This window comes from Protopterus annectens, chromosome 8.part0 (genome assembly GCF_019279795.1).
Source record: "Protopterus annectens isolate FY-2018-M chromosome 8.part0, PAN1.0, whole genome shotgun sequence".
In the NCBI taxonomy this organism is placed as follows: domain Eukaryota; kingdom Metazoa; phylum Chordata; order Ceratodontiformes; family Protopteridae; genus Protopterus; species Protopterus annectens.
In genome coordinates this window covers 1,423,887,616-1,423,959,704 of record NC_056741.1, presented here as the reverse complement: position 1 = coordinate 1,423,959,704, position 72,089 = coordinate 1,423,887,616, and positions in this window count along the sequence as shown.

Genomic DNA, 72,089 nt, shown 5'->3' with positions numbered 1-72,089 from the left:
ATGCCACTAGTCAAATGTAGGTCATCTGAGGTACAGTAAGAGCTTTATTCCTCTATGCCAGGTGGACATTTTTTTATTTTTTGCTATTTCTCTTTATGTGCATGATGAACCTAATTCCTCTCTTACTTTGCAGTCATTGTACAAATATAGAACTTGCATCACCGCAGGATGTTCTGTGTCCTCCCTTGACATTTCATCATCCCATGTAAATGCCTATGAGGCCATCCTTCATAAGTCCACATTCTTGGCCAAGTGGTCATTGCTATTGTATGGGAGCAATTTAGCTGATTGGGACCATTGTTTTCATCCCAAAGCAGAGGTGAGCCATTTCCTCTTTCCAAGCCACAGAGCTAAGATTAGGAAATTATGTTTTGACACAGAATACCCACCACCTTAATGTCCTGTTTTTGCCTTCTGTGATATGCCCCCTCACCCACCTAGTGTGTGTAAACACTTATACGTCATTGTGTCTGTAGCCACCTGTGCAAATGATAATAACTACAACTACTCCACCCTCCCTTCTGTGTGATGCACATGTGAATGCTTGATACACAGTGTAGCCTGAATATATGCTAATCCTAACACTGCTACTGCAGTGACCCTAGGGTGCCTCCTTCTCCCTATTAATATATTAATTTTGACACTAGTGCAATTAAGGTTAAAAGTTTTTATTCCTCCATATACTAATACATGCATACAGAGTTTTATCTCTACTATAAGTTTTGAGGTAGAAAAGCATTATAAACTGTTAATGAGTAATACATCTAATGTTTGCTTTAATTTAAGTAAGCAACAATGGGATGAATTCTGTAAATTTTGTAATGATAGAAATTTGGTTGTAAACCCATCTGAAAAAGGCAATCAAATAGTGATTTTGAATTGTATGCAATATCTTGATATGTGCTGCATGCATTTGATATGCGTCTATGAGAAATGTAATATTAATTGCTATTTTAAAGCTAGTGATGAGTACTTGCTACTTCTTGAGAAGGGCCAACGATTGGGTTATTCTTCCCCTAATGATGTTACTAAGACATTTGGTGTGGAACATAGCAGTCTTGCTGTTTTTTATTGTTTACCCAAAACTCATAAGGGCCTTAATAATTTAACTGGGAGACCTATTGTCTCTGCTGAAAAGTATTTTTTAAAACCTAGTAGTACCTTTCTACATGAATATTTGAAAAAAAAAAATGTGTTGGGCTTACCCTCATATGTAAGAGATAGTCAAAATTTTTTGACTAAAATACAGGGTTTTACGTGGAACAGTTCTATGTTCTGGTTATGCATGGATGTAAAAATTTTATATACGAACATCAGACATGATGTTGGTATTCAGGCCCTGTTTTACTTTTTAGGTGATTCCCCTATGTCTTATTTTTTGATTGATTTGTTGTATTTTGTTTAAAGAATATTTTTTTTTGTTTTCAATGGGGAGGTTTTCACCAATTACAGGGGACTGCAATGGGGGCAGCTTTTGCCCCCATGTATGCTAACCTGGTTATGGGTATGTTTGAATTTGACAATATATATCATCATAATTTGTATAGGTCTCAAGTTTTATTATACTTGAGGTTTATAGATGTCCTCATTTTTTTGTGTGAAGACCCTATGGATGCTGCTTCTCAATTTGTGGAAGATTTCCAAGTTAATAATACGGATCTACAATTTGATGGTATCCAGTTGGGCATGGAGGTGAATTAATGTAGTCAGCTGAACACAGGGTTATATAGTAAATTTGAACAGAGAAAGCAATTTCTATATGGAAGCAGCTGTCATCCAGCACATTTAATGAAAGTACTGCCCTACAATGAATTTCTGAGAATACACAGACTTTGTAGCAAAGATGAAGTCTTTAATAATGAGATTTTAGAACCTGAAAAAATGTTCTTAGATAGGGGTTATGATATAAGGTCAGTTGTGGAAGCAAAACTAATGGAGTTAAGATGGTTGAATGCTTATACCAATCGTGGGACCTGCAGTATTAGTGGTGTTAATAATGATAGTAATAATGCCCCTTTTGGGTACCCTGATAATATTAGTTTTAATAAAGGCAGGAATAAAGCGAATCCTAAAGAAATTTATTTTGTCACTACTTTTAATGTTATTAGTGACAAAATTGTGAACACTGTCCGACAGTTTTGGCCTATGTTGTTTAGGGATAAGGAATTGAACTTATTACTGCCTAAAAGATTTCAGGTATCCTATAAGAGGGCTAGAAATTTAGGGGACATGGTAGTACATAATCAGTTTGAACTTCCCGTTGTGGAACTTAATACAGGAATTTCAACCCCTAAAGGTACTATACCCTGCAACAAATGCTCTGTATGCAAAAATGTGGTTAACTGTTTTAAATATATTAATGGGCATTATTTTGATGTACGGTGTAACTTTAGTTGTAATACTTGTGGAGTTATATATGCTTTAAAGTGCAGCTGTAATAAGTTTTATATTGGGGAAACCAGTAGAAGTTTTAAGGTACGCTTCCAAGAGCATTTAAGAGATATTAAAAATGATAAAATAGACAGCCCTTTAGGTAGTCATTTTCTTGAGTTTCACAATTCTAATCCTGATCACATTTGTGGATGTGTTCTGGAGAAAGTTGAGGTATCCTTGGGTGAACTTGCCAGCTTAAGCAGTAAGCTTCGAAGAAAGGAAACTGTGTATTTTAAAATTCAATACTCTGGAACCATCAGGGCTAAAAAAGAATGTGATTGGAAATATGTAATTTAATTAGCAGTGGGTGAGACTTGCTAATTTTATGTGTATATTAAGAGAGATGTTTGTTACTGTTTTTTACTCTCTGAAGGCTGAATAGCCAAGGCACTAGTACAATAAACTATTTTGGTTTATTTTTGGCTTGTCTGTTGCCTTAGTGGTATTTCATTCTTGCATCCTTCTCCCTGCCTGGTTTCATTTGCATGTCATTAAGGTCTCATTTGCATATAGTAACACTACATGCATTGTTTGTCCTGAGTGATAATGTACTGTCATTCTGATTGCATAAGTATCCAGATATCTGGACCAAAATGTCACTATCTTGCATGTGCTGCATTTACTGTTCATGTCACTGTCTGGATGGAGTGTTTATGTTGCTTTGGGTAATGTTGCTGATGTGCCTTCTGTGTGTGTGTGTGTGTGTGTGTGTGTGTGTGTGTGTGTGTGTGTGTGTGTGTGTGTGTGTGTGTGTGTGTGTGTGTGCATGTGGTTGTGTCTCTCTGTGTCTCTGTGCCTGTGTATCTGTGTGTACAATCTGACCATATTAATATCCTTTGCCTCCCCACCCTGTCTCTTTGCCAACATATTATGTAACATGTTAAGAGCATTCGGCAGGCTACAGTGACGTAATACTGGAGTGACCCCAGACATGTCGAGGAAGAAGCAAGATTTGAGCCAGCGTAACATAAAATGTATAAATAGTGTGGGCCTATGAAGGTGCAGTGCTATACTCGATACAGTCAAGGTCTGAGGGCCTGGATGGGCGTTATCAGCCTGCACTCCAGTGGGTATCCAACTTCACCTGCACCAAGCTATCTGCTTGTGTGTGTGTTAGGGGATTTTTTAGACACACTACAAATGCAGCCATGCTTACTAACATTAGCCATGGTGCCTGCATTTGGCAACTAGATTATCCTGCTGACTATTACTGTACAAGATAAGGCTGTATAACTGAGACGTGACATATATGTGGCTCAAAGAAATTAACTGGACACTTATGTGGACACATTGATTATGATGCTTTGCTCATCACAGACACATTCTGTTGCAGTTCAAGAAACAATATCCTTTCCTGTTAACAAACATTTGGGATTGTGGATCAGATGTGGCCTTTTTTACTACACGTGCAATCTACAGTGCACTTATGCCAGGAAGACATCTATTGTGCTTGCTGTCTCTTATGAAATGCATTGGGAAACTATATATGCTCCCTCAGATGAAGAAGTATTATATCAAGGAATTTATCAGCATTTTAGAGGTGGAAGACTGTGAAATACCCAACATGTCCCCAATTAGTCTTGCAAAGGTCACTGTAGCTATAACAGAAAGAGTTATAAACACCTTTCCATCTACACATACCTATAGATTCTGTATCAATGACACATGTTAACCTAGGCCTGTATAATGCCCTATAGCATATATGTGATCTATTATCTCACTGATGAAATGATGGTATGTCTGTCATTAATGGGAATGTGTCCTTTGACATCAGACACCTCCTCATGTACATCAGTGACACCAAGAACTATGTATCAGAATGATTAATATTGCTACTCCAAGAATTCAAAGTATCATAACTCTGACATTTTCAGTGTGCATTGCCCTTTTACAGGCAGGCACACAATGGTTTTCATTTGCCACCACGTATGAGTATGAACTGAGACTTTATACACTGTGCATACATTAGTATATCATTAGGGCCTCATTTCCCTGCCTGGCTTCATTTGCATGTCATTAAGCTCTCATTTGCATTTTATCAATGCTACTGCACCAAGGCTGTAGTTCCTATAACTTGAAGCTCCTCTCCACCTGCCTCCTTCCTTTTCTCTCATTTCTATCTTGCTATATATATCCCATCACATGTATGTTATCAGCATTGATTGATTTTCTTCTTCATTCTCTCACACTATACTAATATTTATTCTTTAACTACTCTATAAACTGACCGCTTTAAAATATACTGTCTTTAGCTTGTACTGCTTTTTGTAGCAAACTACTGTATGTTTTAATGTACTGCACATTACTCTGTATTGCTTTTGTATAGATACACAGTTGGTTCTCAGAAGGTACCAACTACTGGTTCTCCACATATGGTACTTTGTACTATGCTGCACATCTATGTGGCCTTACAGGGTACTACTGTCTATTGATTGGATTGTCCTATCTTTTAGTTATTCACTGTATGGTGCTGTATTGAATTTGAACTATGCTTCACATTTTTTATGTTTATTGTTTGTCACATAATATACTATATATTTACTGTGTAATACTTATACTTTGTTTATGGAGCTTTTCTCCCAGGGCATCTACTGAAAATGGTTCACCTTGGCCCAGTGGACTATCCCGGTAAACAAATGTAAATACATAAATAAATAAATAATCGTCCACTGCTGATTTTATCTCACTTCACTGTAGCCCAACATTGGGACTGTGGACTGCTCTTACTCTTCACCAGTCTGTGCATGGCTGATTCCCTTGCATGTGCAAATTGTATATCACTCAACATGTATATTAACCTGACTGATTCCATTACATGTGCAAATTGTATACCTCCCAACGTGTACATTGGTCTGCCTGATCCCTGTGCCAACTGCATACTACCTGACTTGTATAGAAATCTGACTGATTCTTTTGCATGTGCAAATTACATACCACCCGACGTGTACATTGGTCTGATTGACCCCTGTGCCAGTTGCATACTACCTGACTTGTACAGCAATCTGACTGATTCTTTTGCATGTGCAAATTTCATACCACCTGACTTGAATATCAATATGACCGATAAACACGGGCATAGAAGAATTGCATACCGCCCAACATTTATATCAATCTGGCTTATTTCCTTGCATGTGCAAATTGCATACCACTCTGTGCTGTACACAAAAGCACTGTACAACCACATTCATAACTGCACAGAGAAGGCAGTACCTGTCTGAGTCAAACCTATGATTCTGGTAAAAATAATCCACCCTGGTGGTCCCCAGGAACAAGCAAAACAGTTAAAAAGGATACCCGCCAGTCTAATAAAACAAATTAGAGAGCTGGTCAAACCTGGCAAAGCAAACTATGAGGCAAAGATAGCTTCACAGGTGAAAGATAACCATAAGGCTTTTTTTAATTATGTTTGCAACCTCAGTGGAAATGCTCATGTGCCGAGTTAATCATGAACAGCAACACTTACACCCAGCCTGATACTATAGCAAACCTGCTGGCCGACAAGTTGAGTTCAAACTTCTACCCCATCACCTCCTACCACACTCAAAGAAATACTCGCAACCATTCCCCTACCAGTCATTATGAGGGAACTGGTCCTTACAGCACTCACTAAAGCCAAAAACACAGCCTCCATGGTTCCTAACAACATTCCAGGATGCTTCTTAAATAGCTGAAAACAGAATCTATCAGGGCAACTAGAAACCCTCTTTAACCACGGCCTCAAGATGGGCTTTGTCCCAGACAAATAAAGGACTATAGCAATTGTCCCCTACATACCAGGGGCTCATCAACTGACCCAGAGAACTACAGACCCATAGGTTTGACCAGCCTTATCTGCAAGACCATGGAGAGAATTATTATGGTCCTGTTCAATAACAACATAAAAAATCTTCAAACACTAGACCAGACCCATTTTGGCTTTGTTAAAAAGAGTTTTTGCCTACTCAGTCTGGTGAACTTCTTTGAGAAAGTCACCAGACCCATGGATGAAGGTAAAACAGTACACAACACTTATCTTGACCAGGCCAAAGCTTTTGACATTATCCCCCACTCTGGGATCATAGATAAACTAACTGCATTAAGTATAAATCCCCTACATCATCAGGTGGATAGAAAACTGACTCACTGACAGGATTCATGTTATCAGGATAGGAGAACCCACTTCCATTAAGAAACCTGTTACTACCAGTGTCCCATGGGGCTTGGTGTTGGGACACCTCCTGTCTGGTATAGACTTCTCTGAAGTGAAGGTCAATGTTGTGTGCCTCTTGCTCACCAAGTTCACTGATGAATGTCAGCTGGAAGCAATCATCAGTCTCCAAACGATGTTGACACCCTACAAACAGTCTTAAAAATGACAAATGACTGGTGCTAAAACCATGGTCTGAGACTAAATGCTAAAAAAATGCTTAATCATACCCTTTGTTAAATCAGCTATCCCTGCAAATTATAATATTGATAGCACACTCCTAAAAGTAGACGGATGTAGGAACACAGATAGGTAGCAACCTAATCTTTGACCACCAGGTACCTACAGTAGCAAGGAAATCCTTCTTTGTGGCTCAACTTATAAATAAATGCATGGCATCAAGGTCAAAGGAAGTCACTGTGCCATTGTACTCAGCCCTCATCAGGCCCATAACTGAGTAAAATGTTCCCTTCTGCATGTACCTAACCAGGCACTTACATAACTGGAGTGGTCCAAGAGGTTTCTCACTAAAAATTACAAAGCGTAACATACATGTCTTATGTGGACCAACTAAAGTCTGTATCCCTTTACTCTCATATTGTTTATTGAAAGGTGACTTATGTCTGACCTACAAGGCATTCTCTGATCCAGCCCTGATAAAAATATTACATATTTTCAAGAAAATTTACATGAGGGCTACGCATTCTATGGACCTGAACCTTGTTTGTGACTTAAACAAAACTTGCTGGAGAAACAGATTTTATCCCAAAAGGCTACCTCATCAATGGAACAAACTTCCCATCTTTGTAAAACAAGCCCATCCCTCAGTATGTCCAAAAAATATTTGGATAAATCGATGGGGAACCATAAATTCACTCCCAGGGTACTGCCCATGTCCTTTATGGACAGAGGCAGCCTGTAAAATGATTCAGGGTTCCAACACCAAAAGACGCATTACGCCAATACTACTGCATTCTATATCTGAGGAATTAAAATATAATATTGTCATATCCTGGATATTATTGGCAAGGCTTGTAAAGGCTCTTGTGCCAATAGCCTAGTAATCACCTAAGAACCTATGATTGATTCCCTTGCATGTCTGAATTTCATACCACCCAACTTATATATAAGTCCCTTCCATACAGTTAAGATTCTGAACATTATAATGCTCTTATTCTATATTCCATACCCTACCTTTGTGATCAGCCTTGTGAGTATATTCTGTGCATGGAGGCCTACTAAAAATATGCAACATCTGTTAAGTATGGTAACAGGTTAGAGCAAGCACATGCTATAGAAAAAGTACTTGATAGTAAAGAGGGAATATGAGTAAAACCATGTGATAGTGACAGGTTACTTCTAGTCTCCTTTTATATTCAAGTAATAAGGTGATTATTTTCTAGCTAGCTGTAATGTTTGTGCTGTTACTGAAAGACTCAGGGAAACGTAGCCTTATTTTTTGCATTCCTAATTTTTCTTTGATTTTGCTGAAAACTAAGTGATGATATAGTGCAGTCTGACTGAAATGGTACTGGCACTACTCCTTGCATCATGCGATACCTCTCAGCTTATTACGGCAAGAAATCTGGACAAAGCCAAAAATAATGGAGAGACAAAGGCCCAAAACTGGGGACATACTTTAATTACTGCTCTTACAAACCTAAAACAAGATTTACTTTAGCACACGTTTTCTGAAGGAAATCAAATCTGAAGCTCAGATGTCTATCATTATTTAATGATTTCAATCCTCAATGATTTTCCAGATATCCAGAAATTTTGTATGAGCAGATTAAAAAATAGGAGGCAAAAATCTGGGCATTCTGCAAAAATTTGAACGTTGAGAGATACGAATCATACCCTTGTTGCCTTTGTGGTTTGGATATTTTCTAATGCCATGTGAAGACATTGAAGTGTAAACTGCCTCTCTCTCACTATTAACTGCATTTAAGGGGAAATCCAGATGTATAGCTGTTTGTCTATTATGTGCTTGGGAACTTATTACGCAAGGGGACCTGAAGGGGAAAGGAGGGAATTAATAAGGTATGAAATATTCTAGTTTTTATAGGCAAGTCAAAGCAATAGCATTTATTATGCACAAAATAATTTATTTTGATACAAGCAATCCACAAACGAGAGTATTGCCACTGCCAGCACAGTTATGTGACAACATTCCTCCTTTTCTTTTCTAAAACATATGTTGGTGCCATACTGTTAACCTTATTACAGTGGGTAATGATCTATATCTGTGATATCATACTGCTGAGTTATGGTGTTACTACTAGATGTGATGTGGTCTTTATATAGATTACCTTAGTTTTTTTGGTACTTACGTATTATCGCAACCAGATTTTCGCAGTTGCAAAATTTGCATGCTGGAGTGAAACTGAGTGCGGGAAACCCAGTGAAATGTTATTTGACAGCCTTACTAAAGAAATGTAATTTTGGATTACATTCAGGAAGACAAACAAATGTGCAGTTCTTCTTCCTAATTTGTGTGCATTACACACGCACGCTTCAAACTGTCAGGGGTGCTGTGTTACTGACAAAAGGTATACTTTCACTGTAAGGAAGGAATGCTGAGAAGAAAAACACAGACACTCATGGAAATGCTTTCGGTAAACCACCTTTCTTTGTAAAACTTTGTAAACACGCTTTACAAAGAAAGAGTTTACCGAAAGCATTTCCATGACCATGAGTGTCTGTGTTTTTCATCTCAGCATTCCTTCCTTTTACACAAACCAGCAGCGAGTTGGTTTTGTGTTATTGGTGACATCCTATAGTTCGGGGATGAAAACACTTACAGCGAAATGCAAGCAGCTTGCCTGCAAGTCTGTTGACATTTTCCATCACTTTTATAGTCAGTTTTTTCTGTTTCTTCGAAGTCCTGTGAATGACGGTCGACATAGAAATATGAATGAAAATGTACAAGAAAGAAGTAAAACACATACATTTGCTTTCACACTGGTTAGGTTATCTGGCTAATTTTAGGACACACCATGATTCAACGGTGTCTGTTGTACAACACGCGCTTGATGCCAGATGTCCGTTTTCAGTTGGTGGACAACATCCTTCTTGCCTTGCTTATTCCTGTATGTCTTTCACAAACCATTGAGAAAAAAAAACAATAATTGGGAGTTTGCACACCCCCATTTTACTTACACATAAACTGTTTTCTCAGAAACTATATGATTTACAGAAGGTTAAAAATCTGGTTGCGATAATACGTAAGTACCGTTTTTTTTTAATCAATTTATTAGTAAACTTTTCCAAGACACAGTGAAAAAAATAAACACTTTATTGCACATTCTAGTCAAATAACCATTTTTGACAACCTGTCTGTAGAAATCAAAATAATAACACCAGCCAGCACACCCTTAGGTGCACTTAGCACTCTATACAATGCAAGCAGAATCTAAAATGGTTATGAAAGCATCTGTCCAGATGCTACCACTGACTGCCTTCATTTCATCTAAAAAAATTCTTTTGACCTACAAATCAGCATTGTAATGAATTAATATATAAGCAGAACATGTACATCTCATTGTGATGAATGATGTGGAGAGAGCATACAATGGTACTGTCTAAAGAGAGCTGCAAACAAGTAGATCATTCTTTCCAGAGATATAAACAGCCCAACAGACATAAACAGACTAATTTGATTTGAAACATGAACTAACATAAAATCATTTTTATCCATTTGTTTGCCCTTATTTTGTTCATCTGTTATCACTTTTAGTTTAAATGTTTTCTGCCTTTTCCGAATGAAATGGCCTATGGACCAGCCCATTTACCTTGTTAATAAATAATAAAATGAATATATAAATGATTTACAAATTTTACCTGACACTTCCTCACTTGGATGTGTTTTATTTTACACTTCTTGTGTAGCTTAAAGATGAAAGTTCAGTGTTACACAGACATGCTTGATCTGTCATTTTAACAGCACAGCAATGCTTCTGTAATGCTAAGAAACTTGGATGTCTTCCAAATATGAAGCAGAACCTGTTGTGACCTTGTACAGACAACTTCCATGGAAAGGTGTTTATAACACAGCTGTGTCAGAAAAGAATGCGAGGCATATTTGTCATATCAGAAATGGTCTTTGTTTATCTTGAGAAAGTACTAAATTCACATTTCCCAGTTCATGCAAGATATTTGAACTGAGTCACATTTTGTTCAAGCCAAGCATTTATTTTTTTCCTCCTTTTTTCTCATATTTTGCTATTATAATATTAACAAAAAATGGTTCTCTTGTTTCGTTCCTGAATTAAAGCAAGTATAGTTTTCCATCAGCAACACTAAGAGCAAAACTCTAGAATGTAAACTCAGTACAGGAAGCCCGAAAAGTATAGTTTGTGGGCAGTGCTTACTCTTGGCAATCCATCAGTATAGATCCTGGAAACATACCAATCAGACCCAGAGCAGTCATTAACTCAAAAGTCATAGAGTACATATGGCGTGTCATCATTTCCACCCACCACCTACCTACATAGTGAACAACAAATCAACATTGTCATTTAATTCTAAAGGGCTTGTCTGGTTACTTCTCAGAGATTGCTGAGTCACTTATCTCAACCTGAATACAGTGCTGTGCTTTGCAACATTAGAACAAGCCATCTAAAACAACTTATGAAGTTACACTTACTTACTATTGTGGCACCATCATCTCCTTTATTTACTGATGGAGGCTGAACTCCTTGGTATAGGTATTTGTGAAGAAATCTTTTTTATCAAAGTTAAGGAAGTTGCATATTGCAGGGTCATTCATGGCACAAACGTCTAAGCATAGGTCACCATTAAAGAGTCTGTAGGAGACTGAGTACAGTGAGTTGCTAAGTCCTGCAACCTTCTTAGTCAAAATGTTTGGGGTCTACCCTCTTCTGTGATGTAGAGGGATAAAACCCTGATCATGATGCAGATGACCTGAATTTGATTTGCATCTCAGGCACTGGAAGAGACAGGCAAGGAGTGGTATACGTGAAAGGCAAATATCAGCTTGCCTACTCAGGATGGAAAGGGGCAAATAGTGCAGTGAGTGTTTGACTGCCAATCAAACAAAGGCCTTTGTTCATTGCTTCAATCAGAGCAGCCTTACGCAGTGACTTCACTTCAGCAGGTTTTTAACCATTGAAAAAATGAAAGAGAAGCTACGCTGAGGAAAACCAAGTTATAATAAATCCAAACTCCAGTTGACTGTGAGCATTTTCATCCACTTTAATGAAATTAACTTCTTCAGACAATTATACAACTGTTAACCCCTCCTATATATGCACATCATTATCACATGACTAATTAAGCATTAAAAACTGTCATTCTATCTATAAAATTTCAGCTTTACTTTAAAAATAAAAGACAAGACAAATAAAGCACAAGAAAAGTAAAGTGCACATTCACAATCCTAACTAAACAATATTTATAAAAATCATTTAAAAGTTTTATATATGTATATATATATATATATATATATATTTTTTTTTTTTTTTTTTTTTTTTCACAGTGCTATACTTTTCAATTTAAGTAAGCAAACTATGGAACATTGATCATTCAGGCCTGGAAAACAGTAAGCATTCAGGTAAAGCTGCCACCATAATTCCTGTTTTTCTAAAATGAGTCCTATATTACCCTCTCTTTCACTCATCTATACCTGGTCAATGACTTTAAACTTGAACGTATGCCCTGGGTTTTCTTGCACATGTTTTGCTAGCGCATTATTCTCTTTTCTTTTCCATATGCTATATAAATGTTCATATATTCTTTTTCTCAGTTTTCATTCTGTCTTGCCTATATAGAAACTGGCACAATCATTACACTTACTTAGATAGACAGCATTCTTCGAATTACAATCATGTTTCCTATTGGTTTTAAGAGTTGTCATTAATCTTGTAATTCACCACTATGTCTATATATCTACAGTATGGGCAAGCTTCGCATCTAAACATCCCTGTAGTTTTCGGTAGGGGACAAATTTCCCTTTCCAAAATATCTTTTAAGTTAACCCCTCTTCTATATGCAATACTGGGTGCCAAATCCAATTTGTTCCTAGAGTCTGTATTTTCTGAAAGGGTTACCCAATTTTTCTTCAAAATGTTTATAATTAACTCTACTCCTTTATTAAAGGTAGTTATAAAACTAATTTTGTATTTTTTCTCTTTATTATTACCCTTTGAGTTGTATATGGGTACTATTTTCAATAGGAGACGGTCATCTCAGTATGGGTAAAAAAATGTCCATTTATTTAAAACTTCATTAATCCAACTTTTTAAAAAAAAGTTCTCGGTATCCTCTTTTAAGGAACATCCCCGGGATTCATGAACCTTGCGCCAGGCGCCAGCATAGCGTCGGCGTTATAACGCCAAATATGGCTGCTTAGCGATTCAGGTATGAATGAATCCCACGTGCACTACCGGCGTCGCGGACCGTCTCCGCCCCGCGGCGTAGGTATGCAAAACACACTGTGTGCGGTATTGCACCATGCAAATGAGGGCAAATAGCGATCCACGAAGTGGCGCAGGCGTAGCGTAAGGCAATGTAAACCAAAAAAGCGGTTTACATTTACCCAAACATACCGGAGGAGTAGCGGAAGGCTGTCAAAGTCAGGTATCATATAGGTGCAATATGCCAATGTGGAAAGGCACCGAGAATGTCCCAAGAAAATATGCACAAAATGTAAAAATGACATAAATGGCGCGTCGTAGAAAGAACAGCAGACCCGGGATATGTGCACAGAAGTTGCAAAGCAATGAAATAATATGACAATGTCCCAAAAGAGCAGTAGAACACAAATCAGCTGCACAGCCACCACACACCATAGTATGTATGTAAAGCTGCAACCCCAGCGCAATGGTTGTCAAGGAGTGGTGGCGGTGTCGGCGCCCGTAACCATGTATTAGTAGTCAATTCCATGCAAATGAGGCAGATAATAGTGAATCGCAAAAACGGCGCCGGCGTAAGGATGGAGCAAGCGGCGTAGCGGTACTACACCGAGGAGTGGCCTACGAGATACATGTCAACCACAGAGGGTGTGCCACTGTAGGAGGAAGGATATTGGATGTCAGCAAATCTGGGCTGTACAATGCACATCACAGCATCAGGACTGGCGTGTTAGGAAATAGATGTGCTGAGAGTACATAATGCGCGTACAAATGCATGTGCGAGTATGACTACGTTCCCTAAACCAGTCATGTGGCGGCCTCACCGTCAACAACCACGGATATAGGAAGGTAATGCGGAGAATACGAGGAAATGCGGAAGCAGTGTAAATGGATCCGTAATGAGCAATTAACACCAATCAATGCAGGAAGGGCAAACACCGGCAGCTGAGAACTCTGCATGCAGACTCCTGCATAACGGGAAAGGGAGGCATATGAGTGCAAAGATAGTAGGGGATGTAGTAGAAATGCAAAGAGCAAAGAACCGAAATAGCACAGCCAAGTACAGAGGTAGCATAACTGCGGCTGCAGATAAAATGCATCATATGCCATGTGCCTGCAGGATGCAGTAATGTAAGATGCAAGGCGAAGGCAATGCAGGCAACTGTAATGTAACACTACAGGCAGTACCGTTGCAGTTGCAACCGTAAAACCACGGAAATAATCCATGGATACGGCCGCACAGACACACCCAATGACTTCACGGGTATACAGCACAACAGTAATAAATGTGAATCGCACAACACACAGCGATTTCCCAAGCGCCGCACCGTAGGGTGTAAACAGGCGGGAACTTTTAACATGTATATGCTGGGTGCCGCCGTGGCGTGATGCATAGGTATGTGGCAGAGACAGGCGGAGTTGCGGAGGGTGGTGCCGACAACTACCGTAGGCCTCACAGGAGAAGGAGAGTGTTCAGACCAAGGGTGACCTACCAGGGGCTGCGAGACCTGGAGATAGTAGGCTACAGGGTGGACAGGGACACGTTACAGCAAATAGTGGAGCTGTGCGGCCGCCTGAGAACAAGAGACAACAGAGGAGCCCATCCCAGTGGACACAAAGGTATGTGTGAGCTTGCGAATACTGGCTACAGGTACCTTTCAAAGGCCCACGGGGACATAATGGGCATCTCACAGGCATCAGCATCCAGGGTACTACACCAGTTCCTGGATGCCATGTTACCACATGCCCATGAGCACATAAAGTTCCCCACATCTCAGGAGGAGTTGGCTAGCAATATCGCCGCTTCCACCGTGTGGCACAATACCGGAGGTCCTGGGTGCGATAGACTATGCGCACAAAGAAACCAAGTCACCACCTGGGGAGCGGGTTAGCCCCTACAAAACCCGAAAGGGATACCCCCCCATCAATTGCCGGGTCGTGTGCAATGCGCGGGGCATTATCATGGATGTGTGTGCTGGCAGCCCTGGAAGCTACCACGACTCCCATATCTGGCATGCCTCACAGCTGTATCAGGTATTCGCCAGTGGGGACATCACACAAGGTCACCTTGTGGGGGATGCTGGCTACGCACTGGAGCCGTGGTTGATGACACCCATCAGAAATGCACACACACACATGCAAGAACGCCATAATGAGGCACACGCACAAGCGAGAATAATCATAGGCGTGTGTTGGGATGTTGAAATCACGGTTCCGGTGCTTGGATACATCCGGTGGAGCCTTGCAGTACTCTCCAGGCACAAGTGCCCACATATTCATAGTATGTTGTATGCTACACAATATGATTCTGCGGAAACAGCTGCTGCAGGGACATAATGCCGGAGGGCCACCAAGCCCGCCACAACTGCCAGGGCAAGCACAGGCACAGGGCGTTCGGCGCCACGGACACACTGAGCCAGCCCCAGTAGGTAGACAGAGGCGTACCCAATATGCCTACGCCCTGGCAAAGAGGGAACGCATAGCACATACTTTGACAGTGTAGGCCCCATGGACTGACACCTCCTGACCTGCACACACAGTAAAATGGACGCCACACAAACATGTCCGCCCGTAATGTGTACCGTATGTGCGGACGTATGTGTGACTCCAACAAAGGCACCGCCCAAACACTGCACACCCAATAGCCAGCAGAGCATGGAGCGCCAACACCTCAGCGCCGCCCGGTTCAACAGCACCGGCGTAGCCATATGCTGCCACTATCGCCGCAAGTCGACCACACATATGCGCATGTGCATACACAGATACGGAAATACATATCAGTACACATGTAGAAATATATGCGCATACACAGATAGAAAGTACAACAGGGTAATATGGAACCCAGGGATGCAAGTTCACAGATAAGTAAGGCGAAATCACCACATATTAAACATAGTGACCGACAACCCGATCATCCTGGAGGGTGGGCAGGGCAGGTAACGCCAGCCATGGAAATGTTAACCTGCATCAATACATATCCGCGTGTCGGGATGGTCACCAGTCCACGGTACAGTAACGGGATATGTGTAGGGTTACCACCTGTCCCACGTTGTGAGGACAGTCCCCCTTTGGGCAGTTGTGTCCTGCAAAAACATTGACAAAATGGCAAATGTCCTGAGATTGTAGGACAAAACCATTTCCCATAATTACTTTATTAGTTGCATAAAACAGTTATTTTGTAGAAGAAACATCTAAATATGATAATAAACAGAATAAGCAACTGTAATGCTACAGCTTTGTATTCTGTCAAAAAAGTGAATCGCTGTCCTTTGTACTGGCCGTGGGTATGTGTTGGCATGCAAAATCTGACGTTTCTACAAAAAATGTCCCACTTTGGCCATTTGAAAAGGTGGCAACCCTACATATGTGCGTGTCATATCCATAGGATATGAGTGCGGAGATACACGCCGCCACCGGCGATGCGGCCAACGTAGGTATTGTGTTCAACCGTCGGTGCGAAAGCGGAAAGCATACCAGTGAAGTGTACGACATTATGAGGAGCATTACCTCATTTGGGGTGTAAAACAGTTCATGTTCCTCGCAGTTCCTCCAAGTTCCACATTGAAAATGTCTCTCAAACATCCATTGTTAGGAATGTATATAAATGACATCCTGGTAAATAGAATGTACTCATAGTAAGTCAGTAAAGGTTCTTCACTGTAAGTAAATCAGCATATTATAATCAACCTATGACCTACTTAGCTGAAGTTGTCACTATGCCATTACTATGTGTTCCACATTATGCCCATTTGTTTCACATTACTACTGTGTGTGTTCCCCACTCTGGAAATAGAAGGTTGACAGCCATGGCGGCAATATGTGTATGTGTGAGGTGAGGTTGTCGTGTGTTCCGCTGTGTGTGTGTAATGTGTGTGCCAGTGTAAACTGTGTATGTAGATGACATGTCACAGGCGGAGTGTAATAACAGGCGTAGGCATACAGTACAGGAACCATAGGCGTATGTACAGCAGTACCCACAAAGTAGTACTGACATCTCCTCAGTGGCTATGCCGTGGCGGCGTAAAATGATGCAAAGCGCCAAATGTCCCAAAGTGTACCACAGGGCCATAGCAAAGAGGAGATGCAAAGGGCGCATGTACAAACCATGACCGTAGGTATGGCGGCCATAACGTAGCCGCCACACGGTTCGTCCGCAACGTTACACAGCACCAGGCATGTGCGGCGAAAATCACGAATGTGCTATCCGGCACCGATCGTGAACACTTACGGTCCGGTAAATACCGGTGTGTTCCACGACCGTGGCGTAAGCAAGCGGCACACGAATAGGAGGCTACGGTAGCATACAGTCCGCCCCAAGTATAGGACCACATTCACCGTAACTATCAGCGACAAAATGCCAATGGATAGTAGGCGCGGACGAACATCCGCAGATATATAACCGATGTGAAGGAGGAATCGTGCAGGAAGCACACATGCAGGCGATACCGACAGCAGGCGACATCAACAAAACAAACATTCCGGAACAACAGACAGGTAACCGCAGCTCCCCAAGCAGGGATGGAGCACACACACAAGCATATCTGGTATGTATAAATGCAAGACTCACACCCGTACCCGTCACCCACATCCGCAGATATACCCCATTGCACATATCAAAGGGATAACAGCTAAAACCGTAGCAAACACATACAGGCAGTGAATGACAGCGGCATACCCACAACAAGCTCCTGGGAAACACTAGCAGCGGCTGATGCATCCATGCATTCGCTATGTACAGGAAAATAACAGCCATGTAACACATCTGAATGCACAGCGCCATCGACAGGCGCCGCCAGGACACGGGGACCCACATGTCGAACACAATACCATACCCAACACACACAATCCACGGCTAACACCACAGCGAAATGTACCCGACACCACACATAGCGGATGCAGTCACACAAACATGATACAATACATACCATCCTCACGAAGGTATTGCAAATAACCAACGGCCACACGAGGAAAGAACCATGGCCTAGTGCCGGCGTAGCGAGCGAAAGGAAGGGGATCACGCTGATATGCGCATAAGTACACACCGAGGAACAGCTATTGGCCTGATTAACCCACATGCCTCAGGCGACGGCGAATATAAGGAAGACTCCTGGATATGCAAACGGTATGTTCATACCGAACTAATACAAATAGAGAAAGGGAAACAAGAGAAACGAGGGAGTAGAGGCGAACTCAGAACAAAAGGCGGAAAGGTATGTCGAACCCACGACATGTACTGGTGTGTAACGCCGCGATACGTATGGCGAATCTGTACAGTATGTGAGCGGTGTGTGTAGGTAAAGATACCTGTCCATCAGGCAGAGAGGCGAAGGTTGGATATGTAATGCTAAAGCAGCGCAGCATACCAGCGACTGTGGACAGCGTGTGCACAGCAGTGGGACAACATGTAAACACCCGGGATAACCCCAGGTCCGGCTTGCCACCCTTTCAAAAGGCCAAAGTGGGAAATCGTCGGGACACACATCAGATGTTACAGGTGGACACATACCCATGGTCAGTACAAAGGTTAGAACTCTACTCTTTTGCATAAAGAAAAGTGTAGTCTTGTAGCAGTTCAGTTGCTTATTGTGTGTCTTGTAACAGTTAGGAATGTACATACATAAATAAGTATGTTATGCAACTCTTACATAAGAATGGGATATAGTGATGTCCCACAATCTCAGGACATTTGCCATTTGTGATACATTTTGTCAGGACACAACTGCCCAAGGAGGGACTGTCCCTTGCAAAGTGGCACAGGTGGTAACCCTACCCCAGGTCTGCCATAGGGGTTGCAAACACAGAACAATGCCACCACCCACGCTGATGCTGGCAGTGGATATCCAACAATGAAGTGCCACAGCAGGGGATAGGACATTTATGTATAGTGTCACAGCACACATGTGCATGGGCATATACCGTCGATGTCACACCCAATGTGCGCACGGCGTGCACCTATCCCACGCAGTAGGGGCGACTATGTCAATTATGTGTAATGCAAAGCTGTCATGATGGATATGTTCACAAATCATAGACAGTATCACAGGCATAGCATGCATGATGGAAGCGATGGCCTAATGTTATATACATACACAAGATATGTATGGCCTGCACATATGGGACAATGTAGTAGCAGAATAGGTACCGAAATGGAGGTAACAGCAAGTGACCATGTCCAAACGTTCCATAGCAGGTACAATGTGTGCCACAATGATGTCCAGCAGGGCCGTGTCTAAACACATGTGCAATGTACACAGTACTGACACCCCCATGGTAGTGTCCACTGAGCGGCAGAACTGGATGTCAACTGTCATGTCTATACAGTGCGTCCGCTGTGGTGGTACCATGGGTCTGTGTCACCCTACCAGCAAGGCAGCTATCACATGACTAGTGACACAGTGTGCCCCTGTGGGATGTGCACAGGACCTATGTCCCACAGCATGGTGTGTGTCCAGTCTGTGGATGTCACACAGGCGCCGGGCTGAGCAATGTGGCATGTGTGCACACATGCAGGACTGCTCCTCCCCTGCCCACTGCATGCGCCATGTAGGAGTACTACATGCATCAGTACTGCGGAGAACATGGCCCATGGCAGAGTACATTACACCCCTGTGTTAGTGGCATGCAGGTGAGCACAGATGTGTTACATGACTGTCATTTGCATATGTAAACTGTCTGAGCCGGGTAGAGAGCACAGCATGACTATACTGAGACATGTAACGTTGTATCCATTGTGTAAGGTACACCACACATGTGTTATTGTAACACGGCCTGCGTGTACATGTGTGTATGGCACAGGTACAAGGGCACCCAAGGTATCAGCTAGACATACGGTCCAGAAATGTGTAGTCCTGCACATGTGTACCCACGCCATGGTGTAATATGGCAACCACAGCACCATGTGGGCCATGTGTGTGTACATCAACCATGTACAGCGTGATATGCCTGTATAGGGACAGTATCCATGTGATACACACCGCATGACTGTCAGTATGCAAAGGTGATGTGTATGCACTATGTGTGATGTAACTGATGCAATGATATCTACATGATATATCTGCCACACTGACACCTGTATGGGTGTCAGCAACATGAGTAGGATGAGCTAGAATGCTGCCAGGTATGTAGAAGTGGTATATGTAGGCATGTACAGTACTGTGTGACAGCAGGTAGTGTGCATATGCAAATACTGAGCATGAGGGGCCACATGTCTGAGGCGTGCAATGCCACACGTCCCTGAAATGTTGTAGTTAGCATGATATGCCTGCACCACTGTGTGAACTGTACAGAAGGCACATGGCGTAACATGCCGATACATAGGGTGCGATGTGATGCTGGATGTGTACACTGTCAATAGCATAAAGTGGAATGGTGCTGAAGGGCAAAGAGCGGATCATGTCTGATGTGATACCCTCTGTACCACCCCAACCACCCATGCAATAATATGACAGGTGGCCAGCATGGGATGTGGTGTGCTGTGGCGCACAGAAGCCCAACAAGGGTGCCAGGAAAGGCATGCAGGTAGTCAATGAGTGTGTGAAGCATGTATGTCAAGATGTGGCCCAGTGCCATACTGAATGGCCCAGTCATGGGTGTAGAGATGCAGCCCCATACGTGCAATGCAGTACCATCCATGTGTAGTGTGATAGATGTGGTAGTGTGGTGGTCAGGGTGCACAGCGTACATGAATGGGCTAGCAGTCACTGCCGTGTGCTGCTGCAGAGACATGTAACAGCCAGGTTGGCGGGATACAACAACTACGGCGGTTGGAGGTGACATTGGGACTGTGTTCCCAGACATAACATGTGCATGGCAGTACTATGTATGTGTCCACAGGGTTAATACAATGTCCAGCCAAGGATTGGAACCCTGTAGTGAGTGAGAGTGTGTATTGTTGGTAGGTACCCCATTGGCAGGCAGGATGCCAGCAACATCTGTGTCGTCAATGCCTGCATGACCGTGGTATGCTGCATTGAATGTGGATGTAGTCAAACAGCAGAGACATACCACCACACTGCGTGAGGGCCCACACTGCAATGTCTGGCAGTCATGTGTAGGTAGCTAGCTGTGGGGTATGTCATGCACCAGCAGGACACACCATGACTGTCAAGTGACACACAACACACAGGTGAACATAACTACCGTGCAACAGCCTGCACATGTGCCCATACAGCACGTGTGCATGGAACAGGAATACCACTGTGGCGTCTGTGAAAAGGCCAGCACCACCATGTCTCAGTGTGGAATAGCATGGTCCCTACCAGTGTGTAAATGTAGCAGAAGTGCACTGTGATCACTGTTGGCATAGGCACATAGACTGTCCATCGGACGGGGTGCCATGCCCTCAACTACCTCTGTCAGTGGATGTCAGTAATACCGGCTGTAGTGTGTATGTACCATGCATGCTGCTATGGTTGTGTGTTTAGGGTGTGGCTAGCAGGGATGGTAAGCATGGATGTTCAGCAAACAGAGGGGGGAGGTGTGTAGGCCTAGCATACAGACACATGGAGGTTTGGTGCATGCTGAGGGTAGTGTAGGTATGGTATGTGTCGTGTAATGTGTCACCCAGCTATGCGTACTGCATGGCCAAGCATGTGTGGGTACATGGGAGTCCATACTAGGGAAGGGCGTGTTGCTGGCAATACATAGCAGTAGCAACTGTCCTAGGTGCAATGTACAGTATGCCAACCCGACTGGCATGTAACCTGTGGTGTACAGTGTCTTCACTGTCGCGTGTCACAATGTGCGTGGCCACGAACATGGGTATCTGAACATGGACTACCTATGATGCAATGTGTCATGGGAAAATACAGTATGTGTGTAAATCACGGTGTGGTGTGGGAACCACCCACCCGTGTGTGTTGCAGTCGAGGTATGTGCCTGGGAGGTATGATCTGTGTACAATCTGGACTGGCAGGTGTGCCGTGTAGGGCATGGAGGCAGGTCCCAGGCACTGCAGATAAATGACATGTGTGCTGTACTGTGTGTGCAGTGCTGAGTGTACAGCACAGTGGAGGTGTAAGCATTGTCACACATCACTGCATGCTGTGCCTACCTGTGACAGCCCTGCCGGAGACAGACATGTGACACCGCTGCACAGGCAGCATAGCATGTGAAGATGTACATGTGGGCTGCACACCTTAGCCAGATGTCCACCGTCATGTGTGCCACGGTAGTGTGGTTGAACACGACTATCAGACTGGACAAACAGCACATGCCTGCATAACAACAGTATGACCATAGTCAACAGTCCCAGTGACAGAGTAGGCCAATGCATGCAGACCACTGGCTACTGGACACCTGGCTAGACACACACCTGGACGGTTAATTCACCATTGAGCCATCACATGTCCACGTCCATGTGGGCGTACAATGTCATCACAGGGTGGTCACAATAGCAGGTGGCAAGGCAGACACGGTGTACCAGGTGATGTGTCATGTGTGCATATGTCGACTAGCACAGCCGTTCACATGTCTGCAACATACTGGTGCACGATGTATACTGTTACATGATGAATGGAACTGCACTGTCACCCACTACAGGGCCAGCTGGCACAGGTGTGGTGTGACTGGTGTAACCCATGTTTGCACAGGATACACACTGCTGTTGTAGGCAGCCATGCTGGTGGCCACCAGTGATATATGCAGTGGTCATACAAACATACCGTACACAGTGTTCAGGCAGGAATGTCAATTGTCGTGGACGATGTGCTGCTATGTGAATGTGGGTGTTTGTTGTGAATGTCACACATCCAGAAGACACCATCTGGTGCAGTCATGGTTGTCAACACTGGTACACACATCCACAGCAGTCAGAACCCAGTCCTGACAATGTGTGTCAGTCACCCTTGTACCGTGTGACATATGTGCACATGGCGGAACACCTCATACTGTCATCTAAGCTGGCTACATGATGGCTGGAATGTGCTGTAGAAATGTACAATGCTGGTAGCCCAATGAAGTACCTGGAATCAGACACAGTACACTATGTCAGCCATGTAAACCATGCACAACAATGACTGCCCAACAGACACAAACAATGCATTGACACATGGAACATGTGCTCATGACAAGCCCCACTGAGGTATGTTGCACATATAGATGTACAATTGTCATCTATGGCCATAGCATGGATGCAGACACACATACTCCACAGGTAGTACCATGTGATGTAGGTAGGGGGCATTGCTTGTGTATATGTCACAGTAGATGTACACAGACATGTCCTGCATAGCCGTCATGTAGGGGTAGCTGTGGTATGTCACTACTGGACATGCCCATACAGATTACCATGTCCGCAGGGAGATGTGTTAGGTGTGTACCACATGTGACATGCTGACAACAATCTGCGATGTGTATGGCTGCGGTGTACCTGTGTGACAATGTCTGTGATGGGTGCAAAGGCACATAGTATCGTATTGTATGCACACAAGCCCCACATAGCTGCATAGCCTGAACATACAGTACAAGGAGTGTGTGGGATGATAGCAACCCACAGGTGGAGATGGGTATGGACGGCCCACAACCACATGTGTGTGTACGGTGTTCACGTCCACGACACATGAGCATCTGAGAGGCTAAGCGTCACAGCTGTACAGGGTCGCATGTACATATGTTCAGCAACATCCCTGTATGTCCCACCACTGGCCTGTGGACCGATGGACAACAACCAAATGTGCAGATATGAGATGTGCACAGCACATCACAGATGCCTACCGTAGAACAGGCCTACCATGTAGACATGTGCACAGTAGGTCTGCGCCACCTGCAGTCAAACACGTTAGGTGCCAAACCACACCAATAGTCCAGGCAATGACACAGATGGGCGTGCATGCCTCTGTGTATGTATGTCTGTGAATGGCTCCGGCATAGCAATATAGCCGTGTCACCATTGTGAACAACAATATGAATGGGTTGTATGTGTGAGGGGTGCATCATATGTGTATGGTCAGATCGACGATACCATCAGTGGGCCTGCTATGTGAACATCCATGTCCCCATACATGGATACCTCTGCTGAGGCCAACACCACATTCACACAGGGAGGGATGGCGGTGTGTAGTGCAGCAGCAGACATGTGGGTGGCAGCGGGCAATGTATGTACACATATGTGTTACCCACATCAGTTCAGGCAGCTATCCATGTGCATGGGATAGCGGTGTGTGTACACATACAGCACTGTGTCGATCAACATCCCAGCACATAGCACCTGCCAGGGCTACAGTGTATGCATGGATGTGTGATACCTGCATGCACCACACACACCCTCAACAAGCAGCGTACAGCATACCTGGCTGGAGGACAGTGTCCACACCATGGTGATAAACATGTTGAATGTCCATATTCACACAGCTATGACAAAAGCAATGGACAGCCACCCTGCCAATACCGTCAGCCCCTGGGTGGGTCACACCCATTGCCATGTATGTGGCATACCCTGCCATATCATGCAGAGATGACCAGCAAGGCTGCATGAGCTATCACAGTCCCACATGGTGCAATGGACAAAAGGCACTCTCACTATCAACCATACACAGTAGTAATGTGGTGGCGATGCACCCTGTCATGTTACAGGTGCTGTGTGATGCTCTGCACAATGTGTGTGTGTACATGCTATGCATGGCCTTTCCTGCTAATGTGTCATGGTTACACATTGCTCCATGTCTATCACATACGTAACACAGGTGAGCTGGGGCAAGTTGTCCAGCACCGGTACAGTGCTGTGTGGAAGTACATGGCACAACACATGCATGTGCAGGTGTCCATGTGTATGTGTACAGTGCCGCTGCTGACGTTCACAATGGACACAGGCGTGATGTGTACTGACATATACACAGCGTACAGGTGAACAGTAGCACAGGCGTCACATGGGGACTTATGCCAACTGATATGGACATAGGTGCAGCCAGGTACACATGTCCATGGCAGGCTAACATCTACATGGTGCGTGCACAGTGTGATGGGGTGGCACACAGATATGATGTGACACCCAGTGCTCAATGGTGTGAAGCCACAACATCGGCTGTGTCACCGCCACGATGCCCTTCACAGATCACTGTGCAGATGTCGTACATGTCATAGCAATGTATTTCCAACAGTATGCCAGCACAGCAGTGTGAATGTGACCTGCCACCATCATTATGTCTTCCAGATAATGCCACGTTCCCGGCTTCCACCATTTAGCCGACAGGAGGAGGAGGTCATCATACCATACCTCCAGAGTAACTACAGCGCCCTGTTTAGCCATGTGCCACAGCAGGCACAAGAACGGCAGGAGATGTGGGAGGAGTTGTGCAGGAGGGTGAACAGCGTGGGCGGAACCAACCGCAGCTACCAACAAATCCGCAGGCACTGCACAGACCTGATCCGGCATGCAAGACAGCGTGCCGCGGCAACCGCCAGGCAACAGCGTGGGACAGGTGCTGGGCCACCAACACAGCCCCCACCCACAGCTACGGAGGAGCTCCTGGCCAGTCTGGGGACACCCACGGAACAACACGCAGAACCACTTGCGTCCATCGTGGAGGTGGGTGTCTCCCGAGCTATGAGCCTGGAGCCGCATGGTAAGTCAGTGTTGCATGTTTGTATGATAGGCGGCGTGGGTGTGGGTGTCATAGTACAACACATGATATAGCAATACATGCCAGGTATATGGCCACACAAGATGCAAACCATTGTATGCTATGTTGTGTTAGCAGACATGTGCATAGCACATGCTACCACACACATGCATGATGTGTCATGCACAGTGCTGACCGTGGAGATAGTAATGGCTAATGTGTATACCTTTGTGTAATGCCTTTACAGGTACGTCTGGCGTGTCGCAAGGACAAGGGTCTGTTGCAGGTAAGTCTGTTGCTAGTCAAGCGCATGTTCTGCTGTATCGATATTCCCCATGTGTCTAGGCATGACATGCTCACCTGTGTGTGCCCCGTCACGGTATACAGCTCGCACCACCGACATACACACCACCCATGTACAGTAGATACACCCGTTACCGTAGAGTGGTATGACACCACACAACCTATTGGTGTGTTACGTGCATTCAGCTATGCATACAATGGTGTAGGTGTTACACAATGGCTGCATGTGTAGTATGCATTGGTATGCCAGTGCAGTATGGACACAGTACCACAGAGTGAGCTGTGATCTGGCCAGAGCACAGGTGTTACCAATGTGACCCATGCCCTGCATCGGTGCACCGCGTTGTGACATGGCGCATGCCATGTCCCATGCCGTGGATGTCTGGCTGCAGCATTGTCACACCATGATATGACCTATGCACAACATAGCAGACATACACACTGTCAGCATATCCGTAGAGAATGTGACCGTCACACTAGTATGGGTGTATGTCACATGGGCCACCACAGGGCCGTGTGCCGCGATGTCTACCACACACAATTGTCAATGACTCAGACAGACAAGGCCATGGTTGATACCTACAGGCATGTTGCCACACAGCACATCCACAGTGGGTACTCACCATTGCACCCTGTACACACATAGTGGGTTCATCAATGTAGTGGACCCCTGGACATCTGATGTAGTACACCAGTGACATGAAATTCCTCTCCACAGCTACTACAGGTGCCTCCAATGTCCACCATATATGTGCTGCTGAGCAGCTGAACTGACTTACAGACATGGCAATGTAATGCGTCCAGGTCACGCATCGCACAGACACATAGCTGTGTCCTGCTACTGTGCAGTGGCACAGAGCCCGCACCACACACCGTACAGCTATGCACACAGCTCACAGCAAACGTACCTGCACAGACATCACTGTTACACATACATTGTATCTGTACACTGTACACATAACACTGCACCATGACAGCCATTGTGATGTGGTGCATGCGGTGGGACACCATCTTCACATGTCCACATGATACCGCACATGTTTGCGGTGTACATTACATAGTGTCGGCAGCCATGTGTACTCTCAACTCGCCAGCGGCCACACGGTGTATCACGCTGATGCATGCAAACTACCATGAATGTGTGTACTGCATGCCTACTAAATGACACCTGCCTGTTGTACTGTCCCCACCAGGGCAGTGTACATACTGCCACTATGAATGTCTGGTCTGCATTCACTGGTCTGTGTTGTGTGAATGCTGCATGCCACCTGCATTATCACATGCATGCTGTGTGTGTGTGTGTGTGTGTGTGTGTGTGTGTGTGTGTGTGTGTGTGTGTGTGTGTGTGTGTGTGTGTGTGTGTGTGTGTCTGTATTGTAACCGATGGTATGTCTTTGTATTGACAGGTGCTGTAGGTGCGTTCCCCTCCTGCGGTCAATCTGATGCTAGTGTCCCCACAGATACTAGTGGTGATGAGCATGTGCATGAGGCACAGGCAGGGTCGTCACAGGCAGAGTCTGTGCCACTGGAGAACATCACACATCGTCCCTTTCATCCCGCTACGGTTCAGATGCCGACACATACCCCAACACCGTTGCCCATAGATGACGGTCAGTCAGCGTCTGTTGTCCCGAGCAGGAATGTGTGGTGGCTGCAGAAGGTGTGGGTACACACGATGTTGCCAGTGTAAGGACTGGTGCAGTGCCACGCAGGCATGTGGCAGGTGCTGCCCGTAGGGGGAGCACCGCTAGACATACACCTGCCGTACAGGGTGCAGCAGCTGGTATAACCAGGCGCATGTTCCAGACTGTAATGGCGGCGCAGGCACGTGCCGAACGGCAGAACCAGGAAGGGCAGAGGCTGCAGAGGTCCGCAATCCGTACCCTAAATGACAGCATCCAGGCATTGGCGAATGCACAACAGCATCTTGCCGATGTTCTGGATAGGAGATTGGGCGACATGGCTGGTCTCCTCGACCGAGGCTTGGCCATCCTTGGCGTCGCGCAGTCCGTGCAGGAACACCAGGTAGGGGTGAGGCATAGGGCACGTGGGCGTGTGCCAGCAACACCACCTGCTGCAGGTCAGCGTGTGCGTGCCACCTCCCATGCCCACACAGACAGTGATGGTAGCAGTAGCACTGCAGCTGCTACTACACCATCCACACCAGGACAGAGCAGGCCGCGTGGGCGTGGCCCTGGGCGGCCCGTCGTGGGCACGCGTTTCCAGCGGACATGTGACATCGGAGAGTGGACAGTCTGTACCTCCACCCGGTCGTGCCCGTGCGACCCCAGGCAGGCGCGGGTCGCCGCGCCCGGCAGACACAGTGAGCCGTAACACCTGCACTGTACAGTCAGGGGCTGCCAAGCATACCCGTGTAGGCATCACAGATGACTGAACTGTGTACACACACACCCACACACAGCAGACACAACTGTAGGGCTCCACCACACCCACATGCAATCTACATAGTCATGCCCACTCAATGCACTGGCCCTTACACACACACATGATGTCATCCATTGGTACAGCCCATGCCTGTGGCACACATATCACCCTGTGCATATGATTAAGTCTCTGCCGCATAACTGTGAGCCACACCATCAATCCGCGGTTAAGCTAACATATTATGATGCACAGGGTGGACACGATAGTGAGAGGTGTATGTGATACCTGTGTCCGCATAGTACGTGATGTGTATGTTGTGGTGTGTGTGTATGGCTGGTGACAGGTGTGTATGTGATGTGGGTTGTGCACGGACATCATGCAGCAGACATACCATGCAGGACAGGTGCAGCATTCATTGATATGTGTACACAGTATGTGTGGTGGTTACATGTGTAGCACCATGTCGGTGCAGTTAACCCGTATGATACTGATGGTGTACTTGCGTGCCTACTGGGAGCACTGTAATTAGTTCCCCACGTGTAGTCGTGGGGTACCCACAGGCATGTCTGGCAAAATCAGCATAGCACAGTTACCCACATCCGGCATGGACCCTACATAGGTACATAGGCGCACATGAGCGTAACAGGATATGTGCCCTCGACATGTGTGGACCTAGCATGACTGTGTGTGGCATCTAACACCCCTCAGGATGGGGATGCCATATCCATCAGTCCCCAGTCCCTGGTCTAGCAGTGACACACAGAGGTTGACTGGCGCATAACTATCGTCACACATCCACCGTCATTAGCAGTCCTGGACAAAGGCAGTCAGGGCCTTTCCTTCACATGGCCTGGCACTCCTCCCGTGTTGTAGGGGTGTCTGGCCGTTACCCTGTTCCCCCAGCACGTCCCACTCATCTTTGAGTTGAGGTGTCTGACAGTCGCTTCTGTGCCCGTGTTTGCATGGGGCCTGGGAGGTGGAATGTGCCCATGTCACCCAGGTCAGACATGGCCGTGTATGTCAGGCACAGATCACCCGGAGCAGCTGTGCTGTGAAGATCCACAGCCGGTGTCCCCTTGGCCGTGCAGCTTGTGACACATGTCCTAGCACCGTCATCCCGTCTTGTGGAGCGTTTGCGGTCCTTCCGAGTGCTGCAGGCGTCAGGTTAGCTACAGGCCACATGTGCCATTATGCGCAGTCATTGCACTGGTGTGTGATGTGTACAGGGGTACAATGAACACCCTGATGTGGTTGCCATTCCATCCAGACCAGGAGGCCACAATGGAATGTCTTCACACCCACATTGCCATTGTGTGTGTTGACAGAGGTTGCCGACAGGTGTGGTAGCCATTTCCTGAACATGTCCACCATCTTTAATGGCGTACCACCTACATGTGACATTGGGACGAACATGTCCTTCACACTGGGTAGGGCTGCACCTTCTCTGGCATTTAGTAGCAGGCCATGGCTCTGGCACCAGTCATCCATGTCTATGGCGCCCTAGGTGGATGTTAGGTGTAACATGGGGTGTTGGGTATGTTGGCGGTGCGTAGTCATCTGCATACCTTGTCTGCTACAATCCCCTATGATTGCATGCACATTGGAAGGTCGGATGCCATATGGCAGGGGGCACAGGAGTGAGCCCTGTGGGCCTCCACTGGGTCCAGATATGAGTGTGACAAGGCACCTTGAGCACCAACCCTGTGTGGTGTGACCTCCAACCTGTCTGAGAAGCATCAGGTGACATATGTCCCCACATGTATGCTGGCGAGCCTTTCCATGGGTCCCATGTGTAGTGTGCTCTGAGCGCTCCCACCAGGTCATGGTACTGTGTGCAAACCCACGTATCCCCATCAATGGCCTTGGTGACCACTCCAGACTGGACGAGCAGGTTCGGGAGGCAGGATCCGCCCTTGACTATGTAGTTGTGGGTATGTTCGGTATTGGCTGTACACGCTATCTGTAACCATGGCCACCTGTATGGACCTCCACACAGCTTTGCAGACAACACTTGTCAAGCGTATAGGGTGTGGCTGTTGACAGTCCATAGGAGCACTACCCTGGCATAGTGGGACCACAGATGCCATATGGCATCCATTGGGGACATAGCCCATAGTAAGGCTAACATGACACAGTGGCGCATGTGTGGGCGAGGGCCTCAAAGAGGATGGGTAGCACACAGCCAGGGACACCATCGGTGCCCATTGCTGGCGTGTCAAGCGCCATAGAGATATGGGATCACTCCAGGCCATATGACATGTTTGGGAGGATACACTCTGGTGGGATGGATATGTTCCCTGTTGGGGGATGTATGCATGGAACATGTCCTGTGGTATGCAGACAATGTCTGTGGGTGCAGTGACTGTTGTACCATTCTGGACCATTTCCAGGCAAGTCTGTGTGCCCCAACCATGTCCTTACCACAGTTAGGGAAGGCCCTGTGGTTGTCTCATGTGCCCTCTGCAGTACCACTCCCACGGCGGACCTGGATGATGGTATGTGGGGCCGTATGGTGGCCGGTATGAATGGGTGATGGTTTCCCTGGTACTGTCATTGCCCTGCCATGTAGTAGCTCCAACTGTTGATGTACAGGTAGTCAGTGGCTGCGGTCCACCACACCATGTGCCTACCTGTGGTGGACAAGGTCCTGATGTCATCATGTTTGCCTGTTGCAGACATGCATGTGGAGTGGTCGGGGAAGGCATTCGTTAGGCGTTTGCGGTCTGGCCTCTGTTCAACATTGGCATGGAGGACTTGTAGGGTACCACACCGGTCGTATGATGTGTGTGGTTTTCTGTGGAGAGGTCATCACTGAGGTCCCCCATGCTGGTGTTGGTTACAGTGAGTGGATGACCAGTGGATCCACTATACGGTCTTGCATCACCATTGAGGGCTGTACATCCTGTGTGGGGCATATCCTCACCATGCGTGATGGGCAGAACTGTCAGACATCCCCTAGTATGTATGGTGCATGGCTGTTTAACAGTGGCCAGGTGTGTGAACACCTGGGACTGCTGGCGTACTGTGTTGTGCCATGGGTAATGTTCCCAGGCTATGTATGGGTGGTTCATGTCACCCAATACGGTGCTGTTGTGAGAGCATGCCCACTCACCAGTGTCCTCAGGACATCTGTGAAGGTATCCTGTGTTTGGGAGGGTTGTCTGTAGCATGCAACAAACTGTAGGCCAGTCCTACACATGGTTAATTGCACCTAGATATTCCTCGCAGCAACGGCCACGTCTGTGGCATGACCGGGTTGCTGTTGTGTGGTCGGACACACAGGATGGTCCGCATTCCGCCACCCATGCCGTCGCACCATGTGTATGCATGTCTGATCTGTGCCGACTCTAAGTGTCTGAGCATGCCCAGTAGGCAGCTGTGTAGATAGACACACAGCACAGTGCACACCGGGTCCGTCTGCAGTTATACGGCGGGTGCATGCCTGTATCCCCTACGCAGCGGGCACGTCTGTGGCATGGCCAGGTGTCTGTTGTGTGGCTGGACACACACGACGGTCCACATTCGCCACCCATGCCGTCGCAACATGTGTATGCATGTCTGCCCTGTGCCGAGTCTAAGTGTCTGAGCATGCCCAGTATGCAGTGATGTACTGATCAGTAGTTACTTGTTATTCTCGACTGCAGCACTAGCGTGTTGGTGTCTGGCGACATGGGATGGTAACAGACTGCGTGACTGCGCACTCTGTCCGAACACCCGATCGGGCGCATTGCCTCTGCAAATGATACCACTCACGTAGGGGTATGCCTCCTGACAGCGCTCTGCTCAGTAAACTCGGTAGCGCGTTCTGTAAATGCTTCATACTGTAGTGTGTTCATGTAGATAGGCGTAGGTTCGTCCCCGTCCCTTCCGTGTGTGTGTGTGTGTGTGTGTGTGTGTGTGTGTGTGTGTGTGTGTGTCTCTGTGTGTGTGTGTGTGTTTCCAGCTGCCTCTGTGACTGATTATGCTTTTAGACGCTCCGCAACACATGCCTTGGCTATTGCCAACTATTGTCTTGCGGGTGACGTCAGCAGCCTACAAGTATGCCTGTGACAGCGCTCTGTTTAGCAAACTTGGTAGCGTTCTGTAAATGCTTCATACAGTAGTGTGTTCATGTAGATAGTCGTAGGTTCGTCCCCGTCCCTTCCGTGTGTGTGTGTCTCTGTGTGTGTGTGTTTCCAGCTGCCTCTGCGACTGATTATGCTTTTAGACGCTCCGCAACACATGCCTTGGCTATTGCCAACTATTGTCTTCTTGGTGGCGTCAGCAGCCTACAAGTATGCCTGTGACAGCGCTCTGTTTAGCAAACTCGGTAGCGCGTTCTGTAAATGCTTCATACAGTAGTGTGTTCATGTAGATAGTCGTAGGTTCGTCTCCCTTCCGTGTGTGTGTGTCTCTGTGTGTGTGTGTTTCCAGCTGCCTCTGCGACTGATTATGCTTATAGGCGGCTCCGCCTCTCATGCCTTGGCTATTGCCTACTTTTGTCTTGCGGGTGTCGTCTGCTGCCTTCTTGTTTGCCTGTGTCTGCGCTCTGTTTAGCAAACTCGGTTGCACGTTCTGTAAATGCTTCATACAGTAGTGTGTTCATGTAGATAGTCGTAGGTTCGTCCCCGTCCCTTCCGTGTGTGTGTGTCTCTGTGTGTGTGTGTGTTTCCAGCTGCCTCTGCGACTGATTATGCTTTTAGACGCTCCGCAACACATGCCTTGGCTATTGCCAACTATTGTCTTCTTGGTGGCGTCAGCAGCCTACAAGTATGCCTGTGACAGCGCTCTGTTTAGCAAACTTCGGTAGCGTTCTGTAAATGCTTCATACAGTAGTGTGTTCATGTAGATAGTCGTAGGTTCGTCCCCCGTCCCTTCCGTGTGTGTGTGTGTCTCTGTGTGTGTGTGTTTCCAGCTGCCTCTGCGACTGATTATGCTTTTAGACGCTCCGCAACACATGCCTTGGCTATTGCCAACTATTGTCTTGCGGGTGGCGTCAGCAGCCTACAAGTATGCCTGTGCCAGCGCTCTGTTTAGCAAACTTCGGTGGCAGCGTTCTGTAAATGCTTCATACAGTAGTGTGTTCATGTAGATAGTCGTAGGTTCGTCCCCCGTCCCTTCCGTGTGTGTGTGTCTCTGTGTGTGTGTGTTTCCAGCTGCCTCTGCGACTGATTATGCTTTTAGACGCTCCGCAACACATGCCTTGGCTATTTCCAAATATTGTCTTGCGGGTGGCGTCAGCAGCCTACATGTATGCCTCTGACAGCGCTCACGTCAGTTAACTCGGTAGCGTTGTGTAAATGATGCATACTGTACTGAGTTCATGTAAATAGGCGTAGGTTCATCTGTCCCTTCCGTGTGTGTGTGTGTTTCCGTTGCTTTCGACAATACAACTGAATAAGCAAATTGTTAAAGTGTTCACAATCAACAGTGTGATATTTAAAATCATGTTAAGACTCACATTGTTGATTGTGAACATTCTTAGACATAGCATATTTCCTGCACCGTTGTGGAAACAACGAAACGTTGCATGTTTTAATGAACTGTTTAAATGTTACGAAGACTTGTGTTGTGTCGAACTACGGGGACTATTCTTGCTGCAGGTTGCCGGTTTGTTTGTGTTTCATAGTACAATATCATGTATCGTGTGTTCATAGTATGCTTTCTGTGATGTTGACATGTGTGTGTTTCGTTAGCAATGCGTCTCTGCTTTCTATGCTGTGGCTACATCTCCATTGCTCGCATAGAAAGTGACAAATGGAAGTGTAAGGGTGGACATTTAAAGCCTGGATACTTCCATGTTATGTGTAAGTCTCCACGGGGCCAGCGGGTGATAAGCGCATACATGTCTATGAAGTACCTTTGGATACCATATGCGACCTGTCGTGGACGAAATGTTTATGTTGACTGTTCCATCTACCTATGTGTGACATGGTTTGTGGCCATAGGGTGCCAACAAGTCTTCCCTGTTCATTGGGTGTTTGCCATGGTGTATTGACATCAATCCTATTAATTCACGAAGGATGTCTTTCTTTGGTGTCAGCGCCATAGTTTGACCATCCTATGTCATTCCCAGCAGGCGTGGAGATTGTGCCATTGGTATCTTTACACAGGTGACCCATCTGTTCCACTGTATGGGCGTGTGATCCCCATAGATGTGCTGGCACATGGAGTGTTGTGTGCGCCCGGTATCTGCCCAGCGGTCTTTCTTTGAATGGGGAGTGTGTACTGTACACCGTATCTGTATTCCCTGGGTTATGCCTTGCAACAGCTGTGGGATTCCCCCAGGTTTGCAGCTATGGGTGCCATCTTGGCGTCGTTTGTCCATCCATGGGAACTGCCTACTGGACACTAGTATCGGGCTGTCAACATTTCACAGCTGCATTCTCCATTTCGGTGGATGATCGGTATTAGTATTGCGAATGCGCATATGCCATGGCCACGTCCGCTGCAGGCGGGGCGATGAATCATCTGCCCATCCACACCGACACCCATATTTGCATACCCACGATCCCCTGTCTCCAACCCTCGACAGTACCCTTGCACACCCTTCATGTGTGCGGAAATGGGATGTGAACGTACGTGTATGGATGCAGCAGCCTGGGGAGTCCTATTCATATGTCCTGCATTTCATGGGCGGCTGTCATCACCCTTGAAGACACTTGTGGTGCATATATCTACCTGTGCCGTAGTCACGGCTGTCACCTCTTCCGGTTCACACTATGTTGCTCACACTCACTTAAGGAGTAATTTTTGGGTCCTGCAATGGACACCGATGTGCATATGTAAAGTTTAGGACATGTTGGACTGTGTCCATTCGGCCAGTGGGTTTGACTGCCGCCGTATGTTCCCCATTCCGGATGTCTGTCCGCCTACCCATATTATGTAGTGCTACGTAACCCGTGTCCTTCCACAATTTACCCATAGGGTGTTACTGTAGTCCTGCAGGTTGGCAACTGCTTTAGATAATCCTCACAGGTACCATTGTGAACTATCCGCCACTGTATTGTCAGTATAACACAGCGGTACATGTAGAACCTATTTATTCATGACAGTATGTCGGTTATGTGTGTGAGCGCCATATTTTAGCGATAGTATGACCTTCCTAGTTGACGTTGTTGGTGTGCCATTAATATGTGTTCCACAGGTCGCAGGTATGTTCCGCAGAGTGGAAGCGGGTGATCCCCACATACTTGATAGCACCTTTGCTGCTGTGTACGCTGGGATTCGCATGGCAGGATGGATGTCTACGGGGTGTATCTACTGCTGTTTCCATCTTTATGTCCTGTGTCATGCCCTACTACGGCTGTGTGATTCCACCAGGTTTGCTATTATGGGTGCCATCTTGTCCTTTCGTTTGTCCATCCTTGGGAAATGCCTACTGGACACTGATGTAGGGCTGAACACATTTCACACATGCCTTTAGCATTACCCTATGGATGCTTTGCATCCTTACTGGGGACTAAGGCACGTCCTGTACCCGCAGCCCTCCCACGGGGCGGGACAACGGATTATCTGCCAAACAACACCGAGCCCCATTTTGCATACCCAGGATACCATGGCTGCAACCCCCCACGGTACGCATGACACATCCTTCATGTGTGCGGAACTGGGATATGGACGCACATGTATGGACACGGCAGTCTGGGGACCTCTGTTCATATGTCCTGCATGTCATGGGCAGGTATCATCAACCTTAAACACGCTGGTGGTGCATATGTCTAGCTGTGCCGTAGTCACGGTTAGTATTCTGATTGGCCGATCTCGGTGTATAAAGGAGCAGACGTCTTAATTTTTGGAGTCCTACAATGGACACCGATGTGCATTTGTAAAGTGTAGAACGTGTTGGACTGTCACCATCTGGCCAGTGGTATTGACTGCCGCTGTATGTTCCCCAGTCGTGGATGTCTGCTTGACTACCCATCGTTTGTATGACATGGCCTATCTATATCCACGTGCCAGTATGCGGAAATACAGCAAACCTTGCGTCCTGCCCATCTTCATAAACGACATTATGGAACATATATCGGCAGAAACAGACACTGTCAAATACGATAGACTCCACAGTGAAAGGATACTGAGCTCTCTCAACTACTAACATGGGGCACCGTCGGAGTACGGATTTCATGACATAGCCGTCCCTAATACACTTCCTTCAGAGTCGGTTTAAAGCGAAATAATCAATAAACCTGCTCATAGTTAGGTGGACAGTGCTCCAAGTCTTGATTATAACGTGACATATACATATCAGTGTTGCATGCCTTACTTCATGGAAACAATAATACGGCAACAATGTGTTAATATATATACAATATTGGTAAATACAATCAGTATCCGGACACATAGTTGATAATTGCTGAGAGTGCACCTTAGAATGTAGTGTGTTGATCAGGTTATTGTATATCGATGTGTATAATAGTAGCATTACGATAACAAAGCATGGAATCAATAAGTACTATTTAAGCATATATTTGACAATTATGAATGTAAGCGTGTGGAGGAGACATCCGTAACCTTCCCTGGTTCCACTGGATCACACACGCACACGTACACTCGCATGTCCGGATTGTGGGTTACGCGCACGCGCACATGCATATCCGTAGTCCGTTTATATATGTTTACAGTGTCTGTGTGGTTACGTGTTTTGCGTTACTTGTGACTATTCGGGTAACATATGTCTGATCCGGTTGACGGACGTGTGCAGAAAGCACTTACAGCTTTATATATGTAACAGTCTTTGCAGCATGTGCGCTTTACGTACATGTGCACATCTATATGTTCTATAGTCGTAATTCCAGCGTGACTGCAGTCACGTTTGGCGCTACTGTGACCAGTGCCGTTAGCTGTTCGTTGTCATTAATATGCATACCCTTGGTACCTATGTACATTTACATATCACCCCCGCACACGCCGCGTCACAGGCATCCATTCTCCTGCTGGGAAAGGTGCGGTACTGCATGTTGAACATTCCTAATTCCCCCTCGCTCATGGCCCAGGATGCATATGTCGTCACCGCAGGGCTGTTCAGATGACAGCTGCTTATATCCCATACGCATACAGGCCTTCGATTGTCAGGGTGTTGCTGTGGTGCTTTGGGTTTGGTCTGGGCGCCCACTGTACGGGACTGCCCTGACCCTGTACGAATGTTAGATGAGTCACATGGGCACGTTTTGTCCGTGTCCATGGTACCATGTCACGGCCCCCCCCAATTAGTCGTAACCGTGTGCGCCGATTGGCCGGTGTATCCGTTGTAGATCTCGTTATACTAATTGCACACGGTCTGATCGAACTAACCAATTTCCATTACTAACCCTCCGTATGTATGGCCTGTGTCGCAATATTACAAGGGTTTAACATTGCGTGACGACTTTCACTGAGCCACAGACATGTCCGTTGCTTTGTTTGGCCGGTTCCGCTGTGCTACACACATTTAACATGGCGTAACAGGTTGAACAGCTCGAACCACGAGGACTTGGGGTTGTCCGTTGTTGTCTATTATTGAATGTCTCTGTGGAGTTTGTTTCACAAAGCGACACATTGTCGGCATTGTTAGCGGACATCTCGCGCGATGCGTCCGCGCCCGCGGGTGGCGATATGTCTGCCTTTGGCGGCGAACAGGCATTATGCTGTGCCATTATGTCTGGGGATATATGGTTTCCTTCCTTACATAGATGATGTGCCATACTAGCAATGACCCTAGCAATGACCTGCGTCTGGGTGTGGGTACTGCTGTATTACCCACGCCAAGACTGCCCTTAGGGTACGAGATGACCTAGTCCGAAGTTGCCACCGATACATCACCGCTACCCCTCCTGGTCTACCTACACCAAATAGAGTCTGGAAAGGTGCCCGGTAGAGCAACACACTAGACGGGTACCTACTTGGCCTATGCCTAAGGCCGGCTATGTGTGTGGTCCCTTGGGCATCGGACTCGGGAGCGTGCCACGTCTGCCGTGGGTATGTCCAGCATTACCCACATCCAGCCCCAAGGCAGTCAACACAGCATCCATGGGTCCACATGGTGTCCCAGCTGTGTACTCCAGGAACTCTATGGGGAATTTAACCCACACTTAGGACAGCTGTTTAATCCTAGCCTCACCTCAGGATCGTACCTGAGTAGTAGCACAGGGCGACTGTAGTCACACTCCACATAGATGGTGCCTCCACTGACCCTGGTTATTACCATACCATTAGTTTGACAAGCCTTATCTGCAAAGCCATGGAGATGGATCATAATGGGACACATAGATAAAGACATAGGGGACCCGCATACTTTGGATACAACCCAGTTTAGCTTGGTCATAGTCAGATCATGCCCTTTACACGTGTTTCACTTTGTAGAATCAGTCACCAAGGCCATTGCTGAGGGTAAAGCAGTCCATACAGCCTACCTCAACCCGGCAGAGGCCTTCGACACAATACCCCCTCGGGTATACTTGATAAACCCGTCATCTTGAATGTAAATCCATACATCGCCATATGGGTTGCAAGCGGGCTAAGTCACAGAACACACATGGCCATAGTTGCTGGCGCCATGTCATACTCACAGCCAGTCACAGGTGGTGTCCCATGGGGCTCAGTCCTGGGTCCACTATTTCCAGCATCTACGTTTCCAATGTACACGCGTAGGGGTTATGGGTGACAATGTTTGCAGACGACTGCAAACCGGATGCCAAAGTCAGACACACATCTGACACAGATATCCTTCAGGAGTGCCTCACAGATGTGGATAAGTGGTACCAGAGACATGTCCTACAGCTAAATGCCAGGAAATGCATAGGCATACCCTTCGGGAAGAACAAGGTTACCCCGAGCTACCATATAGGTGGCAATCCACTGAGCACGGAGGGGTTACCAGTGATCTGGGGACACGTGTTGTTGTTAACCGTTCGTTAGACACACATGTTGCTAACATAGTTAGGTAGACCTTCCACATTGCCCACATCATCATGAAGGGATTCACATCTAGATCAGGGGAGGTCATTGTCCCCTTGTACTCATCACTCAATAGACCTATGATTGGGTACAATGCTCCGTTCAGAATGTATCTGACCCAACACCTGCAGCAGCTGGAAAGGCACCAACAGTTCTTCGTCATTCGGATGCAGGGTCTCAGGTATATGTGTTATACTGACCGACTGAAAGAATTCCAGCTGTATACAGTTGCATACCACTTGCCCAGAGGTGACCCGTGCCTGGCATGCGGCTAAGTCGAACCAGATCTGATGACTATGCTTCACGTAAATAAGTTAGATCCCTCTGAACCACAAGGGCAGCTGACGTTCACCTTGACACTGTCATTAATCGTTCGTGTTGTTGGGACGGATTCATCACCCAGACACTCACTATGCTGTGGAACGACATCCCAGTACATGTGAGGGCAAGCACCTCGCTGGCCTTGTGTTAGTATTTACACATGGATGTCTGAATTGATTTATTTAAGTAACCTTCTAAATGAATTTTACATTAGCACATTGTGAATCTTTACATTTCGTTGGTCTATTTTACAGTAGTCATAATCATACGGTTTATGTGTATATATTATGGTTCATTTATATTACTAGGTGTCTGCAGTTCTGTTAATATATTGGCACAATCCGTAGGACATATATATGTATCTTACACAGTCAGACATTTGGAAAACATTTTATGTTGGTTCATGTTTCATATATGTACATATATTTCTATTTTCCGATGAAGACTGTACCTTTCGAAGCAATGTCTGATGTCCTCACTGTGTGGGATGTGTAACCCAAGTAAGGTTTGTTCGCTTGTCTGCCTTTAAGGCATGTAATTAGTACCTAGCACATCTAATGTACCGACCAATTAATGCTTGTAAATGTAGTAGGTTGGACTGCATTGTATGTAGTCTGAATAAGTCTGCTTATGAAGCAGGCGAAGTGGGCTCCAATAGACTATGGTGACTGCCTTTAATTCTTGGTGTGCTCTGGTTGGTCACTGTCGCTCCCTACAGTACCTCGTCTTTGCTTTGGACTTCATCGGCTGGTTGTCTGTGTTTGTTGTATGGGGAATGTCAACTGTAGTCCCTATGTGTATGACTTGTGTAATGCCTTACTACGGCAGTGTAATTCCACCGGTTTGCAGTTATGGGTGCCATCTTAGTCATACGCTTGTCCATCCATGTGAATTGCCTACTATACACTGGTATAGGGCTGTACACATTTCACACCTGCATTTTGCATTCCGCGGAGTATGGTGTTGATTATTAGCGGAGAGTGGCGCATGTGCTACGCACACGTCCCTCCCAGGCGGGACAAAGGATTGCCTGCGAAACAACACGAGGCCAGATTCTACATACCCAGACTCCCTTGACTGCAACAGTGGACAGTACCCATTACACATCCTTCATGTGTGCTGCACTGTGATGTGGACGCAGCTGAATGGACCCGATACCCTGGGTATTTCTGTGCATGTGTGCTGCAGTTCATGGACAGCTATCATCAACATTGAACACGCTTGCGTGCCTATGTGTACCTGTGACGTGGTGTCGACAATTAGGTCACATGAGTAATGCAGGAAGCTAGCAGGCATTCTCTGAACAGAATTTTTGGGTCCTACAATGGACACCGATGTGCATATGTCAAGTTAGATGTTGCTGGACTGTGTCCACCTGCCCAGTGCTTTTCACTGCTGGTGTATGTTCCCCAATCGCGGATGTCTGTTTGACTACCCATTCCACATGGTGCTACATAACCAGCTGATTTAGTACTGTGAACAAATTACATACATCCAAAGATGCTGGTTACCAACTGCTTCATATAAACCTCAGACATCCCAATGGGACATATCCGTCACTATATTTCCAATATAACACCACCGGAACATGTTGCTTACCTATGCATTCATTTAACCATGTTGTCTTCATAGGTGGGAATGCCATAGTTTACATATCCTACTTGACGTTGTGTGTGTGCCATTAGTATGTGTTCCACAGGTCGCACATCTGTTCCGCTGTGCGGTGGCGGGTGCTCCTCAGTCTGTTGCTGGCAGACTGAGTGCTGTGTACGCCGGTGTTGGCACGAGGGTCCGGCTTTGTATGTGGAATGTCAACTGTAGTCCCTATGTGTATTTCCTGTGTTATGCCTTACCACGGCTATGTCATTTACCGGGTTTGCAGTTGTGGGTGCCATCCTGGCCATACGGGTGTCCATCCATGACAATTGCCTACTGGACACTAGTATAGGGCTGTACACATTCAACACCTCCATTTAGCATTCTCCGGAGTATGGTTTGCATTATTAGCGGAGAGTAAGGCAGGTGCTACGCACACATCCCTCCCACGGGGCGGGAGAAGGGATTGCCTGCGAAACAACACCGAGCACAGAGTCTACATACCCAGAATCCCTTGACTGCAACAACTGACAGTACCCATTACACATCCGTCATGTGTGCGGGACTGTGATGTGGACGCAGTTCTATGGACCTGGTACCCTGGGTATTTCTGTGCATCTGTGCTGCATTACATGGACAGCTATCAGCAACATTAAACACGCTTGCGGTGCATATGTGTACCTGTGACGACAATGAGTTCACTTAAGTGTTGAAAGAAGGCGGCATTCCTGTCTTTAGACAAATTTTTGGGTCCTACAATGGACAACACTGTCAATATGTAAAGTGTAGAGCTTGTCGGACTGTGTCCTTGTGAGCAGTGGGTTTCACTGATACTGTGTGTTCAGCAATCGCGGATGTCTGTTGGACTACCCATTCCACATGGTGCTACATAACCAGGTGATCTACTACTGTGGACAAATGACATACATCCAAAGATGCTGGTTAGCAACTGCTTCATATTAACCGCAGACATCCCAATGGGACATATCCGTCACTGTATTTCCAATATAACACCACCGGAACATGTTGCTTACCTATGCATTCATTTAACCATGTTGTCTTCATAGGTGGGAATGCCATAGCTTACATATCCTACTTGACGTTGTGTGTGTGCCATTACTATGTGTTCCACAGGTCGCACATCTGTTCCGCTGTACGGTGGCGGGTGCTCCTCAGTCTGTTGCTGGCAGACTGAGTGCTGTCTCGCCGGTGTTGGCACGAGGGTCCGGCTTTGTATGTGGAATGTCAACTGTAGTCCCTATGTGTATTTCCTGTGTTATGCCTTACCGCGGCTATGTCATTTACCCGGGTTTGCAGTTGTGGGTGCCATCCTGGCCATACGGGTGTCCATCCATGACAATTGCCTACTGGACACTGGTATAGGGCTGTACACATTCCACACCTACATTTAGCATTCTCCGGAGTATGGTTTGCATTATTAGCGGAGAGTAAGGCAGGTGCTACGCACATCCCTCCCACGGGGCGGGAGAAAGGATTGCCTGCGAAACAACACCGAGCACAGCGTCTACATACCCAGAATCCCTTGACTGCAACAATTTACAGTACCCATTACACATCCGTCATGTGTGCGTAACTGTGATGTGGACGCAGTTCTATGGACCCAGTACCCTGGGTATTTCTGTGCATCTGTGCTGCATTACATGGACAGCTATCAGCAACATTAAACACGCTTGCGGTGCATATGTGTACCTGTGACGACAATGATTTCAGGTACGCATTGAAATAAGACATAATTCGATTCTTTCCACAATTTTTGGGTCCTACAATGGACACCACTGTGCATATGTAAAGTGTAGAGCTTGTCGGACTGTGTCCTTGTGAGCAGTGGGTTTCACTGATGCTGTGTGTTCAGCAATCGTGTATGTGTGCTTGACTACCCATACTGTGTTGTGCTACAGGAACCATGTCTTCCGACACCAGAAACCAATGCTATACATCCAATGTTGCAGGTTAACAACCACTTTCATACCATACCCAGAGGTCACGATTGGGAGGTATTGCCACTTTATTGTCGGAACAACACACCAGACTGTGTACATCATGGGAACTTTAGGCCAGTCTTACGGCCATTTCCAAATGTAATTGGCAGACACATGTCAATACATGTATGATAACACATATTGTCATGCAGAAGTTGATCTATGTTATTTGGACATTGGCTTCTGCTTTTGGCATCCGTTGCTGTGAGTGTTGCCAGTTACCATACACATTGCTTGCTCAGAGGCAGACTACACAATACTGAGCGGTACTGTGGTCTCCTTTAACGGCCCTGAGCCAGTGGTCGATGGTGCGGCAGCCACTGCATCAATCACATTGCCATCTACCAGTACCTACAGGACTGCATGAGCCAGTCATTCACTTACCCAACTGTGGTTCACTGTACCAATGCCAAGCATCCAGTGTGGTGTACCCCAGCCATACACAAAATGTACAACACGAGGAGGTGGCTACTACAAGGTGGAGCAGACACCTTGTGAGGTGTGACACCCTTGGTCATCATATGTGTAGACCTACACACTGTCATGAAATAGTCCAGGGCACATTCCACAGATATACCTACATGGACCTGGCTAACAATCATACCACCTTCAGTTGCTATGCTGGACACCTGGGAGCTCAGTCCCACATATGCTCTGACTGGGTTCACATAGAGGTGGGGTTTACTCAACATACACACATTGCCAACATACAGGCTGACAAGTCCAGTGAGGACATCTCCACACCCTCCCCACACATGAGGAGATGTGTGTACCACTGGTTTGTGGTCACCAAATGTTCTGTGACACACAGGTGGGACATGCTCTCTCCAAGGTAGTGGACATAGCATCGATGAGACCAGCTGGTGACCCGCTGTGTACTCCACTATCTCGGTTATGAATTGGACCCACAGTTAGGACAGCTATTTCTTTGTAGCCTCACCTCAGGTAGGGTACCCAGGTTGTGTCACATGGCAACTGTAGTCCCACGTCAGAAGGCCAATACCTCCACTGAGGCTGGTTATTACTGTCCCATTACCCTGAGGAGACCTATCTGCAAAGACATGGGAGGGATCATACTGTGGCTCGTACATGACTGCATAGGGGACATACTTACTTTGCCTCACACACGGTTTGTCTTGTTCAGGGGCGGTTCATGCCTTTAAAGCATGGTTGACATTTTCAGGACAGTCGCCGAGGCCACTGATGGGGGTGTTGCGGTCCATACAGCCTACCTCGACCTGGCAAAGCCCTTCATCACATTACCCCCCTCAGGTATCGTTGATAAACCCATTGGCTGGGATGTGAACACGCACATCACAGAATGTGTTGTAAACTGTCTATGTGACACAACCCACACGGTCATAGTTGCTGGCAGCATATCAGACCTACTGCCTGTCAGAAGTGGTGTCCCATGGGGCCCTTCCATGTGTGCACTCCTGTCATACACCTACATCTTCACGGTACAGGCACACACAGGGGTGCTATGGGCAACAGTGTTTGTAGATAACTGCAAAACAGGTGCCATAGTGGGACAGACATCTGACACAGATATCCTTGAAGGGCCTCCCAGGTATGCATATCTGCTGTCAGGGACATGTCCCACAGCTAAATGCAACGTCATGCAACATCATACCTGTGGAAGTACTAGGTCACCCCTGGCCAGCATATAGGTGGCTGTCCACTCAGCACAGGGGAGTTTACCAGGAATCAGGGGACAGTGTTGGGGGGTCACCATTCATCCCACACACACGTTGCTATCGTGGTTGTGTGGGTCTTCTACATTGCCCACCTGTTGGTGCAGGGATTCACATCTACATCAGGCTAGGTCATTGTTCCCTTGTACCCATTATGTGTTACACCTATGATCTACTACATTGCCCCATTCAGACTGTATCTGACCATACACCTACAGCAGCTGGGAAGCCCACATAGGTTGATCGTTGTACAGATGCAGGATGACACCATTTTGTGTAATGCTGCCCCACATGTAGGACCCCTGCCACATCACGTCACATACCTGCTGTTTGGTGTTGACCTGTGCCTGACATACAAGGCCATGTCAACCCATATGTCATGTGTATGCTTCACCTACTGTATCCGCATCCCTCAGAATCACTAGGGCAGGTGACATTTACCCTGTCACGGTCATTCATGGGATGTGTTTGGGTGACACATATATCACCCAGACAATCATTATGCTGTGGATCTACATCACAGTACATGTGAGACAGACATCCTTCCTAGCCTTGTTCGCAGCTATGTTGTCCATTGGATGGAGAATTGCAGGTATAGGCCAGGGATTACATCATTATCACTGCTTGTCGGAGATACAGCAATATCATGGGTATTTCATCTGAAGCACAGAAGGTTGGCAAAGTCATCCTAACTATGGTGTAGTATTATGGCTGGGCCTGGGACGATGGCCTACCCTGTACCTATGGCCGTGTGAACCTATATTCATAGTTTGTCACATGTACAATTGTCTATCCACTATAGTCTTTCGCCACTGTATATTTCTGTGGCACATGATTGTCCTCTGTATTACATGCAGGTATGCTGTGTACGTTGCACATTCGTCACAGTTGATGACAGTGTATCTGTGTCCCTAACACTGTGATACTGAGGACTACCACACATCCTTCACAGCATTACATGCATATGTCCATTCTATTCTTCTTTGGCCTATGGGGGGGTGTTAAGGCAAACATTACTCAAGTCCCTGTTTGTGCATGCTTCATGTTGGTGTTTGACCAGGCTCCGTTGCAGTCATGTGTTGGACGGTAGTGTGTCTGTGTGTTTGCCATGTGTTTTTATTGCCAGTACATCTGTGGGAGGTGTAGTTGGCACATGTTCCTCTTTGCAGGGACACCCATCCTGGTGTTTGTGTCATGCATCTGCACTTGGCACGTGCCATATGTCCTGTACTATTCCCACAGTCGTGTATGCCTTCATGCACTACTACTGCGTGTTACTGGCTGTGTGTATGTGGTACACATGGACATTGTGATGTTTGTCTTGACCTATTCCAATGCTAGAACGTAAACATCTGTCAATTAAGTATTTTAAATCAAACTGTAACACTCATTCGTATTTTCAACATGACACTTATTAACACAGGAAGCTGGGATTAATAACATTTTATTACTGTGCAGCAGGAGGCAAAGGAGTATGCAGTCAAAGTTTAGACATCTGTTCAACTCTATACATGTTACATCTGTATGAGCATTCTGTATACTATCATCTTTTGCACACATTAATGATGTTGTCAGTCACAAGGCATTTACATTGCTAGAGTACAGAACATTGTATTCCTACAACAGTGCTCAGGTAATACTTATTACATGTTTTCCCACGAGGATAGCCCAACCTTGCGAGCCACATATTCAGTTAGACTGTACTTTGGTAAGTTCTGCTCTGACACGGTTCCAACACTGTTCATATTCAGTCCTCACTCCGTGTCCTACTAGGTTCCTGTGTCTCTCTGCTGAGCAGCTGTACTCTGTGTTACAGCTCAAAAGCCTATCCTCCTCAGTAGAAGGATGACAGATATACCTGTACATACATGTATTATTCTGTAACCGAGCAGATGACTAATGCTGACTGACATACACCTGCTGCACTGGTTACTGCTAGGGTTAGGGTTCAATCACACTGCAGCTACACTACAAGCAATTACATGCATGAGAAGCTGTACTGCTATATTGTCAGGTAGAATAATATGCATTATACACTATTAGCTTCTAAAGTTGCACGTCATATTATGTTTAAATATGTATTTTGCTAACATTCTCCCTCCTTTGATTGCTTCTACTCTATCCAGAGACATATACAACATTATTTCATTCCTGGCGTCTTCCTCTGTGGACCGTTTAACTAGGCAAGTAATTTGATGTACATTGCAAGTAGGATTGCATTTTCTATTGACAAATACCACTACAGGTCTTGATACATAGTCTCGGGTACAGGTATGTTGCCAGAGTCCTGACTAATACTTACATGCACAGTATCCGCACTAGACACATGCTCCCAATATGAGCAGAACAACACAAATGGCAATCATGATATTCAGTATGACTGACCCCATCCACCCAATGGTTTGTGGAAATGGTTCGGCAGTGGGTTTGGGCCTGGTTCCGCCATGGATGACACCTGCTATATTACCTGTAGGTGGGCGTTGCTTTTGGTCTCTTCATGTGGTAGTTGGACACAGCGATCTTCTTCAGTAAGCGCGCGTACCAATTCTCAGCGCCACGGTGCAGTCGTGCACTATTACATTTTGTGACACAACAGTTCTCATTGCATCCAGTTCATCAGTCACATGTTCAGGTGCGGGTACTCACATTGATCCTTCCTCCAACAGTTTTTGATAACTTCCTCTGTTCCCTGATTGATTTCACTACTCCAGAAGCTGGGGGTGTTCCAGCCCAGGTTGTGGCGCTGTCACTGAAGTCCATATGAATCGGTATTCCTTTATCTCTTGCAGAGGACTGACATGTCAGAACAGCTTCCATTTCACCCACTGGATTAGTAGGTTTCTCGACTGTGTTCCCAGTTGTTGCGCTATATGTGTTATAGTTCGTTTCGCACCCACAGGCAATTGTACAGTATGTCATGTGACTGGAGCCAGATAACCCAAATAACAACTGCCGACCAATTCCCAGGTAACCATTGCTATGCTTATTTCCCACAAACAACATAACTATATTCTACTTTATTACTGATGCGGGTTACCTCTGCATGTAACAAATTCCTGTCTCTAACAGAGGAATGTTTATACAATTCAGGATGTTTCTGCACATCCTTCAACATTGTTCTCATGATGTTTCAATACAAATTAGGAATGGTGCTACAAGTTGTACTGTGATCTTTGGCTGTTATATGACATTCGTAAGACACAGTTATGTTACAAATACTCCCACCAACTGAAACTGTACCATGTTTATGATAACATACAATTCCTTTTTGTGTAACAGGTAAGTACATTGCCACGTTGTCCTGTGATCTCACAGAACCTGTATCAAAGTGTAGATATTCACAAGTCTCAATCTATCCCCAAGGGGACAACATGCATCGGAAGTCCTCCATATGATGTAGGTATGGCAGTACAAACACAGCAATTTAAAGTGTTCCTAGTCTCTATATGCACACGCATCATGCCTAGGTATCTGTTGAAGTGTGGAAGACACTCTGTGACCAGTTCATCACGTATCAGTATTTGTATCCGTGTAGTTATATGCAGGTAAGGTCCCAGAAATTGTGACGTAAACACAAACATGGTTAATAGGTGTATAATCATTAGGACAGCAAACATAAATGTCTTTGGGGTTGCTTTGTATTGTTATATAGTCTTCGCCGTGTGATTCGGGCTCTTTGGTATATCAGCTACAAGATGTCAATCAGACTTGATATCCTTTACCAGTTTGAGAAATGTGAGGTGGACCCAGGGCGACCTCTCTGCAAACTTTACTGCGGTGGCGTTGCCAACAGTACGCGGTACAGACATTCGCACTGTCCACTTGGCAATAATGTTCTTTGGATAACAGTGACATACACACAGGATACTGGTGTCAGCTATGCTTCCGTCTTCGTTTGCTCTTATCTGTAACAGACTTTAACTGAAGAACAGTGTTACTAGTTAACAATCCTCTCATGTCACCTACTACTGAGTCATCGACCTCCGGCTCTGCAGGCATGACAGCTTTCCACTCTGGCACATGATATGCCATTCCACATACTACTTGAAGTGGGTGCAGCACTTTACATTTGGAACTGTTGTCATGCTCAGCAATGCTAGAGGTAGACAGCTGATGTAACTTGTCTGGATGTCACCCACCAAACTCCTCTACTTATTTCTCGGGATCCCATTCTACGGCGGCAGCAGTCGTGCTGAGTGTGGGTTGTACATGCAATTGACATTCATGGTATCTGAAGTAATCGCCCAGGTAGCGTGATTGTCTGGTTAACTACATGTGTTCTATTGTCACTGTAGCTTCTTTACAGCATGCCAGATCTAGGGATACTTAATTTTACTGGCACCTTTGCCACTGCTGCTGCATCCGGATTACTGGTTGGGAATGCTTCTACCCATTTTGATTATATATATGTGTAATCGCTAAACAGTATTTGTTCCCTTCACATTTATGCAAATGTATGAATTCCATACAAATAGTACGGAGCGGTTAGGGTGGTGTAGGTAAACTCACTCCCTTCGGTTTAAATACTCCCTGTGCATGATATCTACGGCAAACGTGACACGCTGCTCATGAGGTTTGTATGTGGTTCGTAATTCCGTATGTTAGGGGTATTCTGTTAACCAAATGTACCATCCCCCCTGTTGAGACATGTCTCTACCCGTGGCTCCACAAAGCCGCATATCTGAATATATTAGGCGTTAATATTGGCTTTATCACTGTGGATATGTGCAGTCCGTGTTCAAGGATTGCTCCTCGTCATAACCACGTCGGCTTTTCTGCTTTCGTAGTTGCTGTTTGCATTGTTTGTACAGTTTCTACATCTAAACAGTCTGAGGTTTGTCATTCCTCATTCACACAGACACTTTCCAACTGTGGCGCTGCTTGTTTTGCAGGTGCATGAGCTCATGCCTCACCTTTCCTACTGTTATCCTGTTGCTTTCTATGCCCTGCACATTTACAATTACCTACTTCAGTGGGTAACTGCATGTAGTCTAATGCATTCAGGTTCGTATGCGCATGATTAATCGGTTTACCGGTGGATGTTATCATTCCCCTATTCTTCCACTGCTGCTCATAAACATGCACTGCACAGACAACAGAATGACTATCGGGACATATGTCCACACATCATTGTTTCTCTACAGTACAAGCACGTGTTAAAGCTATCTATTCTGCTGCTTGAGCAGACACGTTATGCTGCAGGGTTTGGCCGTCTACAGTGTCATTATCAATAACTACTGCATAAACTACTTCATTCGTTCCTGTAGGGCTCTGTCTACATGATCCGTACACATTAACTGTCACCTCTGCATCATCTAAGGGTATATCAGTGTTATCATGTCTGTGTGTAGTTATTTAATCCATTTCGTATAGGCAACTGTGTGGTGTGCCATACACAGGTGTCAGGCGTGGCGTTGATAGGTTTCATGTTGTACAACGTTCAATCACCATGTGAGGTTGACTCAGTGGTATGGTCAGACATGACAAATGTCTAGCACGAGTCAGGAATTCTATCTTCTCTTGCAGCAGATTGATCGCAACTGCATGACACATTCTCACAGTGAGAGGGTGGTCTAGTAACATTACGGCCGGGCCTGTACTGCCATGGGTGCTACAACAACTGCCTGTACACAATGTGGCACTGACCATGCCACAGTGTCCAACTGCAATGAGTAGTCAGCTATTTAGCGTTGCTTACTTCCCTGCTGTTGCATCAAGACTGGCGTCATATATCTCCGCTTACAATCTACGGTCTGACAACATGTGTTATGATTATTCACGAGACCTACTACAGCTGTTGAGGCTATCAATCGTTCTAGTCTGCATAACGCTGTTTCTGCTACTGTAATCCGATTGTACTATGTGTTGTGCTGCCATAGGTGTATTAAAGGTTAAGGCAAACAATACAGCGGATTGCACAGCATTGTTTGGTATCCAGATTTAACATGTGTTAGTCGGCCCAGACACGACATCATTCCCTTCTTGTTAGTTGGCTTGGGTGGTTATTATATTGCTACCTTCCTATCGTCATGTGATGTTCTACCCTACTTGGATACCAGATATGCCAGGTAATTGACCTGTATTCTCTGTAGTTGCAATTTATGCTTGCTTACTTTATGTCCCTGTTCTGCTGATTATCTCAATAATGCTATTGTATCTTCCATACATTGCTGCTGGGTAGGGGCCGCAAGCAGAATATCATGCAATTAAAGTGGAGCTTGACTGGCCCCCGGTGGAGTTGACACGGAATGTAGCTAGCCATCCCTGTGAGAATATCGTTGTACTTTCACAGTAGCCCGCGATAGCCGGGTATGGCTGTATCTGTCACCCTGACTGTACAAGCAAAGCAATACGGACTATGTGGATGTATAGGTATTGCAAAGTAAGCATAGCTTATATGTACCACGGTAAGATACTTCTGTGGCATGTTCATTGCATTGAATATAGTGTGTGGGTCTGGCACCAACGCTACCCTAAGTATTCTTACATGATTTACAGCTTATACATACTGTACCATCCGCCATTCCCCTTTTGGTTTCGGTCAGGAGATACAGGGTATTGCATGGTGAATAGCGATTACTTTGTGGATGGGAATTCCCTCTATGACTTTGCAGATATCTTCTGGTGTCCACGGTCTATACGCCACGGGGTTGGGTCCTGGCCTTCCTGTCCTGCATGATGGTTCGGTACTTCAATTAATTGACAGATATCCTCACTCTGTTGTAGTACTGTGTTCTTACTCGGGTGTCCCTAGGTATGTTACGTGTTAGGGATGTGGTTTCGATAGCTTCTATTACATTTGTTCGTTATGCTACCTCTGTTGCCACAGGATAGCGTGTGGGGACTAGCCTGCCCTCCCGCTTAATATCCTGCATGTGGTATCTGCTGTGATAGGGTGTTGTGGGGGCGTCGGTACTACTGTATTATGATCTTCTCTGTGTACGTATGATGCTTAGCCATTTGTAGTGTTCTATTCCCTTCGGTACACTACCTCAGTCCACCGATGTGCATGACGGATACCCAATTGTCGCTGTTTTGTAGCCTGCACATCTTAGGGCTGCCACCTTTTCCAATGCACAATGTGGGACATTAGTGTTCGGAGCGTGTAATTTGCCTGGAAAATGCATGCCCACGGCCAGTACATAGGACAGGTATTCACGTTTTGCCAGGTGAGCGACCAATTGTTGTAGCATTTCAGTTGCTTATTCTGTTTATTATTATATTTTGCTGTTCCACATACAAATTTACTGTTTTATGCTACCATTTTGATATATATCTGGGAAATGTTTGTCCTGAGATATCAGGACATTTGACATTTGTTCGGTTTATTTACAGGACACGGCTGGCCAGAGAGGGCATATCCCTCTCAGGGTGGAACAGGTGTTTACCTTGGAACATATGCATCAAATTTTCAGCGATTACAATGTTTCAGTAACGATATGTTGCCTAATATACCATCAATGTCATATTTATTACCCCATTTTGCTGCGTAACTCACATTATGTGCTCTCTGCGATTGCATATTCTTCACGTCACCCGTCAAGCGGATCACATGATCTGTTGCTTCAATAATCTCCCATATCCTCTACACGACTGCTACGTACCCTTCTGTCATAACACGTGTGTCTCCTTCCCTGTATCCACTGTAGTGTCTACATTCACTATTTACTCTGCTGTGTGTTCCCCTGACCTATGTTCAGATTTAACAGTATGTGGGCAGGTCTTGACCGATATCAGTACTGTTAACAGAAACACAATGTAGTCTGGTCCCTGATCTACAATAGACACAAAAGGCAGACACTCCTTACCTGGGCCTCCTGTTTAAGGCTGCACGTTTTCTTCTTGGGATCCAGTTTTCCGCTTTTCAGCCACAGATCAGACAGTAAACAGCCTCTTTACACACAACAATTCAGTCGGAGGTCTTTTCATTCAAGAAGAACCATTTATGCATATTCTCCAGCGTACATGTCTAACCAGCCATGCACTCTGACCTGTAGCTTACCAAGGGAATTCCGGATTACAAGGATCACGATGTGAAATAAGTTGTTACAACCAGACTGTAGTTATCAGTAGGCTTTTCTAAGTGACAGCCGATAACACAGGAGGCTCGGGTTCAGAAAGTTTTAGTAGTGTACACAGGCAGGCTAAATAATGTACAGTCCAAGTATGAGAGTTTTGTCTGACTCTATACAGTAAGCAGTTTCTTTATATAGTGTTTACAATCAGCTTTTGCCCACCTTACTGGCGTGGTCGGTCACAGGGCATTTCCATCACTATGGTCCGCAATAGTCTATACATACGTGGGTGCTGGGCTCGTGCTTTTAAATTGTTTTCTCATGGGAATAACACAGCCTTGCAAGGCACCTTGTACATTACAGTATCCTTTTGTGATTGTAGCTGTTTCAAGGACCCTAGACTGTTACGATACAGTGGACAGTTAATTTCTTAATCAGTTGCTTTGTCTCTCTGGTAGGGAGTTGTACTGCTATCTTCCATTGAGCTCACAAGGCCATCCTCCTCTGGGGAAGGAGTGCTGTTATGCATGTACATACATTTATTGTTCTGTAACCCAGCAAATAATTAATGATGACAGACATGAGCCTGCTGTCCTGCTTACTGCCAGGTTCAGAATTCCATCACAGTACAGCTTAGCTTCACCAATTACATGCAGGCTTAGTTCTGCTGCCATATTGTACGGTACAATTCAATACATTATATAGTATTTAGAGTGTAAACTGGAACTTCATATGTGTTTCTATATATTTCTGAACAACATCCATCCAGCCATATGCATGTTGTTCCATCCTTTACCTTGACCGTGTGTATTTGTCCGTCCAGCCACGCTAATCTCCACATGTGATGTCCCAGTTTCCCCTTCTTTGCCTGTAGCACCCTGTTAGGATGTCCTGTGTGTTAGGCACCTGTTCCGCTATATGTGATCGACTTCACTGCAAAGATAATCGTCGATGCGGTGGTCCAACGACCCGACTTGTCCACATGTGTACACTTATGTGCACCGTGTCGTATGCAAACCTAGATGGTTTGGGCGGGTACATACTACATGCCGGATGTACACATTCTGCTGACACATTCACATGCAGCCATTTACATATCTGTACCTGCGGTGGGTTGCTGACATGTGGGTGCGTATTTGCCAGCGTGGCATTGCCTAACACAAACATCTTACCACAGTTCAGGTATGCACATTGTGTGTGGTTGTATAGCTGCACACGGATGCTAGCAGGTTTGGGTGCAGGGGTATACATGGGTGTGACTGACATGTACAATGAGGCTATTGTGTAGTACATCCGAATGCATGGGTTCTGCTTCTGGATATTACACTTCATCATACACCATCCAGTGTATGCAACAGAGACGTTGCTGGGTCTGGGATATGTTGCTATGCACATGTTTGCCTGTGTTTGAGGTATCTTGCTTCCTTACTGTTGTTATGTCAGCACAGCTACCCGGCTATGTACTGTCACTACTGCTTGTGACCATTATGGTTGGCACCTTTTCCAATGCCCATAGTGGGGCATGTTATGTGGACACTTCGAATTTGCAGGACTACACATACCCAGGGCTAGTGCAGTAGACAGAACTTCACTTGTTTGCCATACTATGAGCCTATTCTGTAAGCGTTTGGGTTCCTTATTTATTTTCTTATGCCATGTCTGTGTTCCATACCGTAATGTATATGTTTTATGCTACTATTTACATGTATATTGCGGAATTTGCGTGGCAGGGGATCGGAGGTCATTTTCCATTTTACGATTGTTGCAGGGACACGACTGTCCAATCAGGGACTGTCCATGGCACATTGGGACAGCAGGTAACCCTGGTGACCATGCCCATGTCGCTACTGGGGTTTCCACCTTTTCCATTTTCCGATCTGGGATATTTCCGGGACTCACATCTGACTTTACAGGCCGACACATACAAGCGGTCACTATATAGCATAGAAATTCACTTGCTTGCCTAAATAATATGCTTATTATTGTGGCAATTTCCTTGCTTATTCTGTTTTTGTGTCATTTAGGTATTTCTGTTACAGAAATAACCAATTCATGCTACCATTACATTAAATACGGGATATCATTGTGTCCTACAATCGTAGCACATCAGCCATTTCTAATCGTTTTTCGGGACACAACTGTCCATGGGTGACTGCCCCAACCAAAGTGGGACAGGTGGTGACCTTAGTCGCTGCTCCTATGTCGGTGCGGCCGGCTGACATGCGGCTGTACACCTTCTCTGAGTGTAAACACTGACAGTGCATTGCGGGACGAACGCGGTCTTATCGTATCCTTTGCTCCTTGGACGGGTACACTTATGCCTTCGTGGCTTCTATTTGCTTCTCCGTTAATTTGGGACGGGGACTATGTTGCATACTGTACGTGCGTTTCATTCTGCACAGGACCTGGCTGCTGCCATTACTATTGTGGGCGGACCATGGCTGTCAGCACATTAGGTTGCTCACCTCATGCCGGCTTAGACACGCCTCCAGACGCATCCTACCTGGGCTCGCTCACATACACTACGCACGTGTCTGTGATTCCGGTGCACTCTCATTAATATGTATATGGTGCTACTGCGCCGGATATTCCATGCACCGCCGGCGCAGGCCTTACGCCGGCCTTGCGCCGAGCTTCATGAATCCCGGGGCATGTTTTTTAAATGTAAACATTAGGTTACGAAATCAGTATCTAAGGTATTCATCCTAGCAGTCCATACTAATTGGCCTTTTACTACAGATTTCTTTTGATACACAGGATGGGCGCTGGAGTAGTGTGGAAATGAATTCAAATAAGTTTCTTTCCTAAATATTTTAGCCTCAAAAAATAAATTGGTTAGGTCTTTAGATAGTTCTACATCTAAGTAGGCTATCTTCTCCTTCTCGAAGGTATATGTACATTTCAGAAAGTCGGTACTCGTATTCATCATTTCTACAACCTTTTCAGCCATTTCGACACCCCCCCCCCTTCAAAATAATAAAAATATTGTCCAAATAACGTGCATAATACTTTATAGTGCCCATAATCTCTCTGTTGCTAAATATGTACCGGTTCTCCCAGTATGCCATAACGGTTTTAGCAAATCTGACACCACAGGGAGACACCATGGCTATGCCCTTTTTTTGTAAGTAAAAACCTCCATAAAACATAAGGTAGTTGTTTTTGAGAACAATATGTAGTTAATCTTTCACTAGCCTCAAGTCATTCCCTGGCATACCTTTTTGTAGGAGAAACTCTACCCCCTACTCTGTGCCTTCCTTATGAGATATAACCATGTACAAGTCCTTAACGCCCACGGTTAGAAAGTGGGAATCCTTATCAACTTTTTGTTTATTCATGTCCTCCAAAAAAGGACCATGAATCCTTCCAAATTTGTTTTTCTTTACTGATGTATTTCTTTATATAATTGTCCACTATTTTTGTACATGCATAGGTGATAGAGTGTCTTCCTCCTAAACCAGGTCTCATAGGTGGATCATGCAGACTCTTATGTATTTTAGGTGTTCCGAACATGACAGGACTGATAGGTGTTTCCATAGTTCAGAAGTGAAATAGTGCCACATCTATCTGACCACAAATAAACAAATCTCTAATAAATTCCTTAACCTTACAATAAGCTCCATTTAATTAATTTAAGGTTATGGTATCATATGTGTCTGTGTTCAAAATTGTATTAATTCTGCTCACATAATCCTTTTCCATAAATACTAACCCTCCACCTTGTCCCCACCTTGTCTTGAACTCCATCTAAAACATGCAAATTTTCACAATGGACCCTGTTTTTAAATATTTTAAAATACCTACCATACAAACCAACTAGCTGCAGGAAATACATAACAAATTGCACAAGAGGCTAATGTCTTAAACATCTAGACTTCAAAAATAAATGTAAGACTACACGGTCATCTTCCCCCACACCCTTGATCTTCAAATACAATTTCTCCAAGGCTGCACCAATTTTGAGAAAAAATAAGTTAAGTAATTCTCTTTTGTCCCAGTTTTGCAGCCTTAGAGTTAGAGATGGGGGTAGGGGCATAGGCTCTATATGGGGATGTAGGACTTGCAGCCTCCTGTAAAAGTTTTTGAGTTTTCACTCTATTTTATTAGCTTTGCTGACAATCTTGTAGCATAGCAGTATGGCAAGGTCTGATGGCTCATCTTCAGGGGGTTCTGCACTGGTAAATAAAAGCAGGGATGTATGTTTACATTCAGAAAACTGTAACTATGAACCATGGAATAATGCAAGGGCTAGTGGGGGAATATATTCTAATTCTGTTAATGCAGTATCTCTGAGTATTCCTCTTACTCTCATGTACATAGTTAGTATATATACATAGCACAGTATGGGGGGCATGATAATGCAGTATCTCTGAGTATTCCTCTCACACTCAGGCACATAGTATATATACATAGCACAGTATGGGGGCATGATAATGCAGTATCTCTGAGTATTCCTCTCACACTCAGGCACATAGTTAGTATATATACATAGCACAGTACGGGGGGCATGACAATGCAGTATCTCTGAGTATTCCTCTTACTCTCAGGCACATAGTTAGTATATATACATAGTACAGTATGGGGGAATCATGATAATTCAGTATCTCTGAGTATTCCTCTTACTCTCAGGCACCTACTTAGTATATATACATAGCACAGTATGAGGGGAGGCATGATAATACAGTAGCTCTGAGTAGGGTTACCACCTGTCCCTCTTTGCGAGGGACAGTCCCACTTTGGGCAGTAGTGTCCTGCGAAAAAAAACCTAAAAAATGGCAAATGTCCTGAGATTTTAAGACAAAATATATTTCTTACATTTTCTTTAATAGTTGCATAAAACAGTTATTTTGTATCTGAAGCACATAAATATTATATGAAATAGCATAAACAACTCAATTGCTACAAAAATAGGCTTTTATTTTGGCAAAAAAGTGAAATTTTGTCCTTTGCACTGGCCATGGGTATGTTTTGTCCTGCAAAATCTCACATTTCTACAAAAAATGTCCCACTTTGGGCATTTGAAAAGGTAGCAAACCTAATCTCTCAGTAATCCTCTTATTCTCAGGCACATAGTTAGCATATATACATAGCAAGGTATGGGGGACATGAAAATACAGTATCTCTGAGTATTCTTCTTACTCTCAGGCACGTAGTTAGTATATATACATAGCAAGGTATGGGGGACATGAAAATACAGTATCTCTGAGTATTCTTCTTACTCTCAGGCACGTAGTTAGTATATATACTTAGCACAGTATGGGGGAATCATGATAATGCAGTATCTCTGAGTATTCTTCTTACTCTCAGGCACATAGTTAGTATATATACTTAGCACAGTATGGGGGAATCATGATAATGCAGTATCTCTGAGTATTCTTCTTACTCTCAGGCACGTAGTTAGTATATATACTTAGCACGGTATGGGGAGGAGGCATGATAATGCAGTATCTCTGAGTACTCCTTTTACTCTCAGACACATTGTACGTATACATAGCACAGTATGAGGGGCATGATGATGCAGTATCTCTGAGTATTTCTCTTACTCTCAGGCACATAGTTAGTATATATACAGAGTCTATATTAAACCAGCGAATGCTTAAAATAGCGAATGCTGATTTATCGACCCTTTAAGAGCAAAACCATACAATCCTGAAGACACGGAACAGCGATTTTTTTCCCAGGGAAAAAAAATCACTGGGCCGTTTTCAGGACTTTGACATTCCTCCACTTTGGTGCAATCTCAGAGTTGATATATTTAAGTAGGGGAGTGTGGGTGGCCCAGCACCCCACTTTCTTTTGTGTTTTGAATTTTTTTTTTTTTTTGCGAAACAGCGATTTTTTTTTCCCTGGGGAAAAAAAATCCCTGTTCCGTGTCTTCGAGATTGTGAGGTTCCACTTTTAAAGGGTCAGTTAATCATCGTTCACTATTTTAAGCATTCGCTGATTTAATATAGACCTTATATATATAGCACAGTTTGGGGGAGCACAGCCCCCCAGGCATATCAGTCTGGATGCAAATGCACATTAAAACTGCAACACCAAGTTTCAGAATTTGCATTTTTTTTTTGCAGAATCATACTGTAATTTTTGAAATATTGTAACACAAAGTATTGATCTCTCACTTTCAGTAAGAAGCCCACGATTGTCCGTAAAACACACACACACACACACACACACACACACACACACACACAATATATATATATATATATATATATATATATATATATATATATATATATATATATATATTCTGGCAGATTAATGAGACACTAATAGAGTGTGGGACACCTGAGTTTTTGTCAGGTCTTTATTCATCTATGCCAGTGGAGTTGTCCCTGCAATTCACAGGATCATAGGATCATAAGAGGTTACTAGGCTAATGGCCACAGGGCCCTTACAAGTCTAGACAAGTTCAGTTCATGTTCTCAAGGGTTTCTGGTTCAAGCAGACACTAAACTCATCACCTATTGCCCCGTCCAAGAGTGGACACAGGTGGAACCCCGGGGTGAATTTCTGGTTACCCATCCAATCGTCCAAATTGTGCTTAAATAGGGCCAACAAACAGCTTTGTTTAACATAAATAGGAGGGTTTTTCCAAAGGTGGGGCAATCTCTGTGAGACAAATCTGTCTCTCCAGCAAGATCAGTTGATGTCACATACCAGATTAAGGTCCCATGTGCCATTTGACTTGCAAATGTGCAGCATTTTCAATCTAAGCTGGGTCACAGATTGCTCTAATATGCAAAGCACAGGTCAACTCTGAGCTATCTGTATGACACAGAGTAAAGTGACAATAATTTCAGTCTCTCCATGTAAGACAGATCTTGAAGATCCTGAATTTTCTACATAAGGAACCTTTTAGTCTCTCCAATTGCTGCAGGTGTTTGGTAAGGAACATACCAAAGGGAGCATTGTACTCTATTAATGGCCTGATGAGGGAAGAGTACAGGGTGGTTTTACTCTCTTTTATTCTGGAGGCAATGCCCTTACTTATGAGATGAGCAATATAAAATGCACTACTTACCACAATGAAGATATGGCAATCGAAGTTAAGGTTGCTGTCAACCTGTGTGCCTAGATCTCTCACCACTGACTGTGTGCTTCGTGTATTGCTATTAATGTGGTAGTTTGCAGGAACATTAACCCTTGCTGAAAGAGATGATAATGCATTTTTTTGCATTAAATTTAAGACCATGACTTTGGCACCAGTCATTAGTCTGCATAAGACCTTCTTGCAGGATGTTGACATCACTAGGGGTTTCAGTGATCGCTCCCAGTTTGAAGTCATCAGCAAACTTTGTCAGCCACAGTCCTTTAGTTTTAGCCTACACTTCTGAGAAGTAGATTCCAAACAGTAGGGGTCCCAGAACCGATCCCTGTGGAACACCACTGGTTACGGGTCTGCCGGAGGAGGTGGATTCCCTATTTTGACCGGTTCTGCCGGAGGAGGTGGATTCCCCTATTTTGACTATATGAGTTCTATCAGTGAGCCAGTTTGCAACCCACCTGACAATATATGGGTTGATACCCAGCTGGGGGAGTTTATCAATGATGCCTGAGTGAGGAATTGTGTTAAAGGCCTTGGCCAAGTCTAGGTAGGCTATATGCAAAGATTTACCCTTGTCGACAGCTTTGGTGACTGTCTTGAAGAAGTCCATCATGTTTAACAGGCATGTTCTCCTCTTGACAAAGCCAAGCTGGGTGGGGTCGAGCATTTGGAGATTTCCTATATCTTTGTTAATAAGGTCCATGATGATTCATTCCATGGCCTTACAGATAAGACTGGCCAGGCTAATGAGTCTATAGTTCCCGGGGTTTGTGGATGAACCACCCCCTTTGTGCAAAGGGATGACGGTAGCTGTTTTCCATTCTACCGGGATGAAGTCAGTGCTTAGGCTGTGATTGAAAGTGTGCTCAATGGTGATGATAATTGCTGTTTTAACCCCTGTAAAACAGACCCCGTGATGTTGCCTGGTCCCATAGAGGCTGTGTTTTTGGCCTTGAAGAGGGCATTTAAGACCTGCTCCCTGGAGATACTAGGTGGGGGACAGGTGTTTGGGATCCTTTGGGGTATATGTGATGGGGACAGGGAGTGAAGTTTTCACTGAACCTATCAGCCAGCAGGTTTGCCATATCCACACGTTCTATATGTGTAGCACCATTAACTACTAGTTCAGCACAAATCTGGGCCTTACCTTTGAGGTTAGGATGTAACTAAAGAATGCCTTGTGGTTATTCTTAGTTAGGGATGCTATTCTGGTTTCATAGTTAGCTTTGGAGGACTTCCCTAGGAGTCTTACTTGCTTGTTTAATTTGAGGAGGGAGTGTTTCCAGTTTTGAAACCGTTCCTTCCTGCTCTTAGACAACAACTTCGTTCTCCTATTGTACAGCCTCCTAATGGCAGTTGTCCACCAGGCAGGTTTGTTTTCCCCTTGAAGATCTTGCTTTGGTTCTGTCAGGTACGGTAGAGTCAATACAGTTGTACAGGTGCTTGTATAAAGCATTGGTGCATAACTCAGCATAGGTGTCTGTTCCATCAGTGGGGGTAGGGGCTATGAAGCTATTTATGCCATCACGTAAGAGATGTATACATAGCATAGGTTGTAATTGACCTTGGGGAAGTTTTCTAGTCTAGTTGTTGCTGGGGGGGGGGTCTTGAGTTATAGTTACTTCTAGCAAGACTGATTTGTGGTCAGATCTCAGCAGGGATGGCCACACACTGGGGATGGTGCAGTGGTCTCCCATGTTGGTGAGCACCAGGTCCAGGATGTTTGAGCCCCTTGTGGGTGTGTCAACCAGCTGGTCCAGGACACTGGAGTTAACAAAGTCCAGGAACCTTTGGGCAAGTCAGTCAGAACATGTATAATTTTCTCAGTGTATGTTTCTTTTATGCCCATTATACAACAATACATGAAAACACTCAGTCCTAGAAGGACAAACAGGCATCTGCGTAATAAAAAATATTTTACTAATAAGCTACAACCTGATATGCACACAAAATATAATAAATATAACCCCATGGCAGAATTGTCACTGATCTTGTGATAGGATTGGCTGTTGGAATGTCATCCCTCTGGAGGTCATGCACATTGCACTATAGAAAAGACTTTATTTAGGTCTATAGCTGGTTCATCCTTCACACCCCCACACCCCCATTACAAATTGTATGGCTGGGTTAATAGCATCACATGCCTGCATACAGTGAAAAAAAGAATCAATGTTACAGCAATACTGATGTAATGAAAACAGCATTTTTTTGCAGTGGTGTAAGCCCTTAGGCACCCACAAACCCCTTTAACTCTGTGTATACTAAATTTGAGGATATTCGGCCATACCAGTGAGGTAATAGCCTAATGCATATTGAAATTCTTGCTGCAATTTGAAGGAATAGTTGGTACAAAAGGATTAGTCTGTGAGTTGACGTTTCTCTGATACAGAGCTTGATTCCCTCAGATCTTAGTTGCCTACTGTGTGACCTTAACCAAGTCAGTTAACAAGACAGTACTTTGGGGGCAACTGCTAATTTGGTCTAGGTACCTCAGTGGTCCCCTAGACAGCAAGCCTAGAAACTACCTATAAACTGATTGCTGTGGCATTGAATGAACTATACAGTTCCATGTTTTCCTCAGTTCTAGTCACCAGGGTGGACACAATCATCAAGCACTATGGACCAGGACTGCTATGTAGTTATGATAGATCCCTTCTGTACATGTGGCACATCATCTTGTTTGTGGTGGTTATGATATATCAATTCTGTACATGTGGCACATCATCTTGTTTGTGGTGGTTATGAAACCCCAGGGAGTGGAGACATAATTGGAAGAGAGTGGTGAAATTTTCTAGAAAGACCAAAAATAATGACAGAATGACAGTTATAAACATGAATAGCAACAATGTCAGTTTCCATGCTCTCCAGTCTCTGCCTCCACCATTCTATCCTCCCAATGTCTGCAGTGATACTGAACCACAAGTCGATTCCCATAAGATATGCACTTCCAACATACCTCAGACATATTTAGGTACTATAACTAAATCTGTTGAGATAACTATATACATGAGGTGCATATGTGACATTTGAGTGATGTCACCTGACAGGCATTTTGTGTATGCAACGCTGAAAGGCTGAGCTCTCTAGATTCACATAAATAGAGCTACCTTATTTAAAGCCATTTGTTTAAGTATTAAAAGGGATTGCAAAGCGAATGATCACAGTCTTCTTCTCTAATCTGCTGTGTATACTTAAAAATTCATCATTTTAATTAAGTAGGACCATGTGTCCTAGGCCATTACAAGTATTGTAGTGAGCAGTAAGGAGAGGTTGCAGTCCATACAACATGTTGTAGAGCCGGCTGCAGGCATGATAACAACCATGTTGCCAAATACCAATAAAGCTGTCCAGTGCTTAATTTTATGAGTCTTCTATCTTTGTCAGAGAAAACACCACAGCCAAAAGGTGGCATTGGCTTATAGGAGGGATCTCTTCATATGCAGAATTATTGAGTTTCACTTAGGAAGGATTGGATATATAAAGTGAGTGCAGAATTGGTTGAGCCAGAAGACTGTAATGATCTTTTCACAGGGAGTATAGAATCCTGACTATATAGCCTTCGTGGTAGTTAAGTGTAAAGCACACCTGTGAGGTCAGCATAAGCCATCATTAAGAGGGCCCATAGAATTGTTCTGATGAAATACCGATGTCATGACACAAATTAATAATGCAAACTATTTCACATTCAAGATGTTAAACCATAGTGACAAGCAGGCAGTGATGCTTAACCTAAGTTATTTGAGAAGGGGTTGCTGGTCAACAATTTACAGGAACCAAATAAATCCAGATAAGCTGGTAAACTTAAATAAATTAATAAAGACTCTATTTCTGTCACTAAAAAGACTAGAGACTAGGGATACATGACCAAATTGTTGTTTACAGCTGTGTTTTAAGTAGCATTGAATAAAAATGGCTATCTTTTTGATCACCATCAAGAGGCATTAGACTACTTAAGAACACAAAAAGCCCAGAAGGCAACAGACAACAGATTATGGCCTGTACCAGTACAGACCAAAAGCTGTGGGGTGATCTCCAGTGTACTACAGCACATGCACAATTGGGGTTGGGTCATTTTGGACAGTCTAAAGAAGAACAGTAATAGACAGAAGGAAGATGGCCCTAACAATGTCTTCCTACTACCACAGGAAAAATGAAGGGTAAAATATGTACCCATTGACCATGAAATAGGGAGCCAGCCACAGTAAACTTATCCACAAGGCCAAAAGTGTTAAGGCAGCTGGGATAATAGGAGGACAAAACAATAGCATCTTGTTTTACCTCAGGCAGCTTAATAACTCATGAAGCCTGGCAAAATGGGCTATCTACTGGTAAAGTTAAATTGAAAATCATTTGACATATAATAACGTTTAACTATGTTTTAAAAGTGGGGTAAAGCAGTCAATGCATGTAGTGGCATTATAATGAGAACTCATTGAGAAAATTTACTAGTGGAGGGTTGGGTTCTGGTTGTGACATGGGCTAAATCCACAGTGTAAGAGGTGGAAATAGCAGAAGATCCTAACTGAGGGATATATATGCAGAAATACATGTGTGTTATGTTCCTAATGAAGATTTATGTCGTCTACGTCAGGCAAAGTCTAGGCACTAATGGATAGTGAGTCACTGGTCCCCAGTGCCATCTGCAGAAATGGAATTCTCAAGTTCTCTACAAAGATGATGTACACTTCCTTTACATCAAAGATGGTGTACACTTTACATGTACTCAGTTTTCCCTTTTTTGACTGGGAGCTTTGGAGAAGTACTACAGGTGTTAAGTAATAGCTGGCACACATTAAACTAATCTGTTTATCCATAACATAGTTTTTTGTTTGTTTGTTAGATTGTATTTTTTATTTGGCATGGGCCATTTACATGTGAGGTGTGTCTGTTATGATTGTATTTTAGGGTGGGTGGCAGGATGTAGAGAATCAGGCCAATGAATTTTTCAGCTTTGTTTTTCAGTTTTGAATGGTTAGACATAATCATAAACAGAGTGGGAGTGTTAACCTTTTCAATTGATTGAGGTCAAATGTAGTAATTTGCAGGACACTAGACTGGAGAAGGAGGAGGTGATGATATTGAAGTCCACATTTCAGTTCAAATGCCTCAATGAGGTGCACTCTCCACCCTAAAACACAAAAGCTTTCTTGGTGAGATCACAAAGCAGTGGTCAAAAAAAAATGATAGGTGGTTATCAACTCTGAGAGAGGTGCAAAAGACTAGCTATGCATATAAAATATATATGGGAGAAATACGGGTGCTTACAAGCTTGTTTAATAAACAGCAGCATGTGTGTGTGTGTGTGTGTGTGTGTGTGTGTGTGTGTGTGTGTGTGTGGCTGTACTTTCTATCTCTCAGGTGATGTAGAAGATTGACTTCAACTGTGCCCTTAACAGATATTTGAAGAGAACATCATGGCTGATATACAGAGTAAACGTATTATTCCGTAAATTCAGTAAATTCTGTCCCCTTGAATTTCCTTAATTATTTCCTCATGTCCACTTCACTGGGAACAAGTGCACTAATGCTAGAACTGAGCCCATTTTTGTCAGTCTATTCCCCAGTATAAGTATGACTCAGTTTAAGGACTGCTGCAGCCTTAGGTCAACTAGCACCCTAGGCAAAAGGGCTCCACAGCACCCAGCACCACATTACCTGGTGCCCCCATCCTGGTCTACCTACACAAAATAAATACTGGAAAAGCGCCCCTGCTAGAGTGGCTCCCTAGGCGACTGCCTAATTGGTTTATACCTAAGGCCGGCTACATGCTGCAACTAGGGCAAGTACATTTTTGAGATGGATTCATAGAATGCTCCAAGATCCAAAGATACTGGAAAATCTGAAGGAGATCCTGGGTCAGTATCTAGAGAAGAATCAGAGCATGTGTAGGGGGTAATCATCTATAGAATGAGACTGGATGTATCTAATGCAGTGCTTAGATGATTTCTAAGGTCTGCTAGATCTTTTAAGAGAAACCCAGGTGAAGAGGTTAAAAAATACTTATAGGAACTGCAGGGTACAGAACATTATTTGCCTGTTCTGGGTTAAGTGTCTTTATTCATATATGCTTTATTCATATATGCTGAATATAGAATGCTATGAGATGAATAAATATAAAATGAAAGGCAATATTTTCGTGGTGGAATAAAAACAAAACATGATGATACACTATGTACTGTCTGCAGAGATCAACAGACAGACTAATCTTGTTTTTGTGTAAGCAAAAAAATCTTGTTGTATGGTTCAGCTTCAGTATTAGCTTCATATTTTATTCACGATTTGAATCCAATCACTGTAAAGATCAAAAAAGAAAAATAGATCAACAATACAAATAGTAACAAGTAATAATAAAACATACATAATAAGGTAAAACAGTATATGCACAGTATGCAATATATAAAAAGTGAAATTTAAAGTAATAAAATTCACAAAAATAACCAATCGATATGACAAAAAAATGTAAACAAATAACAAAGAGAACTGCATCAACACCACTATTTAAACAGTCAATTCAAAGCAAGGATTAGTCAAATGCAAGGCCAAATGCATATGTTTTTAAAGAACACTTAAAGCTACATAATGTTAAAGACTGTCTCATCAATCCAGGCTGTAAGTTCCAGAAGCAAGGTTCCTGAGGAACAAGAGCCCAAGCCCCAAAGGGCTCAAGGCACACTGCCATAGCTACTAGCAGCCACTGGCAAGCAAAGTACAGGAATTAGATTGGCCAATGCTAGGTCAAGAGATCCTGTAGATAGAAGGGAATCTCAGCCAAGAATAATGAGATAAACCAGTAAAGGAACATGTAGATTATGCATTTCCTCATATATAGCCTGCCACAGAAATGGCAATATGCAGTCCTACCTAGGCATAGTATGTAACCAAACTGCAGAGTTTTATACCGGCTGCAGTAGTTCAGGCTCTGTTTGTGGAAGCCCAGTTACATGGCATTACAGTAATCCAGTCAGCAGAAAAAATATGGCCTATATCAGTGTGGTGAGACCTGATGATGCAATAACATGTTTGATAAGAGTTATATTTCTGAAATAGAAAGAAGAGAATTTCATAACATTTGTTTTCAGCGAATCAGTTTGTCATCAATAGTCACCGTAAAATTATGGACACGGGTCTTGAATTGCAGCTTGCCTCCATTGTAAATGTTACTAGTTTACACAACTGGCACTGAAGAATCTCTCCGAATGGCAACAGATGACTACCATGTTGGCGATGTTGAGTTTAAGCAGTCATGTAATGCCACAATTTTGCAGGTATTGAGTTTAAGCTGATTATTGGCCATCCAAGCACTGATGCATTCCAAGTCCTTAGATGTGTAATTAACAGACAACAAAGATTAAAGAGGGAATAAGAGATAAAACTTGAAATCATCAGCATAGCAGTGATATTGTGACCCTCTGATTCAAATAGAATCTCCCAGAGATAAAATGCTTATTGTGAAAAAGGGGGTTGAGTATAGAACCATACAGAACACCATACTCCAGAGGATAGGAAGATGAGGAATAAACCCCAGAAACTATGTTCTGAGTTCATCCAGAAAGATATAAGTCAAAACAATCCAGAACTACAACAGTGATATTGTAGTGAAATCAAATGAAATGCTGAACCATATAACATGCTGATGAGAGATTTTGTAGGACCAAAATACGGAGTTGAACTTGATCCTTTGCCATAAAGAGATTGTTAAAGACATTAATTAGAGCTGTCTCATTTCTGTCTCAAATTTAGATTGGGATCACTAATGCTATTAGCACTCCGATACTTTTCCACTTACAGGTACACTGCTTTCAATAGAATCATACTGACAAATGGAAAGTTTGACCTATGAAAGTAGTTACTGACAATAAGAGACTAATCCTACTTTTTTGATGACTGTGGCAACCAAGGCCTCATTCAAATAGGATAGAAATACTCTGTTCTCCAAACAGCCAAGGATGATTTCATAAAAGACTGGGTGTGGAATCCTCAAGCAAACCAAAACAGGGCTGGCAGAACATGCATGCAGGGCTCAAGTATGCACACTGGAACTGACAGAGGCAAAATCAACACAACTAGGGGTAAAAAAAATCCACATAAAGCCAAAGGGCAGACTTAAGTCCTCTTGACCTCTGATATAACCTTGGTTAGCAGTTTGTGGGCTGTCTGTTCTTGTGAGTGCACACTAGGCAGCAAAATACAAAGCTGTTAAACTACAATATTTTGCTGATTAAGTAATATCCATAGAAACTCTTGCTTGCAAAGCCTTCCCACCATGCAGAAGAAAGCAGCTAGTCAATTTACAACTAAATAGATTTCTTCAGGAAGATCTCATCCTGGTAGACTAAAAAACGCAACCTATGGCAAACTTGTCAATTGCACTGATTCCTTCATTGCTCCCTCCTTAACTTTTGAAGCTCTATGGCAAATCATGGCTCTAGGATCCAACAAAATCAGGAGAGCTTGTAATACATAGCTTCAGGACAGACTGCTGAGACAGGAAGCAGGGATTTTATTATAAAACCAAACAACTTATGACAGCTAAATGTACTACAATCTTGAAGTTTAAAATTTAATGAAGTGCACACAAAATAAGCACTTTTGGAAACAATTCCTTCATCAGATCCAGCACAATGAAATACAAACTCTGAAGGCACATATTTAAAGCTGAAAAGCACCAATAATAAGCTGTGATCACTGCACCTCATTTTATGTTGGCAAGACTAATCAGATGTTGAAACAGCACATTTTACAACATGTTGCCACTGTTAGGAATAGACTGGAGAGCAATGCATTATTCCAGCAAGTTAAGGAATTTGTGGATCATAAGATTTTTTTTTTTTATGGTGATAGATAGTATTAAGCCCACTATTGGGAGGGAGGGGGGGGTGACATCAGGAATACCACAGAGGTGAAAGAGAAGAATTGGATAGCTGATCTATGAGCTGATATCCCCCTGGTCTGAATGATTACATCACTTTGAAACCTATTCTGAAAGCTCGCAGACTATGACACAATGGTATATTCCAGTGTTTCTCTTATGTTAACAGCTACCTCTTAAACCTCTGTTTTTATTTTGCAAGTATGTTTCCTATTTAATGAATGATTTTATTAGCTATTTGTTGGTAGGATGTTTAATGCCTACTGTTTTTAGATGATGTAGGACTCTTTTTGATATGTTAGTATTGTTCTTTGCTATGCCACCGATCGGTGCTTGCATTTTTAGTTTGCTAGTATGGGGCAGATTTCAAAATGTATTTAATTGTAGATTGCCTTTTAGTAATTGTTTAATGCAATTGGTTTTAATTGTTCTCATGAGATTTTGTTTTTTTTAGCTTTAAATATGTGCCTTCAGAGTTTGTACTTCATTGTACAAGATCTGATGAAGGAATTGTTTCTGAAAGCAGCATGTGTGCACTTCATTAAATTTTATGCTACAAGGTGCAGTAGCTCTACTGTTGTTTATTTTTTTCATTTTGGATTACTGTGTCTACAGAAGGGCTTTTGGTCATCTTCGTGTTGTTTTATTTGACTTTTACAATCTTGAAGTTGATAGCAACAGAGCTTAAGTCTGTTCAATGTGGCCAGACCAAGTTTTCTACTCTGCATGAACAGTGAATTGAATGACTGCATGATCAGACCAAGTGAGCAGTTAAACCATCAGACCACTAGTTGAGACACCAAGTTGGAAAACCAAGTCTAATTTATGCCAAAATCTGTGAGTAGCAAAGATAACGACTTGGTCAAACTGAATCTCATGGTAATATAGAGAAATATCTAAGAAGTGCCACGGTCTCCTTGTTAACTTTGATGTTAACATTTTTCCAAGATGATGCACCTGAAGAAAATGAGCACAAAGGAGAAAAGAAAGTTGGTGAACCTTTTAAGGAATATCATCTTACCACTGGCTGGGCAGTAGAAGAAGAGGCACTTGGAGTTTCTCCTGTATATGGCATAATGTCAAAACTGTTGTCACATCCAACTTTAATCATTTTAATTTTAATGGTAGAGCAATAAATGTTTACAAGTCCACCCACATCTTCTTTGGCTGTCAATAATGAATAATGGAAAATTCATGTGGCAGGATACAAAGGCCAAAAATATAGGACTGAAGTTGTCATCTAATGAGGTTTCCACAGTAAATGCCAGATCTGAATTTCACAGCAAGTGTAATATGATGCCAGCCTTGTTTCAAACCAACTTGGCGTTAAAATACAATGCCTAAGCAAATGCTATAAGAGTGTTGATCTATCTATGTGTCGCAGATTAACTGAAGGAGAAATGAGTACTTCAGACACAGCCAAGATGGGCCTTGATGTGCAAAATATATTACATGATGAATGGTGAAAACTGCAAAGAACCAGTATGAAGACCAAACCATGAAGGGCTGCAATAATGCCCACCTCTATGTTTCCCAGTGATATCTTTTTTTTCACATATGAATCTCTAGTCTGGGCAACACTGGATAACAGAAAGGACAGAAGACTAATTAAATCTCCCATTATAAGTGAATGTGAATCTTGTAACAAGAATATAAAATTACTGACAGCATTAGTGAGGTTGCATATTAAACATGTGGCCTGGGAATGAGAATATTTAAATTAACAAATTTCTACATCAACAACAAACAAAATAATATATTGACAATTACAAGGCATCATTGCAGTGTTTTGGAGGTATTTGGTGAAATAAATCATACAAGATGAAGGGGTGGATAGCTGGTCCCACTAGATCAGAGATAGTTACCAGCTGACACAGCTTCGGATAGATACTTTATAATTACCACTTTCATTGCAAGGAGGTGTGGGCAGCAGCACAAATTATATATGGTGCCCTACTGCAGGAAGAGTTGTATAGACCAACCACTTTGGGCATCTACTGTGGTGCACAGTATCTTCAAGACAGGAGAACATGGATCAAAGAGTGTGGTTGTGACAGATGGCTAGCCACTCAGTGGTGTAAAATATGACTCTAACTAATCTGGTCACCAAAGTGGGCACATGGGTATTGTCAGCAACAAATGGGTTGAGGATCTTGTCTACTCCAGCATATGCCAGGGACTCATGCTAATGGGAGGAGGAGTGTACATACCCCTACTGGATAGTGTGTGTCTGCTATAAAGCCCAGTAATCCTGGGCCAATAAGCCACTGGCTTGTCAGTGTCTAGTTGCCCAGCTCTAGTTCACTGGGATAGCTATCAACCTGATAAACATGAACTAAGAATGCCCACACTCACTGTAGGTTAACTGAAATGACAAGGCTTGGAATTAGATGACATGATGGTAAGGAAGACGTTGAACAGCCTATGGATCCAGAAGACATGGTGGAAGGGCAGTGCTGCAAAGCCACTAGTATCCAGAGTCTACTATTCAGACGAATGACAGTCTAGAAATGGTTTTGGAATTGTAGTGAGGTAGAGGCATCAGAAGACAGTGAGGGATGCCATCAGAATTAGTGACAGACTCATGGCAATCAGACTCCAGTGTAGGTTTTCATAATATCAACCACATAGCAGGGTTGTGATAGTGAGGAAAAGAGTACAGTCAGACAGAAGTTGCAGGAGCTATTAAATAAAGCAGGACAACAGGAATTGGTGTTGATAATGGGTGACCTAAATGCACATATCAGGACAGACAGAACAGGATATGAGGACAGCCTGGATCCACATGGGTGAAGCAATAGTAATAAAGAAGGAAAGGCCATTCCTGACTTCTCTGTGACAAATGACTTGATGGTAGCCAACACATGGCTCAGAAAGAGAGGCAGTCACAGCATCACATACAAAAGTGATCAACATGCAACTCAGATAGATTTCCTTCTAATAAGGAAAGGGCAGTGGGGTTGAATCAGTGATTGCAAAGTCAGCCCACAAAATAAACCATTGGTTGCCACAATCAGCTGCAGACAATGGTCAGAATAGGTGTTGAGGTCAGCAGATAACACACTGAAGGCTAGCAAGTTGACTGGAGAGAAAGCACAACAATATAAGTAATTACTCGGGGATCCAGCACTTCAAGAAGAAGAGGAAATACGTTGAGTTGAAGAAGAATGGTACTGCCTCGAACAGCAAGTGTAAGGGCTACAGAACAGATATGTAGCTGAGCCAGGTATGGAAATAAGGTACATAAGGAAAGCTGGTCGTGGAATGTAGAAGTCCTGGAAGTTGCCAAAAGAAAGAAAGAGTGCAGGGAAAAAGGGGGAGATAGAAAAGACAGACCAGGCTAGGAAGAAATAAATGTAGCCGAGCCAGATATGGAAATAAGGAACGTAAGGAA